This window comes from Papaver somniferum, unplaced genomic scaffold, assembly GCF_003573695.1.
Source record: "Papaver somniferum cultivar HN1 unplaced genomic scaffold, ASM357369v1 unplaced-scaffold_128, whole genome shotgun sequence".
In the NCBI taxonomy this organism is placed as follows: Eukaryota; Viridiplantae; Streptophyta; class Magnoliopsida; order Ranunculales; family Papaveraceae; genus Papaver; species Papaver somniferum.
Window position 1 is genome coordinate 5540806 of NW_020621936.1, and position 72089 is coordinate 5612894.

Here is a 72089-nt window from a genome sequence, read left to right on the forward strand (position 1 = left end):
CCGCCACATGAATAGAAATTGTCTTTTACAAAAGAAAAACTATTCGAAAAACAGACATTGAGATTACATAATGAAAGTCACGGCGTCGGGATAGGTGACTTTTGGCTTTGAACCTTCCCTAGTGAATTTTGTCGAATTTATTAGCCGCCTAATGACCATTGGTCTTGAACTATTCAACTTTATAATGTAAATTGAGACAACAAAATTCACACTGTTTCTTTCGGGCACCTTTAGTTCTTACGGTTGTTCATTTTGGCCCCGAACAACTCCCGGTATCTCCCATTAAGAGTAACTTGTATTACTCCACTTATTTCTAAGTATAGGAATCATTAAAAGCATTGCTTACCCTTCATCACTTGTACAGACAACACTGTTTGGGTTTACCATAGGAATGAGTAGAAGAAGTTTTACATCTTCTACAGTGTTTTACTTCGAACTTTACATACATTTGTTGTCTCTTTGAACCAAGATCATGGGATCTCCAATCAACAAGATAGAGTTTCTTTTATGAAAATTCATGTTACAATAGGCTAAAACCCATTCCCCTTGATAACATTTCTCTAGACATCAATTTATTCTTACGTACGCGCGGTCATTAGAGACTATTCTCTAGAGAAGCTTAAACTTTGTAGCCAATATACAATGATTTTACAAGATCTTGAATTCATTTTCCAAGTTCAATCATCTGGCTACAAACCCATTTCAATAAAATCATGCTCTTAATTAACACATAACACCGGCAATTTGTGACACCATGATGCCTCTATTTCTGATACTCAGTTGGCCGCCATGTATCATGTTACTGCATCATTTTCACTTATGCCTTAGTTACTCAGACATGAATTATTGAAACTTAAATGTAAATCCCCTCACAGTTAGAGGATTTATTACCACACAACGGGGTTAATTCTGGTCCATAAGTGCTCAAGTTCCAGTAGTTAAAACTGAGCACACCAGTACCGCCAGTACTACCAAAATCATCATCCATCTTCATGGTTTAATTGTGTCACCCAATGAACACTAGTGTCAGGTTTAAACCTTGCAAAGGTTAAGTTAGTACCTAATGGACACCACCATTAGAGTAGGTACTATCACAATGATCAACCATCTCTATGGTTGTGTAACTTAGTTAACCTGTGTCACCCAATGGACACCATATTAGTTTCAGGTTTAAAGTAAACCTCCCTTATCATGCCTTTTAATTTCTCATAGATGGCCTTTGAGATAACCATATTATCTGCCACTTGAGACTTTATTTTAACCATACATCACAATGTTTGGCCAAGGTCTGAACCAGGCTTACACACTTACCAACCAAATTAGAAAATTAGAAAATGTATGTTTCAGACTTCGTTCAAAAACAACATAATTTTTCCTAACTTTTGGTACATACAGTGAGGGTCAAAAACACATAGGAACTTAGTCTTTTAAACTTACTGTATCATTTTTCTAAGTACATGGTAAAGATGGAAATATGGTTTCACAATAACCATCCAAAAATGGTTTCACACTAACCATACTGTCGGTATACTATTAAAGAAAATAGTTGCCAGACATAAACAATGATCTTAGAATTACGTTATCTCTCGCATAGTAATTCCAAAAGGTGAATTTCAAAATAGACATTGGACATAAGATCCTGATCTACAAGTTAAGTTTTACCGTACAATCAAAAGAGCAACAGGGGATTGGAAAATCACTCTGAACTAGGTTGATTTTCCCACTCTTCAGAATTTTCGCAGCACCGACCCTCAACTTTCTCAAATTTCAAAAAATACTTCCACAACTCCAAAAATTCCGAAATTTGGTGGGGAGTATCATCAGGATGTCTAGCATACATGTCCAAAAGGATTAATCCAAATTCCTTTTCAGTAAAAAGATATACCCAAATATCTAACTGATGTGCAAAACTGAACTTTTTACTAAATTCACAGTAATGATCCCAAAATTGTAAAATTTAGAAGAAACAATTCTAAAATTTCCACATACCTTTTTCGCAACAATTGTCATGCTAATCCTTGTCAAAACTTTTGCTTTCGAGGGATTTCCTTGTGCGCCTTAAGTTCATGGCGGTCACTACACAACGCCATTGTTCTCTTCTTTTTCTATGATTACAAAACCAAGTAGAAGATAACTTAGTACATTTCATAAATATTAATCGTTTAAGATTGTTGGAAAATATACTAAGTAACAATTACAGATGACAAGTTAATGTAAGAAGCACCGAGATTACAAGTTCAAGAAATTTAGACTTGCAACTATTTCACAGTGGCATTTTCACAAACACGTTGTGAGCCCTAGAACTGTAAATTAACGTCAGTTCAATTCATCATCTATGTTTACCACACCTGCAAAGTTGGTGTATTTCATGAATACCCAACGGTTCAAACACCTTAATGAAAACAACAATTACAATTATAAAGTAATTCCACATTCATTCACATGTATCAAAAGAGAAATATAAGGACAAAGAGAATAAGAGATAGAAATAGCAAACGCTCGATTGAGGCTAGAGAAATTCTCTATGTCCTTAAAACGATTACGCCCCCACAATGATGCCGTATGGTTAATTGACGTTCGTTTCTCAGGATACAACAATTTCCTTCTTGGTTGATGCAACACTTCAAACAACCAAGAAACTATCAAACTAAATTGTGCTTTTATGTAATCTCTTTTTGACACTCAACCTTTGACACAAAACAGGAGTAAAAACTTGATATCTCAAACTAGGAAATCAAAGGAGTATTTAAAGGAGAATGGTGACTGAAAATTAGGGACAAGAGTCTTTTTCTAAGAGACACCACGTTTGGTCCTTGAATAGACTCAAACCCCTTTCGAAAAAACACACCTTTAAGTATTAGGAACTGTATTATGGTTGTCACTTGAAAACCAAGTTTCAAACAATTGCCAACCCTTGGCAAAGTTCCCATACTTATTTTCTATTCAACGGATTAAGGAATTATGCCTTATATTTCCAACAATTGCATCGAAATTTCGTAAGCCTAAATAATTGATACCAAACCCTAAAAAAAGATAACAATAGTTTTCCTTAACCGGAAACAATTGAATCACACACACATCTATACACAAATAATGGAATAAACATCAATTGTACCAAAATTTTGTTAAGCAAGAGCTATAGATATATGCAATAAAATCAGACTTTTCTTAAACATGAAAACGATTAACTAACAATTTCGTTACCTAAAGTTCCGCATCCTCTTCTCCCCCAAAGATATGTCATTAAGCGCAAGTTCACAAAGAACTCTCCCCCGTTGTGTTGTCATCCTCTCGCAAGACAAAAGAACAACAACAAAAATGCAACCTTTACCAGAGCAAGGTTGAAAACCGGTTTTAACTAATGGATGCAAAAGTTGAAACTCCGAAACACATATGCTTTTATGCTAAACCAAATGATTCAACATATTGTGACTTTTTCACATATCAGTTTCAATCAGAACCCCTTATAATCCTTTGATAAAGCCTACCAACATGGGCTAGAACTTAATCCTGCTAAACCAAAAAGTCACCCAAACCATAAGGGCACACGCAATATGAGATCGAATATTAAGGTTACGAAAACTGAAATAAAAAATCCCATAACATACATAGCAATAATGTAAAGCATTCAAGCACAGGCTATGTAATCGAAAACTATCACAAGAAAAATTATAAAATAATAATTTTATTCATAATACAATAGATAGTTTTATTCAAAATAGACCTTATATAATTATTGAAAGAAATCAAAAACCGATGTCTATTCTCTTTCTAATCTCAAAAACTTGATTCAAAATCTTCTGAGCATTTCCTTTCCCAGTAGACGATTTGTTCATCTCAAACAGTTGAGAATGAAGATCGTCTAGTACTTCATTTGAATCCCTTATCATCAGCTCATGATGTCTAATGCAACTTCTAACAGTAAGAATCTGTTTGCTTAGAGAATCTTGAGGATTAGCATGTTGAGATACATCATGAGTTTCAGTCAGAACTGATGCACAAAGTGCTAAATCATCAAGAGACGATCCTTCTTTTGCCGAATTTTCCATTGTCACAATATAGTCTTCTTTCGGACAAGAATAATATATATATACAATGTAAGAAAATCAAGGGATAATTTGGTTTATGGAAACCGAATATATTTTTCCCAAAAGTAAAAGATATCGGTTAAGACTATTTTTACTTAAGGAACAAATATGTACATCCTGCCCAGATTTATGCTTTCTCACAATCAGAATTTTGGGCAACAATTGAGGATGCATTTTTCAACACAATCAGCGTGTGTTGAGATGAGAATTATTCTCACCATAGGTAACAAAGACATCCTTAGGATGACTTATAAACACAATAGAGTGTGCTTTCTTTCTTCCTCTTGTAATTGCAAGAGCTTGCAATTTCTTTTTGAGATCTAATAAACTTACCAGCCTTCAAAATCTTTAACCCTTTGCGAAGAGTCTTGATAAATTTATTTCCATGGAAGATTGCAGTGTGGTTAATTCCTCCACATGAAGAACTTAGTGTATTATTAGAACAACTAGTTTCTGACCCTTTTGGTTTTTCAACCAATTTTTCTTGCTCAGACTTCACCTTTCAGGTTTTATCTGACAGGAATTTCAAAAGGTTTTCAAGATCTAGGGATAACCTTTTATTTTCCTTAATTCCCGGCTCAAGTTTTTCTAAACAATTCTTTAGGAGTTGGTTAGACTCACAGGATTCAATACTGTTAGAGTTGGCAAGAAGCGCATTACAGTTAGACATTCCTTCATAGGGTTATTCCTTAGGAATATCATCAACAGTAGAGACATAAGCCTTGTTGCACTTCTGAGATCTTTTGCTGGAACAATGTTTAGCCATATGTCTGAATCTACGACACTTGAAACATTGGATTTCTTCACTATCCTTTTTATGACAAAAAGATAATGTATTAGGAACATATTTATCATTAGATAAGATGTCCTTAATTCGTTGCGTTAGAAGCACAACTGCTAAGTCAAGCTCCTTTTCAACAAGTACCTTGTCTTCTTGACAGCGTTTCTCAGTTTGATTCTTCAACAGAATTTCTCTATCAAAGATATTTAACTTTCCTATAAGAGAGCTTCGAGAAAGTATAAAAAGATTATTTGCTTCTATTATGGCATGTTTCTTAGTCTCGTATCTGGATGGTAACAATCTGGGAATTTTGCATACTATTTCCTTTTTAGGTATAGTCTTTCCAAGCAAGAAAGAGGCATTGACAATCTCAGAAAGTTTAGAGTTAAACTCCTCAAAGGTATCGTTATCATCCATTTTAAGATATTCATATTCAGAAGAAAGGGACAGAAGTCGTGCTTCTTTCTCAGAATTATTTCCTTCAAATACGGTCTCAAGAGTATCCCATGCCTCCTTAGAAGTTTCATATGACAGAATATGATGAAGAAGATCATCATTTATTGCGTGTATGATGGCATTAAGACCATCAGAGTTCTGCTGTGCAAGAGCTCTTTCTTCATAACTGTGGAATGCTAAGTGTTTAAACTCTGCTTCTGGATATTTTACTCTTGGTTTTTTGATATCCATGTTCGATTAATAACCAAGTATTAAAATCTCGGGATTGAAGAAAGGCTCTCATAAAATCTTTACAAAATGGGTAATTCATCCCATTAAATCTTGGTGGTACGTTAACTGAATCATTCATAAGATTCATTTTATTATAGGTTGGATTGCACCAAACACAGATTGTTAGATCTTTTCGTATTTTCCTGCTTTGATACCAATTGAAAAGACGAGGGTACCCAAATATACCTCAATCTAAAAATTTTCCACCTATAAGTCCTTTCTCCGAAAGTGATTGTCTATGGACTGAGTCAAGAAAATACAACTAATCGGTTCACACTTTGTGTGATTGTCTATGCATACGAGATCGAGACAGTACGACAACAAGATAACTTGTGTGATTGACTATGGATACAAGATCGAGACAATACAACAACGAAGTATGATTACTTTATAATAGGTTCGGAGTTAACCAAACACAATAGGATTGCTATCAAGTAAACAGGAATTAACTTTTTGTTAGATCATTGCTCGGTCGAACTCGCATGCGTTGCTATCTCAAGCATGTTTTTCAATGTTAGTGATCAAAACCATAAGTCTTGATTTCTAGTCTACTATAGCTAAGGTCTCGGACTAGGATAGAAAGTGTAGTTGAGCTCAAGAACTCCATGGCAATCATCATACAAGACGAAGGACTACTCAAGGAACCGGTGGATTTTCATCGACTAAAAGGTATGTGGAGACTTGAACTTATCTATCACTCAAAAGTCTATTTATCTCCTATCTTGAGACAAAAGTCGATTTGCTATATAGACTTAGATTATACACGTTTGCTATTTCGAGCCGAGTTTATCTCGCCTATCTATTTCTCGAAATATGTGTTGGTAAGCTTTCCCTTTAGCCAAGTTCATCTTTACCTAGTGACGAAAGTCATGACAAGTTTCAATCACTTTGAAAATTGTTTACTTTGACGATAAATATTTTGTGAATAACAACTATAGAATATCAACGTCCTCTAATAATGTTTCAATGATTGAAATGAGAGTTTAGATTATATAACCATTGGAGGATATAAGCATTGTTGTGGAAACACATATATGTATAAGTCCTTATTCCTTGAACCGAAGTTTGCGAACTTTTTTGATCAAGAGAACCGGAACAGTGGTGTGAGCCAAGTCCGCGAACTAGCGGAAGTTCTCGACCCGAGAAATTCTGCTGGACTTTGTGAACTCCGTTCGGGAACTTAAGTCTACAAACCCAGTCTAAAAACTTGAGTAGGTTATATCTAAAAACGATGTTTGTGAACTTATTCTTATATAAACTAAGGAATGCAAATTGCAAACCGTGGCTATATAGTTCATGAACCGATTCGAGTGAATCAAATCATTTTTTCTTCAATTGTGTCTTGTGTAGTTACATAAGATTTCCTTGCAAATGAACAAATCTCTAACTAGTTCATTTGAGTCACTTGAACTAGTTATGGTGAAGAAGAATATGGTTGATGTAGTTGCAGTAAATCCTACACTACACTCTTCATGTGATTTTATCATTAATCAACTAATTTTAGGTTTATATTCTTAATTTTATTGAGTAATCTTTGGATGTTCTTACAAGAAAAGATAAAGGATTAAAGAATTATCTCTGCTCTAAACTTTCTCTCTCATGTTTACTTGTTTCTTACACAAAAAGATATCTCTCTTCTTTTTACAACTTGAACGACTATTTATAGGGAAATACATAGTGGATGACAGCTAATCTGTCCTTTATTTTCGGATATGGTTTGCGACATTCTCGCAACCTTACAAATGTTAATTTCGCAAGCTCTCTAATTTTCGCAGGACTATTACACCTTTCTCATGATCCTAGCTGACGTTGTTTGTTATATTTTTCCTGAAATTGTTCTGCGACGCTATTGTGCTGTGTCATTAATAATATCGCTGAGACATTATTGTTGCGAGATTCTGATCCTACATCTTCGAGAATGTCGCAAACCATATCCGAAAATAAAGGACAGATTAGCTGTCATCCACTATGTATTTCTCTATAAATAGTCGTTCAAGTTGTAGAAAGAAGAGAGGGATCTTTTTGTGTAAGAAACAAGTAAACAGGAGAGAGAAAGTTTAGAGAAGAGATCATTCTTTAATCCTTTATCTTTTCTTGTAAGAACATCCAAAGATTACTCAATAAAATTAAGAATATAAACCTAAAATGAGTTGATTAATGATAAAATCACATGAAGAGTTAGTGTAGGATTTCCTGCAACTACTTAATGGCGCTAGAAACGGGGAGGAATTGAAGATTATTGTAGAAAAAGCTAAAGATTTATATTGAGATTTGTGAAAATTTAAGTGATTGATTAAGAATTTTTCATAATTTCTTGCAATACTGGTAACATTGAAGAAATGGCTAGAAGAAGAAATACATCCGAACAACCGACCACTATTAGAAGAAGCAAAAGAGTTGCTGGAAGAGAAAGAAGTGAAATGGGAGAATATACTAGAATGAGAAATAATAGAGAAAATCAAATTCAACCGCCAATTCAACAAACATTAGTTCAAGAGAGAAATACAGATTATGACAGGGTGAGTATACACACTTGGCGATCAAATTCAGCAGAAGAAATAGAAGAAGAGCAACAAAACAGAAATTATAGACAGGAAGAGAGAAATCAAGAAGCAGATGACAGAATAATTCATGGAGGTGAGGAAATTGGAGCGTTAGAAGCATTGAGACGAAGAATACATGAAGAAAGAAGAGCTGAAGCATAAGAACGTGCAAATTTAACAAGACAAAATCACGAATTAAGGATGGAGAATATAATACTACAGAATAGAAGATCGAGAAGTATTACAAAATCATATTCAAGATCGATTAGAAGAGAAATGAGGCGAAATTCACCCACAATCAATGCTGGAAATAATATTCAAGAAGAAATATCAAGTCCTAATGAAGAAAATCGTGAAAATAGAGAAAGAACTGATGATCGTTAAGTTCCACAAAATGAAACTTTTGATGAGGGGCAAATTGGAGGAAATCAAGAGAACGGACAAAATCAGGGACAACATAACCAAGATGGCGAAGGAAATCAAGAGGAAGGAAGAAGAATTTTACATGTAAGAGAAACTCAAAGAAATCAACAGACAATTGAAGAAGAAATTGAAAGACATTATGCTGAACAAGCACGTTTACTCTGCGAACGTGAAAGATTGAGAGCGGAAATGGAAGAACAAGAGCTTCAGGAGACAATTCGCCAGAACAATCATGACAATCGAGAAAGAAGGCGTACACAAAACCGGAATAATGATAATCTCAATGAGGAGTATGATAGAGTAAAGAGAATGACTGAAAGACAGCGAATTGAATTGATAAGAAATGAACAAAATTATGGAGGGGAAAATGAATGACATCATCATTTGCGAATTCAAGATAGGGATGAGGAAGAGAATCGCAGAAGAAGACGAGATGAGGATAATGAAGAAGGGATACAAAATTTCGCAAGGGAAGATAAACGTAAACGCAGAAGAAGAGAAGCAAAATTAAAGAGACCAATGGATCAAGATTCAGGTGTAAATAAACAAATCTTGAAGAAATTAGAAGAAATGAGAGGAACGCTAAATAACAGAGGAGAAGTAGGTAAAAGACAATTGGATGAAGCAATAGAAGAAGCTGCGAAAACTCCGTTTACAAGGGAAGTACAACTAGGAGGAGTACCACCGAAATGCAATTTGCCCGCATTAACCAGCATTTTTGATGGAACAACTTGTGCAATTCAGCACATTAAAGCCTATGTGAGATGCATGTTACAATGGGAAAATCATGACGCGGTATTGTGTAAATATTTCGCATCCATCTTAACAGGAGAAGCGTTAAAATGGTTTGAAGGTTTACCAAAGAATACAATAACCTCCTTCAATCATCTGCATACTACATTCTTGGGAGCATATATAAGTAATAATTCCTCACGACCTGGTATAAAAGATGTGTTTGGATTAAAACAAAGGGTTGGCGAAAGTTTGAAACACTTGACTAAAATATGGAGAACTATGTGTAGAGAAATTGCTGGTCGTGTAGATGAGAGATATCTCATATTATCATTTATCAATGCTATGTTTGCAACAAACCTATTGTATATCCAAATTTTCAGAGTCAAGAATACGATTACAATGACTGAATTGCGAGAACTTCAAGAAGAATACATTGCTCTGGAGGAAAGGAAAAATGAAATGGAATCATATCCAGTTGCGAACACCAGCTCACAAACAGCGAATGCAAGTTTATTACCCAAGATGATAAACACAGTGGCGAATACTTCGCAAGTGCAACAAGAGAAGGTGACAAGTAACAATCAGCAGAAATTGGTAGCTATGGGGAGCCGAGATCAAGAAGAGTATGAGAGAGAAAGAAATTTCTACAATCGTGGAGGAAATAACAAGATTCAAAGGCTCGATCAACCACAAGAAACTTATGGAGGTCAAAGACAAAACTATAATAAAGGGAAAGGAAGTCACAAGGTAATATGGGAAGAAACCAAAATGCCACCTCTAAATGCAAGTGTCGAGAAGATATGGGAAGCTATAATCTTGATGGAAAATATACCAACTCCGTGGAACATGGGAACGGAACCACCTCCAAACCACATGAGTCATGAATTTTGTTCTTATCATCATTTTCATGGACATACCACAAATGATTGCAGAAATGTAAAAAGAATCATTTTGAGAATGATAGATCAAGGAAAACTAAACGACTTTCTGGTAGGGCATCCGCAATCTCAACCATTACCACCACCACCAGAACATCACAAAGTGAATACAATGAAAAAGAAAGAAACATTCTTCATAGAAGTTGGTGCAAAAGCAAAAAATCTATTCTGTCACTCTATTGTACATTCATATAAGACAATTGAATATTTTCATGATAATGTTTTGAGTAGAGTGTTCGCAAGAGATAATGATGGAAGAGAAATTATGAACATTGCGAAAATCTCGCCATTAGAAGAATGGCAGAAACATATCATTTCTTTTACTGCAGAAGAAATTCCCGAAGGAGAAGAGGTGCATGACAATCCATTGGTGATAAAATTAGAAATTAATCCAAAACCCAAAGAAGATGAGGATGATGAAGCTGAAGATTCATGGGCAATCAATAGAATTCTAGTCGATACTGGAAGCTCTGTGAACATCTTATTTTATCATACTTATAAAACCATGGGTGGAAGAGATGATGATCTTATACCATCAACATATAAGATATATGGTTTTAATGGTACTGCTAACAAGCCTAAAGGGGAGGTTACTATGCGAATTCCATTGAAGGGAATATCTTCTGAAATCTCATTATGTGTCGTTGATGTAGAATCACCATATAATGCGTTAATTGGTCGACCTTGGCTACATGGGATTCTAGGGGTAGCTTCAACTTTCCACCAATGCATCAAATTCCCTCACCCCAATGGTGTAGGAATCATAAAGGGAGATTGGGTCGAAGAAAAGAGATGTTACGAAAATGAGATAGAATCTTGCAAAGGAAGAGAAAACAAGAAGGACAACTGGCGATACAAAATCAAAGATGTACAAAGAAGTGAGAGGTTGATGGTGGATACAATCGAAAGGAAAGAAGAAGAGATGTTGCGAAATTAATGCTAGCTCTGAACAAAAATGATGAGCATACTACTACCAAAGAAGCAGTAGCAGAAAGTAATAAAGGAGCAGAGGATGGAAAAGTTAATAAAAATAAGAAATGTATGAATGATTAAGTTGTTGAGATATTCCCGCAATAAGTAAAATTCTCAAAAATACCTTTGATTGAACAACAAAGTTGAGATTGTGAAATTCAGATATAATATAATGATTTCCGAGACTCTCGCAGAGATAATGAATTTTACAGAAAATAATCAGAGAAGAATGACAAAAGAGAAAGAGGCGAACCTTTATGGCGTACACCCTAGTTCGCGAATACAATTTCGCAAGAGGCAAATGTAAGACCTAAAGTACGTCATATAAGGGGGTACCTGTTGCATGGATCGGGGAAATGCTACACCACCCCCGTAACCTGAGTCATGGAGATTTTGGGGTCAATGAAGCCCATCCGGGAGAGGCACCTTGGATTCTCAGCTTAAGCATATGACTTAGGTTGGGCAACTAAGGTAATAAGGATTCTCCCAAGGAGTGCAGAATCTGATCAAGGCGTCGAGGTACACGGTTGAGTCAAGAGTGACGGGGGCGTTTGAAGCGTCCTTGCCATTCTTGACAAGTCTTGGCTTATACTGCACTCGGCCCGAATAAAACCCCACTTAGGGTGCAGTCTCGTAACCATAAGCCCTATAGGTAAAAGGGATAAGAGGCTGCGAAAACAACTAGTTGTTGTTAAGACTGGATGGGAGGAGCTAACCTTGTATGGTAGAAGTACGCCTCCTTGAAGGGGCAACCAGGGGGGAGATAAGGGCGGCATCCTCCATTAGGGAGCTGATAAGTGTCTTAAGACGCAAATGTCATGAGACTTTTTATTCGCAAGGATATTAAGGCTTGTCATATTTGTGCAACAATCCTGAAGAGGCAATAATAGAAAAGAAAAAGATAAGACGAGATCAATGGGTTTTCGCATGAAAGTGCGAAGACGTCTTGCGATTTCGTCGCAAGACGACAATGTCATGGGGCTTTATTTTCGCAAGAATATTTAGGCCTGTCATATTGTCGCAACATTCCTGAAGAGGCCATAATACAAAAGAAAAATTTAAGGAAAAATCAATGGGTTTTTGCATGAAAGTGTAAGGACGTCCTGCGATTTTGTCGCAATGACAAGAGGTGGCATAATAAGACCTTTAACTAGGAAGGCAAAATAAGACCACGCAGGAATGAGATTTTGAAAAGAAACAAAATTTACTTCGCAAAAGGTTGCAAAATTATACAATAAGAAATTTTTTATGAAATCTGTCATTTGGATTCAAATAACAAAGGCAAGTATGGGAATGTATGGAATTAGAAAATGTTATTTGTCTCCATATGAGAGATTTACTCAAAAATTCAAGAATTAATGATTATATTGATTAACTGTATTGCAAATAAGAATTTTTTTAATTTACGCAGGTCAAAATGAAAGAAACACAAATATACAGAAAGAAGAAATAAATGTACAAGTGTTACAAAGAATCAAAGAAAGAAGTAAAAACTATTTTCTTGGTTAATCCTTCATTATCTTCATCAGACTTGTTTCCTTCTTCATCTGCATCAGAATCTCCATCACCATCAGAACTTCCATCACTATCAGATTCTTCATCGTCAGCTTCGCTATCAAAGATAATCAAACTGAGAGTATTCTGTGGGATTTCTTCTAAAAGACAAGGATAATCAGAATGTGGGATATTATGATCATCAAAAACCATTTGGTTGGTTTGATTGCGAAAATGCATAGCGTCATTCTTAAAATTCGCAACGGTGATCTTGATTTGATTCTTTAATCTAGAATACTTGTCGTTGCGAGAAGAAAGATTCTTTGCGAGTTCATCCTTTTCAGCTTCAAGTTCTTCAATCTTTTCACGATATTTATTTTCAGAATCTGCGAACAAAAGACAATCAATTATTAACTTGAGGAAAATTCATAAGAAGCAAGAGATTAAAAAAGAAGAGCAATTAGCAACCTTCTCTGTCATAAATCATATCTCTAATCAAGGTTGTATGTTCAACTTGGAGACTAACATTTACGCCTAAATCTTTTCTAGCATCATCTAAAACTTTCGCAGCCCAGAAAAATTCATCCTCACTACTTATGAGAAGACGAGAACGAATTTGATTTTCCCTTTCGCAGAGTTCAATATTCTTGCGGTTAGCTTCATCTCGCTCAAGTTGAACTTCAAGAAGAGTCTCTTGGAATTTCGCCAAAGCCTTGGCACCTTGATCAGAGATACGATCCTTATCATCTATGAGACCGCTAATTTTGGTTCTTAACTCATTGGTTTTCTCTTTGGAATCAATAAGGAGATGCTTAAATCTGTTGGCTAAGCCTAAACTGGATCTATGATCAATTTCTAAGAGGCGAAATTTCAATCTAAGTTCATTTAGATAAAGAGATGAAATTCTATCATTCGAGAAGCTATTTAAGGAATTGTTAAGACGTTCAAGAAGGGTATCATTATCCAAGGCATTAGGAAATGAGTGAAGAAGAGTAGCTTCATCAGAAAGGCCATAAATGTCTGCAAAAATGATCATTTAGATAAGATAAAACAACATGATGAATGAATAAAGAAAAAAGAGAAAAGTAACATACCGTAAAGTTGATTATTATCTTGTTGAAGACTAGAAATTTTGTTCTTATACGAGGAAGAATCAATTTCTAATTGTCTATTTTTCTCGCGAAGACCTTTAACTTCAGCTTCCAATTCTTCATTCTTCTTGCGAAATTGAAGATTCTTTTTTTCAAGATTTTCGCGTCTTCTCTCTAGATCTGAGGCAACAGCAAAATAAGCTTTTCCAGCCTGCGAAAAGATATAAAAAATATTAATATAGAAAGAGATTTTGAGTTATAACAATGAAGAAATAAAAGGATAAAAGCATACCAGACTATTGAGAGAATGCAAGAAGTCGGGAGTCACTGATCTAGAAACTCCATGAAGAGAGTTATCACCATCTAGTAAAGGGACATCACAAAGGGTAGCGAGATCTTTGCAAGTATTTTCGAATTGGCTATCTCCCATTCCTTGTAGAGAATCAGAAAAGAGTCCAGAAAGCTTAGCCATAGAAGATTCAGGTGGAGAATCTTCAGTTGCCTCATCACCCTTGTCACTTTCAAAATTTTCATTAGAAGGAACATTTGAAGGAGAAGAAGAACGAACTTTTCTTTTCTTTGGAGGAGGACCAGTTGATTTTTCTCTGCGAAGAGCACCTTTACCTTTATCACCAATCTTCGCAGCATCAGCAGATTCTTCTACTTCAGCAATAATCTTCACACACAGATAGAAATAAGAAATGGAAGCATGGAAGTAACAGTACTATTTAAAGTCATAACAGAAAATTTCTTACCTCATCTGTGTATGAGTGAAGAGCTAACATAGTACTAGATTTCCCAGTCATGTTATAACTATCCTTCAATTTTTGGATCTGCGGAATGTCGCAAGAGTTAGCGAACAGAATAGTAAAAGTCAATAAAGAAATATAAAGTGAGTTAAAGGGGAGAAACATACCTCTTTCTCCTTCTCGGGCCAAGAGAAAACCCAAGGTTGATATGCAGCGAGATTCGCAGGAAGAACGTTTGATCCAGCAATGTAGGGTCCCTTTAACATTAAAGGAAAAACACACCATTTATCATCTTTGGATTGGCGAGGAGTTGTGTTTTAACCATAATGCCAGTCAATATCTTGCATAATAATTTTGGCTTCATCAATGTTATCTTTTCTTTTTAATCGAATACCCCAGCGAGTATTCTCTTTCTTCATGGAGATAAGTTCGTAGTTCTCAAAAAAATTCGCCACTGTATACTTCTCAGCAACTATTTCTAAGTTTGCGAATTTTGGATCCCTAAGTTCTTTGGAGTAAAGAGATCCTCTACCAGCACCACAATTAGCGAACTCTAACATCAGGCGGATGCAGTCCCCACTTAGTTGGAAGATGGCTCGCGAAAATCCCGAATGAGCGAGAATTTCATAAAATAAAGGAAGATCTGGGTTATAAAGAGGAATAGGGAGACCTGCGAGAATATGACCTAGCAAAATTATGATTGATTGATCATCACAATATTGATCAGAGAAAAGCTTGACAGAAATAATTGATTCGGCATTCTCACCAGGAATGGTGGAGAGTGTGAAACCTTTATCAGCAAGATATTTTTGGACATCTTGTAAATTCTTCTCGTATCTATGACCACTTGGATCCATGTTTGAATATAGAATATGGGAATGTATAGGAAGTAAAAGGATTGAAGGAACAAAAAATTACAGTAGCAGAATTTGCAGAAGAATAACAGAGTTGCAGAGATGAGAGAATAAAAGTAGAAGAGAAAGTAAAAAGAAAAGTGGAAAAAGGGGGTAAGAAGAGTATATAAAGAAGATTTTTTACTCGAAGAAATAAACACCATTAAGACGAAGAGACGTGAGCGGTTGAAAAGTAGCGGTTACAGAAGACGTGTAAAGAAATAAATGGAAGAGAGAGTACGTGTGATAAATGTGGAATATGAAAAGATAAGTAGCTGCGACATTTCTCACATCATTCTCTACTTTGCAGAGAAGATATGAGAAGAGGCAACATGTAGGATCAGAATCTCGTAACAATAATGTCTCGGCGAAATTATTAATGACACAGCACAATAGCGTCGCAGAACAATTTCAGGAAGAATATAACAAACGGCGTCAGCTAGGATCATGAGAAAGGTGTAATAGTCCTGCGAAAATTAGAGAGCTTGCGAAATTAACATTTGTAAGGTTGCGAGAATGTCGCAAACCATATCCGAAAATAAAGGACAGATTAGCTGTCATCCACTATGTATTTCCCTATAAATAGTCGTTCAAGTTGTAAAAAGAAGAGAGAGATCCTTTTGTGTAAGAAACAAGTAAACAGGAGAGAGAAAGTTTAGAGCAGAGATCATTCTTTAATCCTTTATCTTTTCTTGTAATAACATCCAAAGATTACTCAATAAAATTAAGAATATAAACCTAAAATGAGTTGGTTAATGATAAAATCACATGAAGAGTGTAGTGTAGGATTTCCTGCAACTACAGTTGATATGAAAGTGATCATATGGTGAACCATTTGGTTGACTATTGTTGAACCAATAAATGTACAAGTTTGGGTACGGTTACACAATCCTATAAACGTGCATTTAATTTGTGTGTAACAAGCTAGTTTTCGATCTAACGGTTGAAAGATATTAGCTTGAATCTAATCAGGTTTTCATCTAACGGTGGATATTGAATGCTTTATTACCAAGCTAACATTGATTGCAAACCCTGATTTGAAAGGCTATATAAGGAAGAACTTTAGCAACTGGGAAACCTAATCCCCAAACCTCTGTGTGATACTAGTTATGCTAAGCTAGAGTCGATTCTCCTTTAACCTTTGGTTTCTTCTTCTAAACCAGGTTAACGACTTAAAGACTTCATTTGGATTGTGAAGCCAAACCGATACTACTTTCTTGTAGTTGTGTGATCTGATCTTGTTGTTTCTATCGTACGAGTACAATTGTAATAATTGGTTTGAGATTGATATCTCCGATAGGCAAGATATAAAATTAATCACAAACACTCCGTCTCATCGTTTGCGATTCCGCAATATCTTTTTTCGATGCGTCAATTAAGATTATTGTGAGGTGATTGATAATACTAGGCTGTTCTTCGGGAATATAAGTCAGGTTTATCAATTGGTTCCTATTCACCTTGATTTATCAAAATACGGAACAAAACTTGTAGGTATATTCGTGGGAGACGGATTTATCTATTACCGTAGACTTTTCTGTGTGATACATATTTGTTTATTAAAGTCTTCGACTTTGGGTCGTAGCAACTCTTAGTTGTGGGTGAGATCAGCTAAGGGAATCAAGTATGTAGTATCCTGCTGGGATTAGAGACGTAGGAGCATAACTGTACCTTGGATCAGTGTGAGATTGATTGGGGTTCAACTACAGTCCAGACCGAAGTTATTTGGAGTAAGCTAGTGTCTGTAGTGGCTTAATACATTGTGTGTTTAATCTGGACTAGGTCCCGGGGTTTTTTGCATTTGGGGTTTCCTTGTTAACAAAATTCTGGTGTCTGTGTTATTTCTTTTCCGCATTATATTTTGTTATATAATTGAAATATCATAGGTTGTGCATTGTTCAATCAATTAGAATATCCGACCTTTTGGTTGTTGATTTAAATTGATTGACACTTGGATATTGGTCTTTGGTACCTTCCAAGTTATCTCTCTTGTATTCGACAAAGACTCGCAGATTTCTATTTTCTTGAGTATATATCAAATTGAGAGATTGAGATATAAACTCTTTAATATACTTTTATCTAGATTGAGTCTGACTGTCTAGTTGATTCTCTAGAAAGTATATTGGAGTTTGTCCATACAGATTGCTAAGCGAAATATTGGGTGTGGTTATTTTACCCCCACTTTTTCACGTTTGTGTATTTTACTTCTAATTATAATAAACAATTATAATTGCGGAAATAGAAAAGTAAAAGACACAGCAAGATTTTATTAACGAGGAAACTGGAAATGCAGAAAAACCCCGGGACCTTGTACAGAATTGAGCCGCTATACAAAATCTAAACCAACTTCGTGTAGTTGAGACCAAGCAACTAAACCTATAGTTTGCCTAGTTCCCTAGAATCTCTGCACCTCCAACTTTTAATAAGTCACGCACTTGGAAAAATTCCTTTGGTTCGTATTCCAAACAGTAAAGGTGTTAGAGCATTGCTCGGTCGAACTCAAATGCGTTGCTATCTCAAGCATGTTTGTCAAGTTTAGTTGTCAAAACTATATGTCTTGATTTCTAGACTACTTATAGCTAAGTCTCGGTTTAGGACAGTTTAGTGTAGTTGAGCTCCAGACTCCATGGCGATCATCTTACGAAGACGAAGAACTACTCAAGGAACCAGTGGAACTTCATCCGACTAAAAGGTATGTGGAGACTTGAACTTATCTATCACTCAAAAGTCTATCTACTCCATATCCTACTCTTGAGACAAAGTCGTATAAGTATGATACTTTTCATACTTACACATTTGCTATTTCGAGCCGAGTTTACTCGCCTATCTTTTTCTCTAAATATGTGTTGGTAAGCTTTTTCTTTAACCACTTTTCATCTTTACCCGTGACGAATCATGATGATGTTTCAATCTTTAAAATAGATTTGATGACGATAGTTGTGAATAACGACTGTTATAACATTATAGAAGAATGTTTCAATGATTGAAATGTAGAGTTGAGATTACGTAACCAACTATGGATATAAGCATATATAGTGTGTTCGCACATTAGTGTATCAATTCATGTGTCGGACACCAAGTGTGTGCATATGTGTGCATACGGTATTGGTGAAGGAGACAGGTTGAGTACGCGTACCCCTACGAGTACCAGCAGAAGTTTTCGAACCGAAAAATTTCTGTTGAGTTTGTAAGTTTGCAAACTGGTAAACCAGTCACCTTAGGTACGCACACCCGTACGCGTACCCACGGAATTTTTCGAACCGAAAATTTCTGTTGAGTTTGTAAACTCAAATACGGTAGCTATGGTACACGTACCCGTACGCGTACCCAAGCTGTTTATTTCTCAAATCGGAAGTTCATGAACTTAAAACAATAAATTATAATGAACTCATATGGATAACCATTGGATAACTATTTGTGAACCAACTAAGTGTACACGTTTAGGTACGGTTACTTAAACCTAAATGAAATACATTTCATTTGTGTGTGACAAGCTAAGTTCCGATCTAATGGTCGAAAGATATTATCATGGCTAAATCAGGTTTTTAATCTAACGATGAATATTGAATGCTTTGTTGCCAAGGTAACTTGGATTGCAAACCCTGATTTGAAAACTATATAAAGGAGACATCTAGAAACTGGAAAAACTAAAATCCACACACCTCCTTTGTGATACTAGTTGGTTTTGCTAGAGTCGATTCTCCTTTAACCTTAGGTTTCTTCTCGAAACCATGTAGGTTAACGACTGAAAGACTTTATTGGGATTATGAACCCAGACGAAACTACTTCTCTTGTAGTTGAGCGTTCTGATCTTGCCATTTTCTATCGTACGAGTTCAATTGAATAATTGACTTGAGATTATGTCTCCGATATGGCAAGATAAAAAGAAATCACAAACATCTTCGTCTCATCGTTTGTGATTCCCCAATATCTAGTTTCGCTACCATACGATTTAGATTATTGTGAGGTGATTGATAATTCTAGGCTGTTCTTCGGGAATATAAGTCCGGGTTATCAATTAGTTCCTGTTCACCTTGATTTTATCATAATACTAGACAAAACTCATAGGTTTATCTGTGGGAGACAAATTTATCTATTATCGTAGACTTTTCTGTGTGATACATATTTGTTTATTAAAGTCTTCGACTTTGGGTCGTAGCAACTCTTGATTGTGGGTGAGATCAGCTAAGGGAATCAAGTGCGTAGTATCCTTCTGGCATCTTGAATCAGTGTGAGATTGATTAGGGTTCAACTACAGTCCAGACCGAAGTTAGTTTGTAGTAGGCTAGTGTCTGTAGCGTCTTAATATAGTGTGGTGTTCAATCTGGACTAGGTCTCGGGGTTTTTCTGCATTTGCGGTTTCCTCGTTAACAAAATTTGTAGAGTCTGTGTTATTTATATTCCGCATTATATTTTTTTATAAAATTGAAATATCACAGGTTGTGCGTTAAGATCAATCAATTAGAATATCCAACCTTTGGTTGTTGATTTAAATTGATTGACACTTGGATATTGGTCTTTGGTACCATCCAAGTTATCTCTCTAGTATTTGATAAAGACTTGCAGATTTCTATTTGCTTGAGTATAGATCAAATTGAGAGATCGAGATATTAACTCTTTGATATACTTTTATCAAGATTGAGTCTGACTGTCTAGTTGATTCTCCAGAAAGTATATTGGAGTTAGTCCATACAGATTGCTAATCGAAATATTGGGTGAGGTTGCTAGACCCCCGCTTTTTCAATTGGTAAGAGAGCAGGAAAACACATTCAAGACCTCAAAAGTCTGTGTTTGTAAGCGATCTGACTCTATGGACATAGGTGCTATCTCTATTAACGTACCACCAGTCTTCGATGGCTCAAACTACTTATGGTGGAAAATTGTTATGCGAGTTTTTCTTCAAGCGCGTGATTTTCAATCATGGGTATATGGTATTAATGGCTATGATGCTCTCGTTGTGGCAATAGGTAACTCTACTGTTCCAAAGAATATTGGCGAATACGATGCTGCTGAGATACTTGCTTCAAAGCAAAACTTCGACGGTTTGAATGCTATCATACATGACATTACCCCAAATCTTCAGAACCATGTGTCAAATTGCACTAGGTCTAAAGATGCGTGGGAATATCTTAGAAACCGTATTCGAAGGAAATACCAGTGAAAAGGAAGTCATGCTTCCAAACCTAAATTACGATTGGGAAAACCTTCGTATGGCAGATGAAGATTCATTTGATGAGTTTAATCACAAAGTGTCTGAAATTGTTAATGCATGTTTATCATTGGGTAAGAATATTCCTGAAAAGGACATTGTGATGAAAATTATCAGATCGCTGCCAGCTAGATGCGATTCTAAGAAGAATGCCATCGTTGAGGTAAATAACCTTGATACCCTCTCCAGAAATACATTGGTTGGGAAGCTAAAGATGTTTGATCACGAACATTCGTCCAAATCCAAGGATGTTGCGTTAAAAGCACTGAAAGACACAAAGTTACTTGATAAAATTAAAAATGTGAATATCTCTGCAGATGATCATTCTGAGACGGAATCATCAGATAAATATCTTGACAAATCAGTCTCGATGATCACAAGACAGTTTAGGGATATTCTGTTGAAGAGAAGTAAACGGTTCTCCAGAGATAAGCCAAAGGCATCAGTCAAACCTCATAATCATATTCCTCCTAAAAACAGTGACACAGATGAAACTGATGACAAGGATATACCTCAGTGCTTTAAGTGTAAGGGTTTTGCTCATTTTGCAAACAAGTGCCCAAATCGTAGAAAATACACTGGGAACAAAGGTCTTGCTGGGACACTTGATAAGATGTCTGGCAATTATGATTCTGATGAAGACAAGAAATCAAGTGTTGCTCTTCTATGTGAAAATATTGATTTTGATAATTGTAGCAATACATACATCAATCTTGATAATCTTTTAGAAGAGAATCCAATCAAGATGGAAGAATCAATTGACCCTTCTTTTGGAAACTCAATATTTAATGTTTCAGGATCTACTTTGTGCCTAGTAGCTTGCACTTCACAGGCGCCTGAATCATCTTATGCATTGACATGCTCCTATTGTTCTCTCAAGGGTCATGAACTTTCAAAGTGTTTCAAGTACAAACCCAAGATGAGATATGTCAACAAGCTTCAACGAAGAGCAGATCGTCTAGCTACCAATCTTAAATTAGCGGAGAAAACAGTTGAGGTATGTAAGATCTTATCTTATCTTCATTGAAGAAATTAGTTTCCAAAGATAGATTTAGACCATTAGAGAAGAAAACATGGTATAAACATAAGGAAAGGCAGAGTTCCATGAATTCCAACCAAAAGGGTCATGGTGGACAAATTTTTGTTCACCACAACACAACTTGATTGTGTTATCTTGTGCATATTGTCTCATGTGCCTGTTCAAAAGACACAAGATCTTGCACGCCTCAGGCTTTAAAAATTAAAAAATTTAGTTTTGTTTTTTAGCTTAGTATTGTTTGGTTTTTGGAATTCCCCCATATCACTGTTGATATTGGGAATGTCCGTTTTGACAAAAGAAGATGGGTTATTATCGATAATTCTACTCTTTATAGGGTTGTGAGTTGGACGTGTACGAACCTGTTTAAAGGTTTCGAAACCCTACATTCGTTTTTTCCTTCTCTGATACTCTTTATATCTTAAGACTGCTTGTTGAGATTGTGAATTCCTCTCACAAAACCGGTTGCATAAGGGTACTCCAAGCATCATGTCTTCTAATGGAAAAGATATCAATATGATTTTTAAGCCATCAATCACTAAGGAAAAAGAGAAATCTCTTTTGTCTCCAACTTTGAAAAGAAAAAGAAGGAATGTGAGGAAGCCAAGAGTAGTTCCTTCTAATTTTCAGAAGTTTTCTGATGTTCTTGAAGAGTTGAAGCCGGCAAGAAAAGAGATTCAACAAATAAAGTCTTGTGTTTTAAGATCATTAGAAATTCAGAAGGCCCTGGTTCGACATCATTAGCCAAGACGGTTTGTTGGTATTGACTCCGTCCTCCATGAACCATATGTTCCAATGGCTGTTGACGACAAGGAGTTCGGGGACGATAAGGAAGTTTTCAAAGATCTTAATGTCTAGTAAATATTCTTATGAGAATTTTTTATTCTTGTTTTTGTTTAAGAAGGATAACTAGGATTTGGAATAGCCATTATTGTGAGTACACATAGCTATGTCCAACATTTTCATCTTGCAATGTTTTTAGATTTATTTATTTAAATTTTAAAGTGATTTGGAAGATGATGTTTGCAGTATTAATCTTTATGTTTTTATATATTGCAATATGTTATGCGATATGTGTGTTTGCGTCGGTGAACTATTATTGTCCCATCCGATGTCAAAAGTTATCTCCTTCATATGTCGATATGCATGTATTGATACAAGATCGATGAACTTTTGACAAAAAAAAGGTAAGCCTATTATGTCAATTCTTTTATGAAAGATATGTTAAAATCTTTTGTTTACAAGGATTATGTCTATTGTATGTCATTGTGCAAATAGTGATGGAAAATAGAATGAATCCTTGTCTATTCCGCAGTATTGATCTTTCCCGATCCATGTTTTATTTTCGACTAGGCTAATCATAGATTTTTTTGTGATTAATTTGGTTGTGTATTCCGATTAAATTAATCATGGGTTCTCTTGTGATTAGTTTGGTTGAGAATTTTTGGATACAAAATCATTTCCTTATGGTTTTTGGTGTCCAAAGAAATCCTTCTTTTCTTGTAAAAGTAAGGTCGCTCTTGTTGTTCTTTCGGGAATGACATCAAATGGGGGAGAGTTCTTTTGAACTTGCGCTTAATTTCCACATCTTTGTGGGGCAGCTGTGGAATATTTTAGGTGTTATCTTGTATCTTTATAAAATCCTTGATGAATGCATTTAGCTTCGGCTATATGATTGCATCTAAACAAGTTGATATGTACTTTTCTTTGGTCTTGAAGCATATCCGTGGAAATTTCATTAGGATCCCGTTTCCGTACCTTTGCCAATTTTATTGACAAAAAGAGGGAGAATTAATATGTAGTTCACACTACAAATACATATGGTTTACGTGTTTTACGGATCATTATGTAAGGGGGAGTGGTTTTCATGTTGAGATGAAAGTATTGACTAAGGGGGAGTGATACATATCACCATAGTATTGTTGTCGAAGTTGTGATATAAGAACTTTGATACTGTGTAATAATACTATGACACTGTATAGCAATGATCTAAAGCTTTTGTTTTCTCATTGTTATGGCTACGGATCTTCAACAACTATGATGCTGAATTGACCATCTATGGAATCATGGGAGTACTTGGAAAAGACGAAGTTTTCGAGTAATGTTGAAGCACCAAGGAGATCAAGCATGTGGACGAGAAGCTAACAAAGTTTTATTTATTTTGTAATCCATATGTATTGATAGTTTTGCCACTAAAATTGACAAAGGGGGAGATTGTTAGAGCATTGCTCGGTCGAACTCGCATGCATTGCTATCTCGAGCATGTTTGTCAAGGTATATGTCTTGATTTCTAGACTACTTATAGCTAAGTCTCGGTTTAGGACAGTTTAGTGTAGTTGAGCTCCAGACTCCATGGCGATCATCTTACGAAGACGAAGAACTACTCAAGGAACCAGTGGAACTTCATCCGACTAAAAGGTATGTGGAGACTTGAACTTATCTATCACTCAAAAGTCTATCTACTCCATATCCTACTCTTGAGACAAAGTCGTATAAGTATGATACTTTTCATATTTACACATTTGCTATTTCGAGCCGAGTTTACTCGCCTATCTTTTTCTCTAAATATGTGTTGGTAAGCTTTTTCTTTAACCACTTTTCATCTTTACCCGTGACGAATCATGATGATGTTTCAATCTTTAAAATAGATTTGATGACGATAGTTGTGAATAACGACTGTTATAACATTATAGAAGAATGTTTCAATGATTGAAATGTAGAGTTGAGATTACGTAACCAACTATGGATATAAGCATATATAGTGTGTTCGCACATTAGTGTATCAATTCATGTGTCGGACACCAAGTGTGTGCATATGTGTGCATACGGTATTGGTGAAGGAGACAGGTTGAGTACGCGTACCCCTACGAGTACCAGCAGAAGTTTTCGAACCGAAAAATTTCTGTTGAGTTTGTAAGTTTGCAAACTGGTAAACCAGTCACCTTAGGTACGCATACCCGTAGGCGTACCCACGGAAGTTTTCGAACCGAAAATTTCTGTTGAGTTTGTAAACTCAAATATGGTAGCTATGGTACACGTACCCGTACGCGTACCCAAGCTGGTTATTTCTTAAATCGGAAATTCATGAACTTAAAACAATAAATTATAAGGAATGCAATCATCGCAAATCGTCGTTATATTTTTCATGAATTGATTCAAGTGAATCAAACCGATTTTGTTTCAATTGTGTCTATTCATAAAGACCTAAGCAATTGAAAAACTCGTCAACTAGTTCTTATGAGTCATTTGAACTAGTTATGAGAAAGATGAATACGCTCAATATGAAAGTGCTCATATGGTAACCATTGGTTAACTATTTGTGAACCAACTAAGTGTACACGTTTAGGTACGGTTACTCAAACCTAAATGAAATACATTTCATTTGTGTGTGACAAGCTAAGTTTCGATCTAATGGTTGAAAGATATTATCATGGCTAAATCAGGTTTTTCATCTAACGATGAATATTGAATGCTTTGTTACCAAGGTAACTTGGATTGCAAACCCTGATTTGAAAACTATATAAAGGAGACATCTAGCAACTGGAAAAACTAATCCACACACCTCCTTTGTGATACTAGTTGGTTTTGCTAGAGTCGATTCTCCTTTAACCTTAGGTTTATTCTCGAAACCATGTAGGTTAACGACTGAAAGACTTTATTGGGATTGTGAAGCCAGACGAAATTACTTCTCTTGTAGTTGAGCGTTCTGATCTTGCCATTTTCTATCGTACGAGTTCAATTGAATAATTGACTTGAGATTATATCTCCGATAGGGAAAGATAAAAAGAAATCACAAACATCTTCGTCTCATCGTTTGTGATTCCGCAATATCTAGTTTCGCTACCATACGATTTAGATTATTGTGAGGTGATTGATAATTCTAGGTTGTTCTTCAGGAATATAAGTCCGGGTTATCAATTAGTTCCTGTTCACCTTGATTTTATAATAAGACTAGACAAAACTCATAGGTTTATCTGTGGGAGACAGATTTATCTATTATCGTATACTTTTCTGTGTGATACATATTTGTTTATTAAAGTCTTCGACTTTGGGTCGTAGCAACTCTTGGTTGTGGGTGAGATCAGCTAAGGGAATCAAGTGCGTAGTATCCTTCTGGCATCTTGAATCAGTGTGAGATTGATTAGGGTTCAACTACAGTCCAGACCGAAGTTAGTTTGTAGTAGGCTAGTGTCTGTAGCGTCTTAATACAGTGTGGTGTTCAATCTGGACTAGGTCTCGGGGTTTTTCTGCATTTGCGGTTTCCTCGTTAACAAAATTTCTGGTGTCTGTGTTATTTATATTCCGCATTATATTTTTTTATAAAATTAAAATATCACAGGTTGTGCGTTAAGATCAATCAATTAGAATATCCAACCTTTGGTTGTTGATTTAAATTGATTGACACTTGGATATTGGTCTTTGGTACCATCCAAGTTATCTCTCTAGTATTTGATAAAGACTCGCAGATTTCTATTTGCTTGAGTATAGATCAAATCGAGAGATCGAGATATTAACTCTTTGATATACTTTTATCTAGATTGAGTCTGTCTGTCTAGTTGATTCTCCAGAAAGTATATTGGACTTAGTCCATACAGATTGCTAATCGAAATATTGGGTGAGGTTGGTAGACCCCCACTTTTTCAATTGGTATCAGAGCAGGAAAAAACGTTCAAGACCTCAAAAGTATGTGTTTGTAAGCGATCTGACTCTATGGACAGAGGTGCTATCTCTATTAACGTACCACCAGTCTTCGATGGCTCAAACTACTTATGGTGGAAAATTGTTATGCGAGATTTTCTTCAAGCGCGTGATTTTCAATCATGGGTATATGCTATTAATGGCTATGATGCTCCCGTTATGACAATAGGTAACATTACTGTTCCAAAGAATATTGGCGAATACGATGCTGCTGAGATACTTGCTGCAAAGCAAAACTCTGACGGTTTGAATGCTAACATACATGCCATTACCCCAAATCTTCAGCACCATGTGTCAAACTGCACTAGGTCTAAAGATGCGTGGGATATCTTAGAAACCGTATTCGAAGGAAATACCAGTGAAAAGGAAGCCAGGCTTCCAAACCTAAATTCCGATTGGGAAAACCTTCGTATGGCAGATGAAGATTCATTTGATGAGTTTAATCACAAAGTTTCTGAAATTGTTAATGCATCTTTTGCATTGGGTAAGACTATTCCTGGAAAGGACATATTGATGAAAATTATCAGATCGTTTCCATCTAGATACGATTCTAAGAAGCATGCTATCGTTAAGGGAAATAACCTTGATACCCTCTCCAGAAATACATTGGTTGGGAAGCTAAAGATCTTTGATCACGAACATTCGTCCAAATCCAAGGATGTTGCGTTAAAAGTACTCAAAGACACAAAGTTACTTGATAAAAGTAAAAATGTGTATATCTCTGAAGATGATCACTCTGAGACGGATTCATCAGATGAAGATCTTGACAAATCAGTCTCGATGATCACAAGACAGTTTAGGGATCTTCTGTTGAAGAGAAGTAAACGGTTCTCCAGAGATAAGCCAAAGGTATCAGTCAAACCTCATAATCGTATTCCTCCTAAAAACTGGGACACAGATGAAACTGATTACGAGGATATGCCTCAGTGCTTTAAGTGTAAGGGTTTTGGTCATTTTGCAAACGAGTGCCCAAATCGTAGAAAATACACTGGGAACAAAGGTCTTGCTGCGACACTTGATGTGATGTCTGACAATTATGATTCCGATGAAGACAAGAAATCAAGTGTTGCTCTTCTATGTGAAAATATTGATTTTGATAATTGTAGCAATACATACATCAATCTTGATAATCTTTTAGAAGAGAATCCAGTCAAGATGGAAGAATCAATTGACCCTTCTTTTGGAAACTATATATTTAATGTTTCAGGATCTACTTTATGCCTAGCAGCTTGCACTTCACAGGCTCCTGAATCATCTTATGCATTGACATGCTCCTACTGTTCTCTCAAGGGTCATGAACTTTCAAAGTGTTTCAAGTACAAACACAAGATGAGATATGTCAACAAGCTTCAACGAAGATCAGATCGTCTAGCTACCAAGCTTAAATTAGCGAAGAAAACAGCTGAGGTATGTAAGATCTTATCTTCATCGAAGAAATTAGTTTCCAAAAATAGATTTAGACCATTAGAGAAGAAAACATGGTCTAAACATAAGTAAATGCAGAGTTCCATGAATTCCAACCAAAAGGGTCATGGTGGACAGATTATTGTTCACCACAACACAACTTGATTGTGTTGTCTTGTGCATCTTGTCTCATGTGCATGTTCAAAAGAGACAAGAACTTGCACGCCTCAGGCTTTAAAAATAAAAAAAATTAATTTTGTTTTTTAGCTTAGTATTGTTTGGTTTTGGAATTCCCCCATATCACTGTTGATATTGGGAATGACCGTTTTGACAAAAGAAGAGGGTTATTATCGATAATTATACTCTTTATAGGGTTGTGAGTTGGACGTGTACGAACCTGTTTAAAGGTTTCGAAACCCTACATTCCTTTTTTCCTTCCTTGATACTCTTTATATCTTAAGACTGCTTGTTGAGATTGTGAATTCCTCTCACAAAACCGGTTGCATAAGGGTACTCCAAGCATCATGTCTTCTAATGGAAAATATACCAATATGATTGTTAAGCCATCAATCACTAAGTAAAAAGAGAAATCTCTTTTGTCTCCAACTTTGAAAAGAAAAAAAGGGAATGTGAGGAAGCCAAGAGTAGTTCCTTCTATTTCTCAGAAGTTTTCTGATGTTCTTGAAGAGTTGAAGCTGGCAAGAAAAGAGATTCAACAAATAAAGGCTTGTGTTTTAAGATCATTAGAAATTCAGAAGGCCCTGGTTCAACATCATTAGCCAAGATGGTTTGTTGGTATTGACTCCATCCTCCATGAACCATATGTTCCAATGGCTGTTGACGACAAGGAGTTCGGGGACGATAAGGAAGTTTTCAAAGATCTTAATGTCTAGTATATCTTCTTATGAGAATTTTTTATTTATTTTTTTGTTTAAGAAGGATAACTAGGGTTTGAAATAGCCATTATTATGAGTACACATAGCTATGTACAACGTTTTCATCTTGCAATGTTTTTAGATTTATTTATTTAAATTCTAAAGTGATTTGGAAATTGATGTTTGCAGTATTAATCTTTATGGTTTTATATATTGCAATATGTTATGCGATATGTGTGTTTGCGTCGGTGAACTATTATTGTCCCATGCGGTGTCAAAAGTTATCTCCTTCATATGTCGATATGCATGTATTGATACAAGATCGATGAACTTTTGACAAACAAAAGTTAAGCCTATTATGTCAATTCCTTGATGAAATATAGGTTAAAATCTTTTGTTTACAAGGATTATGTATATTGTATGTCATTGTGCAAATAGTGATGGAAAATAGAATAAATCCTTGTCTATTCCGCAGTATTGATCTTTCCTGATCCATATTTTATGTATATACTGTGTGGCTCCATAAGTGTTCTTATGTGAGCATTTTCGACTAGGCTAATCATAGATTCCTTTGTGATTAATTTGGTTGTGTATTCCGATTAAATTAATCATGGGTTCTCTTGTGATTAGTTTGGTTGAGAATTTTTGGATACAAAATCATTTCCTTATGGTTTTTGGTGTCCAAAGAAATCCTTCTTTTCTTGTAAAAGTAAGGTCACTCTTGTTGTTCTTTCGGAATGACATCAAATGGGGGAGAGTTCTTTTGAACTTGCGCTTAATTTCCATATCTTTGTGGGGCGGCTGTGGAATATTTTAGGTGTTATCTTGTATCTTTATAAACTCCTTGATGAATGCATTTAGCTTCGGCTATATGATTGCATCTAAACAAGTTGATATGTACTTTTCTTTGGTCTTGAAGCATCTCCGTGGAAATTTCATTAGGATCCCGTTTCCGTACCTTTGCCAATTTTATTGACAAAAAAGGGGAGAATTAATATGTAGTTCACACTACAAATACATATGGTTTACGTGTTTTACGGATCATTATGTAAGGGGGAGTGGTTTTCATGTTGAGATGAAAGTATTGACTAAGGGGGAGTGATACATATCACCATAGTATTGTTTTCGAAGTTGTGATATAAGAACTTTAATTCTGTGTAATAATACTATGACACTGTATAACAATGATCTAGAGCTTTTGTTTTCTCATTGTTATGCCTACGGATCTTCAACAACTATGATGATGAATTGAACATCTATGGAATCATGGGAGTACTTGGAAAAGACGAAGATTTCAAGTAATGTTGAAGCACCGAGGAGATCAAGCATGCGGACGAGAAGCTAACAAAGTTTTATTTATTTTGTAATCCATATGTATTGATAGTTTTGCCACTAAAATTGACAAAGGGGAAGATTGTTAGAGCATTGCTCGGTCGAACTCGCTTGCGTTGCTATATCAAGCATGTTTGTCAAGTTTAGTTGTCAAAACTATATGTCTTGATTTCTAGTCTACTTATAGCTAAGTCTCGGTTTAGGACAGTTTAGTGTAGTTGAGCTCCAGACTCCATGGCGATCATCTTACGAAGACGAAGAACTACTCAAGGAACCAGTGGAACTTCATCCGACTAAAAGTTATATGGAGACTTGAACTTATCTATCACTCAAAAGTCTATCTACTCTATCTCCTACTCTTGAGACAAAGTCGTATAAGTATGATAGTTTTCATACATACACATTTGCTATTTCGAGCCGAGTTTACTCCCTATCTTTTTCTCGAAATATGTGTTGGTAAGATTTTGCTTTAACCACTTTTCATCTTTACCCGTGACGAATCATGATGATGTTTCAATCTTGAAAATAGCTTTGATGACGATAGTTGTGAGTAACGAATGTTATAACATTATAGAAGAATGTTTCAATGATTGAAATGTAGAGTTGAGATTACGTAACCAACTATGGATATAAGCATATATAGTGTGTTCGCACATTAGTGTATAAATCCATGTGTCGGACACCAAGTGTGTGCATATGTGTGCATACGGTATTGGTGAAGGAGACAGGTTGAGTACGCGTACCCCTACGCGTACCAGCGGAAGTTTTCGAACCGAAAAATTTCTGCTGAGTTTGTAAGTTTGCAAACTGGTAAACCAGTCACCTTAGGTACGCACACCCGTACGCGTACTCAACCTGTCTCCTTCACCAATATCCAAGTGTCAATCAATTTAAATCAACAACCAAAGACCAATATCCAAAGACGAATATCCAAGTGTCAATCAATTTAAATCAACAACTAAAGGTTGGATATTCTAATTGATTGATCTTTACGCACAACCTGTGATATTTCAATTATATAACAAAATATAATGCGGAATAGAAATAACACAAACACCAGAAATTTTGTTAACGAGGAAACCGCAAATACAGAAAAACCCCGGGACCTAGTCTAGATTGAACACCACACTGTATTAGGCCGCTACAGACACTAGCCTACTACAAACTAACTTCGGTCTGAAATGTAGTTGTACTCTAATCAATAGTTGCTACGACCCAAAGTCGAAGACTTTCATAAACAAATATGTATCACACAGAAAAGTCTATGATAATAGATAAATCTGTCTCCCACAGATAAATCTATGAGTTTTATTCCGTCTTTTGATAAATCAAGGTGAACAAGAACTAATTTATAATCCGGACTTATATTCCCGAAGAACAGCCTAGTATTATCAATCACCTCACAACAATCTTAATCGTATGGTAGCGAAACAAGATGTTGCGGAATCACAAACGACGAGACGAAGATGTTTGTGATTTATTTTTATCTTGTCCTATCGGAGATATAATCTCAAGTCAATTAGTCAATTGAACTCGTATGATAGAAAATGGCAAGATCAGATCGCTCAACTACAATAGAAGTAGTTTCGTCTGGCTTCACAATCCCAATGAAGTCTTTCAGTCGTTAACCTACAGGGTCTCGGGAAGAAACCTAAGGTTAAAGGAGAATCGACTCTAGCAAACTAACTAGTATCACACAGGAGGTGTGGGAATTAATTTTTCCAATTGCTAGATGTCTCCTTTATATAGTTTTCAAATCAGGGTTTGCAATCCAAGTTACCTTGGTAACAAAGGATTCAATATTTACAGTTAGATGAAAAACCTGATTTTTCCAAGCTAATATCTTTCAACCGTTAGATCTAAACTTAGCTTGTCATACACAAATGAAATGTGTTTCATTTAGGTTTGAGTAACCGTACCTAAACGTGTACACTTGGTTGGTTCACAAATAGTTAACCGAGGTTAGCCATATGAGTACTTTCATATCAACCATATTCATCTTTCTCATAACTAGTTCAAATGACTCATAAGAACTAGTTGATAGAGTTGTTCAATTGCTTAGGTCTTTATTCATAGACACAATTGAAACAAAATCCGTTTGATTCACTTGAATCAATTTATGAACAATATATCCATGGTTTGCAAGATTGCATTCCTTATTTATTTATTGTTTTAAGTTCATGAACTTCCGATTTGAAAAATAACCAGCTTGGGTATGCGTACGGGTATGTGTACCTTAGCTGCCGGATTTGAGTTTGGAAACTCAGGAGAAATTTTCGGTTCAAAAACTTCCGTGAGTACGCGTACCTAAGGTGACTGGTTTTCCAGTTTGTAAACTACAAACTCCAGCAGAATTTTTCGGTCAAAAACTTCCGCAAGTACGCGTACCCAACCTGTCTCCTTTACAAATGTCGCATGCACAAGTGCACACAATTGGTTTCCGTCACATGGATTTATACATTAATGTGCGAACACACTATATATGCTTATATCCATAGTTGGTTACATAATCTCAACTCAACATTTCAATCATTGAAACATTCTTCTATAATGTTATAACAATTGTTATTCACGACTATCGTCATCAAAGCTATTTTCAAGATTGAAACGTCATCATGACTTTCGTCACGGATAAAGATGAAAAGTGGTTAAAGCGAAAGCTTACCAACACGTATTTCGAGAAAAAGATAGGCGAGTAAACTCGGCTCGAAATAGAAAATGTGTATATATGAAAACTATCATACTTATACGGCTTTGTCTCAAGAGTAGGACATAGAGAGATAGACTTTTGAGTGACAGATAAGTTCAAGTCTCCACCTACCTTTTAGTAGGATGAAGTTCCACTAGTTCCTCGAGTAGTTCTTCGTCTTCGTAAGATGATCTCCATGGAGTCTGGAGCTCACCTACACTAATTTGTCCTAAACCGATACTTAGCTATAAGTAGTCTATAAATCAAGACATATAGTTTTGACACCTAAACTTGACAAACATGCTTGATATAGCAACGCATGCGAGTTCGACCGAGCAATGCTCTAACACAAACTTCAATATTTATATACCAAGGAAGTTTGGACACGAAGGAATTTCCAAAACCAAATATTCTCAAAGATATGCAATAAAGGAAAAATCGGTTTTCATAATTCCTGGAAATGCACTGTCCAAATATTGGCCGAAATCTCAGTAGAACATCTCCAATTAGTAAATGCACATTACTAATTTTTATTTTCTAAAGATATGCACTTAATTGCTGGAAATTAAAAGTATATAAAAACTAAAAACCTTAATTAAAAGATTCTCAATTTATTTCGATCCGGGATTCTTCTTTAGTTATTAAGGAATATCTTTGAACAATAAAATATAAGAATTACTTCACATGTTCAAAGTATGTCGACATCTTTAATTTATAAATACTTTTTCATATTTACAATCTTGGAAACGATTTTCCACACTTCCAAACGAGTTTAGAATTGGTTCATATGACTTCCAAGAACTATGTGATTGATTATCCTATCAAATAACCATTAATGGGTTTCACGGTTATACCAAAACACAAAGCTTCGGTTCTACCTCCATGTGGGTACTTCGATCGGTCACACTAGCTTTCAAAAATTGGTTGACTAGGTACTAGGATCGGTTACCAGATAATTATGGTATTTTACTTGTGATCAGTTGCACAAGTAATAGGATCGGTTACCAATTACTAAGACTTGTTTCACCTCTTAAAAGGATCGATTTCACACACTTGTGATCGGTTGCACCTCTTACTAGGATCGGTTCCCCAATGTCTAGAGTTGGTCATACCAATTACAATATATTGATCATACCATCTCAAGTGATTACTTAAGACCGGTTTCACTAATAAAAGTCATACCAATACAAAAGTCAGGCATTGTGAATAGTTTTACCAAGACACATAAACAAGTTATGAGCGGTTATACTAAAAACAGTTATTGGTAATCCAAAGATTTCGAATGAATAACAATACTAATAATCCTAGCGATTTCCTTTTCGATTCACAAAACAAGTTTATAAATTATACTTCCTCTAAACAAATATAAAATTTTGTTTCCTAGGACGAAATCTTCACCCATACCCATACATAATCACAATAGCATTCATACGATTATGTCGATGTCTTATATACGAAGTCCAAAAGATAGATGTTATACTTCGTATTTTAATTCCTTAATACTATGTCTAACTAGAGTATAATCATTCACAGCTTCGCAGTTATGTTTTCAATATGCACGACTTGAAAGATACGTTAGGAATGAAATAGTTCAAGTCAAATATTACTAACCTCAAGAGGAAGGATGATGTCGTCGATGTAGCTCTTTACTTCTTCACATTCACCAAGTCTTCACGTAATACTTGTAAGTCTCATGTCCTAATAACTGTCTAGCTAACCTATACGAAGTTGACTCTAGTAAATAATCAAGTTACTCTTTAAATGAGTTTTGGTTCACTAAAATATGACAACCAAACTTGACATACCAACGCTTGGTGGGTTCAACCGAGCTATGCTCTAACAATCTCCCCCTTTTACAATTTTAGTGAAAAACTCTTACATCATATGGATAAACAAATTACAAGAGTTCATTACACATATGCATAATTCCAAGTTTCAACAACACAATAATCTGTATACATTCAATCCATAAATGTCGTTTTTGACATTATAATAACAAAGCTAATACTCCTCCTAAAGGTAAGATAGGTAGATTTTCAATCCACACGTCTTTGTTATTCCCTTTGTAGTTAAGATAACAACAAGTATCAATATGATATGCTACTCCCCCTTAGTCTATGCTTTACTCTTTCGTTAGATATAACGTTTAAGCACCATTGTCCTTTCTGAAAAAGCGGGGGTCTAACAACACCACCCAATATTTCGCTTAGCAATCTGTATGGACTAACTCCGAAATACTTTGCTAGAGAATCAGCTAGACAGTCAGACTCAATCTAGATAAAAGTATATCAAGGAGTTAATATATCTCTCTTGATTTGATTTTTACTCAAGCTAAAAAAAATAGCGAGTCTTTATCAAATACAAGGAATACTTGGAAGGTACCAAAGACCAATGTCCAAGAAATTGATGATCACGAATGCACAACCTGTATTATTTCAATTATATAAAATATAATGCAAAAAAAAATAACACAAACACCATAAATTTTTTTAACGAGGATACCGCAAATGCAGAAAAACCCCGGGACCTAGTCCAGATTGAATACACACTGTATTAAGCCGCTACAGAAACTAGCCTACTGCAAACTAACTTCGGACTGGACTATAATTGAACCCCAATCAGTCTCCCACCGATCCAAGGTACAGTTGTACTCATACGCCTCTGATCCCAGAAGGATACTACGCACTTGATTCCCTTAGCTTATCTCACCCACAACTAAGAGTTGCTGTAACCCAAAATCACAGACTTGATAATAAACAGATCCGTCTAACACAGAAAAGTCTATCAAAGGATAAATATGTCTCCCACAGATAAACCCTAGGTTTTGTTCCGTCTTTAGATATAAAATCAAGGTGAACATGAACCAATTGATAATCCGGTCTTATATTCCCGAAGAACAGTCTAGATTAATCAATCACCTCTCTACAATCCTTCCTGACTACACAGGCGGTTTGTCGAGGAATCACAAACAGTGAGACGAAGATGTTTGTGACTTCTTTATCTTGCCTATCGGAGAACTCTCACGATCTCAAGTCAATCAATCGATTGTACTCGTACGATAGAAGATGCAAGATCAGATCACACAACTACGATAAAGTAGTATCGGTCTGGCTTCACAATCCCAATGAAGTCTTTAAGTCGTTAACCTGATTTTAGAGAAAAAAAATCAAATGTTAACGGGCGCACTAGTAGCACACAAACGTGTGGGGATTAGTTTTTCTCAAAGCTAGATGTCTCCTTTATATAGCCTTCAAATCAGGGTTTTTCCTTAGTTACAAAGCAATCCATATTCAACGTTAGATGAAAACCTGATTTAGATTCAAGCTAATATTTCTCAACCGTTAGATCGAAAACTTAGCTTGTCACACACACTTGAGATATACATTTACTGGGTTTGTGAAAATCGTGCCCAAACGTTTACGTGTATGTTGGTTCAACAAGTAACCAAAAGGTTAACCATATGAGCATTTCATATTAACCTTGTTATTCTTCACCATAACTAGTTCAATTGACTCAAATGAACTAGTTAAAGAGTTGTTCAATTGCTATGAGATCTTATGTAACTACACAAGACACAATTGAAACAAAGATGATTCGATTCGATTGAATCGTCTCATGAACTTTATAGCCACGGTTTGCATAAAGCATTCCTTAGTAATTTAAGTTTCATGTTCAGAGCACATCTTTAGATCATAACCTCTTAAGTTCACAAACAAGTTCGCGGACTTAAGTTAATCGGTTGAGTTTTCCAGACTCCGCAGAAATTCTCGGAAAGAGAACTTCCGCCAGTTCGCGGACTTAGCACACAAACGAGTTTTGGAAAATCCAGCAGAAATTCTCGGTCGAGAACTTCCGACAGTTCGGGGACTGAGTCTGCGGACTGGGTTCGTGGACTTGGCAAGCCAATTCCACAATCCTTCCGATTTCTCTTGATCAACAAATTTCGAAAACTTCGGTTAAAGGAATACATGGTTATGTAATCTAAACTCTCATTTCAATCATTGATATATTCTTAGAGGACGCTATGTAGTCATTATTCACAGACCGATTCATGTCATTGCAATTCTCAAAGTGATTGAAACTTTTCATTACTTTCGTCACTAGGTGAAGATAAACTTGATCAAAGCAAAACGCTTTACCAACACGATTTCGAGATAAAAGATAAGCAATGAATGCTCAGCTCGAAAAGTCAAATGTGTATGATCTAGTCTATATAGCATACGACTTTTGTCTGATAAGAAGTAGGAGATAGAATAGATAGAATTTTGAGTGATATATAAGTTCAAGTCCCTACATACCTTTTTGTTGATGAAGTTCCACGGTTCCTTGTATAGATCTTCGTCTTTGTATGATGAATCGCCATGAAGTCCTTGAGCTCAACTATACTTTTCTATCCTAGTCCGAGACTTAGCTATGTAGGCTAGAAATCAAGACTTATAGTTTTGATCACTAACATTGACAAACATGCTTGAGATAGCAACGCATGCGAGGTCGACCGAGCTATGCTCTAACAATCTCCCCCTTTGTCAATTTTAGTGACAAAACTATTATATGGAATACAAAAAAGATAAACTTTAGTGGCTCCTATTCTATAGTCTAATCTTCAACATTCTTTGGAATCTTCGTACTTCCAAGTACTCCAATGATCCCAAAGGTTGTAAGTTTAGCATCACCCTTGTTGAAGATCCGTAGCTATAAAAATTAGAAAAATCGAGATTCTCGATCATTATTATACAGTGTCATAGTATTATTATGTAATATCAAATTCCAATTGTATCACGACTTTAAAAATAATACTATGGTGATATGTATCACTCCTCCTTAGTCAATACTCCATCTCGATCATGGAAACCACTCCCCCTTACACAATGATCCGGAAACCATATGTATTTGTAGTATGAACTACATTATTTCTCCGCCTTTTTGTCAATAAAATTGGCAAAGGTACAAGAACAGGATCATAATGAAATTTCCACAAGAGACATTTCATATACTAAAAGAAAAATACATACCAACTTAATTTAGATGCAATCATAAAGCCGAAGCTAGATGCATTCATCAAGGAGTTTTAAGATACAAGATAACCCCTATAAAATTCCACAACCGCACACCCCGCAAGATATTACCATTAAGCACAAGTTCAAAAGAACTCTCCCCCATTTGATGTCATTCCCGAAAGAACAACAAGAGCGACCTTAATTTCAAAAGAAAAGAAGGATTTTTAAATTGGACACCAAAAACCATCGAAATGATTTTATATATCCAAACATCAACCAAATTAATCACAAGTAAACCCACAATTAACTCAATTGGAATATACAACTAAATCAAACCACAAAAGTGATCAATTTAATTGATTGTGCTCAACATAAGAAAACTCACGGAGCTACGACTAAGATAACCACACGGAGATGACTACCTTAATCGTTCAAATACTCAACATAAGGAAAACCTTACGGAATATACGAAAACTCAACTAGATTAATTACAAGAGAACCTATAATTAATCTAATTAGAATACACAACCAAACTAATCACCGAAGCAATCAATTTAATTGTCAAAAGATTTTACTCGAAAAAAGAAGACTTTCAGAGCAAATAACTAAATAACCAATCAAGATGATTAATTTAGTTCAAGAATGCTCAACATATAGTATCTCATGGAACAACCAACAAGGCCAATATTAATCGACATAGTTGTAAGGTGTTCAACATAAAATACACAATGGAGCCTTCACGGTAAAACATAAAAAAATGGATCAATGAAGATCAATACCGTGGATAACATACAAGGATCTATTTTATTTTCCATCACTATTTGCATAACGACATAATAGACTTTATCCTTGTCAAACAAAAGATTTCATCCTATTTTCCATCAAATAAATGACTGCATAAGGATAACTTTTGTAATTGTCAAAAGTCCATTCGTCCTTTTATCAATACGAATACCATTTTATGAATGACTTTACTTTTGACACAATATGGGACTTTCAAGTTCACAGACGCAAACAATACATATCCCATAAAAATATTGCAATACTTCAAAACAGATTAATACTGCAGTAATGATCTTTGCCCTTAGAAGGTAGAATCAATCTTTTTCCGCACGGATTTATACCAAGAGTGGTTACCAAAAGCGTATAAAATATTTACTTAACAAATAAGAACATACAAAGTCATTGACGACTATGCACCATAGTTCACATGAGATGATTGTGAACACTCAAGAATATATAGCAATGTGAACTACTACCCATTCTCGAACTTCCTTCTTTTTAATTCACCAACATCACTCTTGTAACATCCACAAAATATCTTAGAATATGATTTCTCCAAGAATCCCAGTGCCCAAGTCCAAGAGAATAGAACAAGTGCAACGAAACGGAGCAAACACTTAAAAAAATAGAGACAGGACAAAGACCAATATTAACTCATCCAAATTCAACAATTCTCATCTCCATTTTGAAGGTAATTCAATAAGGAAGATAATGCAAAAAGAATGAGGTAAATCCGAGTTCGGACGAAGAAGTTACGGCCAAAACAAGTTTACCGAATATCGACGTCAAGTATGCATACGGGTTTGCGAACTTAAACCCGTGGATTTTGATTTTGAATGTTGTTATGCATACTTGGTATGTGTACCATGTAGTCCAAACATCCCGAACTATTATTTTCAAATCTAAACATTTATGAAACTTAAACACAGATCAAGTTAGATAGAAATGAACGATAAGCAAGATTATTATAAGTATTATAAGAAAATAAAAGTACAAATATTGCTCAAGTTTATAGACATACCTTTTTAGATGAATCCAATCGAATTCTACCGCCTTACCGAACATAATCTGTGTGCCCCAATTCTTGTGCTTCCCTTACCGTATACAAAGCAGGGCATTCCTTGGTGAGGATGCACTTCCAACACAATCAACTTGCATTGGGGTGAACAAAGTCTTGCTCACCACAAGTGACTTTTGGATTATCATGAAGGAGATCGCTTTTAGAACCTTTCACATCCAAATCCATCTTCCCAAAGAACTCTTTAAGTTCCAGCATCATGGATACTGCTTTTTCCATAGTCATGGAACTTTCTGGGAGATCATTCCTTTTCACACTCAAAACATCATTGACTTTCTTTGGTATCCACTTTTGAGTGCGTTTAGGAACGACCGAAACCTTGTTCCCATTACTCTCTTCAAGATTTTCCGGAAGAGAATTGAATTGACTATTCTTTTTCAAGTTAGTCTTTCTCCAATTGGGAGCATCATATCTTGTCTTAGTATTTACGAAGTTATCCTTTTGATAACCATTACGATTGTGAAAAGGCTTTGTATGACGTTTATAGGCAAATCTAGGATTATCACAACACTGATTCCTTTGCCTAAAGGTTGGACGTTTACAACCCATAATGTCAAGAGTGTTAGCCTTAACATATGATCCCAGTTTAATAACTTCTTTTGACACCCAAACAAGAATATCATGAAGTTTTTCATTCCTTATACGAAAATGACATCTCCTTTCCAGGTGACCTTTGTTTCCACAATAATGACAAATATAAGGAACGTTCTTACCCGGATTCATGTGTGCTGGTTTTGGAGGTTGATATACTTTTCTCTTTTGAACCTTAACTGCCGGTGAAGGTATTTCACTTTTGCCATCAGTGGAAACCTTTTGTTGAGAAGAATCACTAGCCTTGACAAATTTTACCTCTTTGCTAATACTTCGAGCATCTATTCCCTTATAGCCCAATCCTCGTGTATCACGATGATTTTTACTTGCTCCTAGCATAATGGTTAATTTGCTTGAACTAGTATTGAACTTTTTCAAGTCATCTTCCAACATCTTGATTTTATCAAGAGCAGCAGCTAAATCAGCCTCAAGGCATTTTTCTCGAGCGAGATAAGCGCTTTCTCTGTCATCAAAACTTGTTTGCTGATAGTTAAACCTTACTTCAGATTAGACAAGTTTCTCTTCCAACAAAAAGTATTTTTTATAAAGATTATCACATTCAAGTGACTTCATACATAGGTTTTCCTCAGAATCCTTGAGGGTCGATTCACAAGAACGATTCGAAAAATAAACACCTGCGTAACATTTTCTCAATTTCTTGTTTTCTCGACAGAGAGGAGTCAGAAGAGGTGAGACATGAGAAGTTGTAATCTTCTTCATCTTCCACGAATCCAAAAACTTAACATACTCTGAGACTTCCTCATCAACATCTCTATCAATATCTGAATCACCTTCATCAGAAAGTTCATCCAATTGTTCTTCTAGGAGATCTTCCCAATCAACAGTTTTTACATCAAGAGAATGTTTAGATATTGACTTAGATGTGACAATTCTCTCAGGTGAATCCAAGCTTTTAGAATCATCTGGTAATTTCTGAAATGGTACGTTATTAGAGATAGACTCGTCCATAATCAGATCGCTACAAACACAGACTTGTAAGGTCTTTAATGTGTTTTCCTGCTCTGATACCAATTGAAAAAACGGGGGTCTAACAACACCACCCAATATTTCGCTTAGCAATCTGTATGGACTAACTCCGAAATACTTTGCTAGAGAATCAACTAGACAATCAGACTCAATCTAGATAAAAGTATCTCAAGGAGTTAATATCTCTCTCTTGATTTGATTTTTGCTCAAGCTAAAAACAATAGCAAGTCTTTATCAAATACAAGGAATACTTGGACGGTACCATAGACCAATGTCCAAGGATCAATCAATATCAATCAACAACCAAAGGTTGGATTTCCAATTGATGATCACGAATGCACAACCTGTATTATTTCAATTATATAAAATATAATGCGGAAAAGAACACAGACCCCAGAAATTTTGTTAACGAGGAAACCGAAAATGCAGAAAAACCCCGGGACCTAGTCCAGATTGATACACATTGTATTAAGCCGCTACAGACACTAGCCTACTGCAAACTAACTTCGGACTGGACTATAGTTGAACCCCAATCAGTCTCCCATCGATGCAAGGTACAGTTGTATTCCTACGCCTCTGATCCCAGCAGGATACTATGAACTTGATTCCCTTAGCTGATATCACCCATAACCAAGAGTTGTTGTAACCCAAAATCACAGACTTGATAATAAACAGATCTGTAGTCACACAAAAAAGTCTATCAAAGGATAAATCTGTCTCCCACAGATAAACCCTAGGTTTTGTTCCGTCTTTAGATATAAAATCAAGGTGAACATGAACCAATTGATAATCCGGTCTTATATTCCCTAAGAACAGTCTAGATTAATCAATCACCTCTCTACAATCCTTCCTGACTACACATGCGGTTTGTCGAGGAATCACAAACAGTGAAACGAAGATGTTTGTGACTTCTTTATATTTCCTATCGAAGAACTCTCACGATCTCAAGTCAATCAATCGATTTTACTCGTACGATAGAAGATGCAAGATCAGATCATACAACTACGATAAAGTAGTATCAGTCTGGCTTCACAATCCCAAGGAAGTCTTTAAGTCGTTAACCTGATTTTAGAGAAGAAAATCAAAGGTTAATGGAGATCGACTCTAGCGTGCGCACTAGTAGCACATAGACATGTGGGGATTAGTTTTTCTCAAAGCTAGATGTCTCCTTTATATAGCCTTCAAATCAGGGTTTTGCCTTAGTTACAAAGCAATCCATATTCGCCGTTAGATGAAAACCTGATTTAGATTCAAGCTAATATTTCTCAACCATTAGATCGAAAACTTAGCTTGTCACACACACTTGAGATATACGTTTACTGGGTTTGTGAAAACCGTGCCCAAACGTGTACTTGTATGTTGGTTCAACAAGTAACCCGAAAGGTTAACCATATGAGCATTTGATATTAACCTTGTTCTTTTTCACCATAACTAGTTCAATTGTCTCAAATGAACCAGTGAAAGAGTTTTTCAATTGTTATGAGATCTTATGTAACTACACAAGACACAATTGAAACAAAGATGATTCGATTCGATTGAATCGGCTCATGAACTTTATATCCACGGTTTGCATAAAGCATTCCTTAATAATTTAAGTTTCATGTTCAGAGCACATCTTTAGATCATAACCTCTTAAGTTCACAAACAAGTTCGCGGACTTAAGTTAATCAGTTGAGTTTTCCAAACTCAGCAGAAATTCTCGGAAAGAGAACTTCCGCCAGTTCGCGGACTTAGCACACAAACGAGTTTTGGAAAATCCAGCAGAAATTCTCGGTCGAGAACTTCCGACATTTCGCAGACTGAGTCTGTGGACTGGGTTCGCGGACTTGGCAAGCCAATTCCACAATCCTCCCGATTTCTCTTGATCAACAAAGTTCGAAAACTTCGGTTCAAGGAATACATGGTTATGTAATCTAAACTCTCATTTCAATCATTGAGACATTCTCAGAGGACGCTATGCAGCCGTTATTCACCGACAGATTCACGTCAGAGCAATTCTCAAAGTGATTGAAACTTTTCATGACTTTCGTCACTAGGTGAAGATAAACTTGATCAAAGCGAAACGCTTTACAAACACACGATTTCGAGATAAAAGATAAGCAATAAATGCTCAGGTCGAAAAGTCAAATGTGTATGGTCTAGTCTTTATAGCATACGACTTTTATCTCATAATAAGTAGGAGATAGAATAGATAGACTTTTGAGTGATAGATAAGTTCAAGTCTCCACATACCTTTTTGTTGATGAAGTTCAACGGTTCCTTGTATAGATCTTCGTCGTTGTATGATGAATCGCCATGAAATCCTTGAGTTCAACTACACTTTTCTATCCTAGTCCGAGACTTAGCTATGTAGGCTAGAAATCAAGACTTATAGTTTTGATCACTAACATTGACAAACATGCTTGAGATAGAAACGCATGAGAGGTCGACCGAGCTATGCTCTAACACTTTCCTTAGTGTTACCAAATCACTTGTTTACTCCATATATTTCTCCCCCTTTTTGTCACAAAATGATAAAGGTACGAGCAAATAAAAGATAAACCGAAAGGATCTTACAATTCTTAAAAGACTTGCATAACCTATAAGAGTTAAGCACGAGGGTTCCACACACCATTTTAGATAACCAACATCAAAACCGAAAGTACAAAGTAATTTTCTTTTGATATTTTACCAAGGAAACAATTGCCCGAAGCAATTTTACCTAATAGTTTAGCAAATAATAAATTTACTAATCACCTTAGTTCTTTTGCTAAACCGATTGTACAAATACAATTGCTTGTTCGATAAGACCAAAATAAAGATCAGAATTAACTCTATTTTTCTCATCAGGTTCTAATTATTCAAACAATAACTTAGACCTTTCACTTTTAAACAAGACAAGTACTAGGTTAGTTAACTAGCATTTCTTGTTAAGGCATTCGATTAGACTTGAATAACCGAAACCTCCACTTTGATAAGATCAGAATTAACTTAGTTTCTCTTATCCAGAATCGAATTGGACTAAACAATTGATCCCGAAAACCATTTTTGTTAAGCCATAAATAATTCATACAAACCAAATAAATCAACTTGCATAATTATTTACCTCAACCAGAAGCAATTGAAACAAACATAGACATTATAGTATTGCAATTGCATCGAAATTTCGTAAGCCTAAACAATTGATACCAAACCATAAAAAAAGATAACAATAGTTTTTCTTAACCGGAAACAATTGAGTCACACACACATCCATACACAAATAATGGAATAAACATCAATTGTACCGAAATTTTGTTAAGCAAAAACAATAGATATATGCAATAAAATCAGGCTTTTCTTAAACAGGAAACGATTAACTAACAAATTCGTTACCTCAAGCTCCGCATCCTCTTATCCCCCAAAGATATGTCATTAAGCGCAAGTTCACAAAGAACTCTCCCCCGTTTTGTTGTCATCCTCTCGCAAGACAAAAGAACAACAACAAAAAGGCAACATTTACCAGAGAAATTTTGAAAATCAGTTTTAACTAATGCGATGCAAAAGTTGAAACCCCGAAACACATATGCTTTTATGATAAACCAAATGATTCAACATATTGTGACTTTTTCACATATCAGTTTCAATCAGAACCCCTTATGATCCTTTGATAAAGCCTACCAACATGGTCTAGAACTTAATCCTGTTAAACCAAAAAGTCACCCAAACCATAAGGGTTCACGGAATATGAGATCGAATATTAAGGTTACGAAAACCGAAATTAAACATCCCATAACATACATAGCAATAATGTAAAGCATTCAAGCACATGCTATGTAATCGAAAACTATCACAAGAAAAATTATAAAATAATAATTTTATTCATCATATAATAGATAGTTTTATTCCAAATAGACCTTATACAATTATTGAAAGAAATCAAAAATTGATGTCTATTCTCTTTCTAATCACAAAAATGGATTCAAATTCTTCTGAGCATTTCCTTTCCCAGTAGACGATTTGTTCATCTCAAACAGTTGAGAATGAAGATCAGCTAGTACTTCCTTTGAATCCTTTACCATCAGCTCATGATGTATAATGCAACTTATAACAGTAAGAATCTGTTTTCTTAGAGAATCTTTAGGATTATCATACTGAGATAATCATGAGTTTCAGTAAGAACTGATGCATAGAGTGCTAAATTATCAAGAGACGATTCTTCTTTTGCCGAATTTTCCATTGTCACAATATAGTCTTCTTTCGGACAAGAACAATATATATATACAACAGAAGAATATCAAGGGATAATTTGGTTTATGGAAACCGAATATATTTTTCCCAAAAGTAAAAGATATCGGTTAAGACTATTTTTACTTAAGGAACAAATATGTACATCCTGCCCAGATTTATGCTTCCTCACAATCAGAATTTTGGGCAACAAGTGAGGATGCATTTTTCAACACAATCAGTGTGTGTTGACATGAGAATTATTCTCACCATAGGTAACAAAGACATCCTTAGGATGACTTATAAACACAATAGAGTGTGTTTCCTTATGTTCTTTCTTCCTCTTGTAATTGCAAGAGCTTGCAATTTCTTTTTGAGATCTAATAAACTTACCAGCCTTCAAAATCTTTATCCCCTTGCGAAGAGTCTTGATAAATTTATTTCCATGGAAGATTGCAGTGTGGTTAATTCCTCCACATGAAGAACTTAGTATATTATCAGAACAACTAGTTTGTGACCCTTTTGGTTTTTCAACCAATTTTTCTTGCTCAGACTTCATCTTTCGGGTTTTATTTGACAGGAATTTCAAAAGGTTTTCAAGATATAGGATTAACCTTTTATTTTCCTTAATTCCCGGCTCAAGTTTTTCTAAACAGTTCTTTGGAAGTTGATTAGACTCACAGGATTCATCACTGTTAGAGTTGGCAAGAAGTGCATTACAGTTAGATATTCCTTCATAGGGTTCTTCCTCCGGAATATCATCAAGAGTAGAGACATAAGCCTTGTTGCACTTCTGAGCTCTTCTGCTGGAACAATGTTTAGCCATATGTCTGAATCTACGACAATTGAAACATTGGATTTCTTCACTATTATTTTTATGACAAAAAGATAATGTATTAGGAGCATATTTATCATTAGATAAGATGTCCTTAATTTGTTGCGCTAGAAGCAAAATTGTTGAGTCAAGCTCCTTTCAACAAGTACCTTGTCTTCTTGACAATGTTTCTCAGTTTCATTCTTCAGCAGAATTTCTCTATCAAAGATCTTTAAATTTCCTACAAGAAGCTTCGAGAAAGTATAGAAAGATCATTTGCTTCTATTATGGCATGTTTCTTAGACTCGTATCTGGATGGTAATGATCTGAGAATTTTGCATACTTTCTTTTCAGGTATAGTCTTTCCAAGCAAGAAAGAGGCATTGACAATCTCAGAAATTTTAGAGTTAAACTCCTCAAAGGTATCGTTATCATCCATTTTAAGATATTCCCATTCAGAAGAAAGGGATAGAAGTCGTGCTTCTTTCTCGGAATTATTTTCTTCAAATACGGTCTCAAGAGTATCCCATGCCTCCTTAGAAGTTTCACATGATAGAATATGATGAAGAAGATCATCACATACTGCGTGTATGATGGTATTAAGACCATCAGAGTTCTGCTGTGCAAGAGCTCTTGCTTAATAACTGTAGAATGCTAAGCGTTTAAACTCTGCTTCTGGATATTCTACTCTTGGTTTTTGATATCTGTCTTCGATTACTAGCCAAGTATTAAAATATCGGGATTGAAGAAAGGTTCTTATAGCATCTTTCCAAAATGGGTAATTCATCCCATTAAATCTTAGTGGTACGTTAACTGAATCATTCATAAGATTCATTTTCTTATAGGTTGGATCGCACCAAACAAAGATTGTTAGATATTTTCGTGTTTTCCTACTCTAATACCAACTGAAAAGACGAGGGTACCCAAATATACCTCAATCTAAAACTTTTCCACCTATAAGTCCGTTCTCCGAAAGGGATTGTCTATAGACTGAGTCGAGACAATACAACTAATCGGTTCACACTTCGTGTGATCGTCTATGGATACGAGATCGAGACAATATGACAACACGATAACTTGTGTGATTGAATATGGATACAAGATCGAGACAATACAACAACGAAGTATGATTACTTGATAATAGGTTCGGACTTAACTAAACACAATAGGATTGCTATCACGTAAATAAGAATTAATGTTTGTATATTTTACTTCTAATTATAGTAAACAATTATCATTGCGGAAATAGAAAAGTAAAAGACACAACAAGATTTTGTTAACGAGGAAACTGCAAATGCAGAAAAACCCCGGGACCTTGTCCAGAATTGAATACTCTCAGAATTAAGCCGCTATACAAAATCTAAACCAACTTCGTATAGTTGAGACCAAATAACTAAACCTATAGTTCACCTAGTTCCCTCAATATCCCTGCGCCTCCAACTTGTAATAAGTTACGCACTTGTAACAATTCCTTTGGTTCGTATTGCAAACAGTAAAGGAACAACAAATCTGTTCGGTAAAAACTCTTTTGAAACAACGTGATATGAGTTTGACAAAAGGCTCTTCCGTTTATCCCAATAAACTCCTTTGTCAGGTTCTTAGATCAATCTCTTAACAACTACCAAAGTAATTGTCTAGACTATGGAATCAATACTCTTAATCACAAAGAATTATATTGATGCCGATCTACTCAACTAATCAATCAAGGTTATCACAAAGATAAACCGATTATAGTTGGATCCCCAGCCGATCAAGTTTTGTGCACACCAAAGATTATGAAATCAAATAAGAAATCTTCTTAGATCTTCAATAAACACCGGCACACAAATAACTTGAATCTCTTGTGATCAATCACACACAGAACGGAGTCTGTTAAAAATGGATTATCACAAGATGTCTTTAGATTTACAACAGTTCTAAAGATCCCCGTGGATACTTCGTTCTAGTTTGAGTGAATCTTATATCAGAAGAGAAGATTCTCAAGCATAAACAAACTAGGTGCAATCAAAGTTCAGCAACCGTTAGTCGATCAAATCAATTAAAAACTAATAATAAACTGCAATTATCTAGTTTCCCACCAACGGTACTCGTAGAGCTTCCCAATCCCAAATAAGTTTTTAAAACGAGCGGTCGCAAGAGATTTCACCTAATTAGGGTACTTTCCTCTCCGAATAGACGGCTCCACCAGTAACAACACAACTAGGTAGTTTTGTTGGCTCTGAGGATTAGTTTGCTGGAAATGCAAACTTCAATATTTATAGACCAAGGAAGTTTAGTCACCAAGGAATTTCCTGGAAATGCACTGTCCAAATATTGACCGAATATTCAGTAGAAAATCTCCAATTAGTAAATGCACATTACTAATTTTTATTTTCTAAAGGTATGCACTTAATTGATGGAAATTAAAAGCATATAAAAACTAAAATCCTTAATTAAAAGATTCTCAATTTATTTCGATCCGGGATTCTCCTTCAGTTATTAAGGAATATCTTTGAACAATAAAAGATAAGAATTACTGCACATGTTCAAAGTATGTCGACATCTTTACTTTGTAAATCCTTTTTCATATTTAAAATCTTGGAACCGATTTGACACACTTCCAAACGAGTTTAGAATTGGTTCATCTGACTTCCAAGAACTATGTGATTGATTATCCTATCAAATCACCATTAATGGATTTCACGGTTCTACCAAAACACAAAGCTTCGGTTTTACCTCCATGTGGGTACTAGGATCGGTCACACTAGATTTCCAAAAATTGGTTGACAAGGTACTAGGATCAGTTACCACATAATTATGGTATCTTACTTGTGATCGGTTACACAAGTCATAGGATCGGTTACCAATTACTAAGACTTGTTGCACCTCTTACAAGGATCGATTCCATACACTTGTGATCAGTTGCACTTGTTACTAGGATCGGTTCCCCAATGTCTAGAGTTGGTCATACCAATTACGATATATCGATCATACCATCTCGGGTGATTACTTAAGATCGGTTTCACTAATAAAAGTCATACCAATACAAAAGTCAGGCATTGTTAATAGTTTTACCAAGATACATAAACAAGTTATGAGCGGTTATACTAAACACACATATTGGTAACCCAAAGATTTTCAATGAATAACAATACCAATAAGCCTAGCGATTTCCCTTTCGATTCACAAAACAAGTTTATAAATTGTACTTCCTTTAAACAAATGTAAAACATTGTTTCCTAGGACGAAATATTCACCCATACCCATAAATAATCACAATAGCATTCGTATGATTATGTCATGTCTTATATACGAAGTTCAAAAGACGTTATACTTCATATTGCAATTCCTTAATACGATGTCTAACTAGAGTATAATCATTCACAGCTTCGCAGTTATGTTTTCAATATACACGACTTGAAAGATACGTTAGGAATGAAACAATTCAAGTCAAATATTACTAACCTCAAGAGGAAGGATGATGTCGTCGATGTAGCTCTTTACTTCTTCACATTCTTCAAGTCTTCACGTAATACTTGTAAGTCTCATGTCCTAGTAACTTTCTAGCTAACCTATACGAAGTTGACTCTAATAAATAATCAAACGACTCTTTAAATGAGTTGTGGTTCACTAAAATATGACAACCAAACTTGACATACCAATGCTTGGCGGGTTCAACCGAGCTATGCTCTAACATATATATTTCTTTGAAATCGTGAACAATTGAACAACTCTATTTGAAACACAATAAGATTCATTTGATTATCTTTCATGGTTGATTGATCATCATAGTTGATCTATAAGTGTTAGATGAATGTGGTTAAGACAAAAGTGTTCATATGCTTAACTTCGGTTAACTATTATTGAGCCAACTCAATATACGCGTTTAGGTACGGTTACCCATATATAAATGAAAGTATCTTTCATTTGTGTGTAACAATCTAAGACCATCTAACAGTGGAGAGATATTGCTTAGGTTTTAAGCAGACTTAGCTTGAATCTTGAATCAGGTTTTCATCTAATGGTGAATGTTGAATGCTTTGTTACTAAGCTATCTTATCTTTGATTGAAAACAAACCTTAATTTGAAAGACTATATAAGGGAGAACTCTAGCAACTGGAAAACCTAATCCCGGCACTTTCCTGTGTCCTAGTTGTGACTAGAGTCGATTATCCTTTAACCTAGGTTTTTTTCAAAACCATTATAGGTTAACGACTTGAAGACTTTATTTGGGATTCGTGACGCCATACCCAACTATTTTATTTGTATTTTCGTGATATGATCTTACTTGTTCTATCGTATTGAGTTTTATCTTCTCTAAGATTTGCTCGAGAGTTATCTCCGATAGGTAAGATATAAAACGTAATCAGAAAGCTCTTCGTCTCATTCTTTGTGATTCCACAATAACTTCTTCTACTACCATATAGTTAAGTTATTGTGAGGTGATTGATATTTCTAGGCTTCTCTTCGGGAGTATAAGACCGGATTATCAATTGGCTCATGTTCACCTTGATTTATCAAAAGACGGAACAAAACTTCATAGGTACTTCTGTGGGAGACAGATTTATCTATCAGAATAGACTTATCTGTGGGAGATAAATTTGTTTGTAAGTCTTTGACTTTGGGTCGTAGCAACTCTTAATTGTGTGTGAGATCAGCTAAGAGAATCAAGTGCGCAGAATCCGGCGTGGTTCAAGAGGCGTAAGGAACGCGGACCTTAATTGGTGTGAGACTTGGTTAGGGATCTACTACATTCCAGTCCGAAGTTAACTTGTAGTAGTCTAGTGTATGTAGCGGCTTAATACAGTGTGGTGTTCAAATCTGGACTAGGTCCCGGGATTTTTCTACATTTGCGGTTTCCTCGTTAATAAAACTTCTAGTGTCTGTGTTATTTCTTTTCTGCATTATATTAGTTTATATAATTGAAATATCACAGGTTGTGCGTAGATCAATCAATTGGTAAATCCGACCTTAATTGTTGGATAGTAATTGATTGGAACTTGGGTATTGGTCTTTGGTATCGTACAAGTGATTTCTCATATCAATCGGTCTCACAAATTTCTATTTGTTCGATTGCAGATTGTATTGAGAAATCGGGATATAACTCTTTGGTATATTTCTTGATTGAGGTCGCTTTATAAGCTGGTGCTCTCGGAATTATATTGGAGTTAGTCCATACATATTTCCGAATGAATTATTGGGTGTGGTTGTTATACCCCGCTTTTTCAATTGGTATCAGAGCAGGCAAACACCATAAAGACCTCATAAGTCTGTGTTTGTAGCAATCTGATTTCTGTGGATAGAAGTTTATCTCACTTTTACGCACATAAAGATGTCTTCCAAAGTTTTTGATTATGCCAAATGTCTTGGGCTTACCTTAAAGGATAACTCCTTAGTTGATTCTTCCGCATCCCGAGGTAGAAAACTTTTGCTATCAGATTCTGAAAACATTCCCTCTAAAGTGACAGTTGACACTATGTCAGAATCTGAAATGGAGCTCAGCAGGACTCTACAAAAATCTGCTGAGATTATTGATATTCAAGTTTCTAAAATTAGATCGCTTGAAGAAAAATATACTCAGATCGCTGATGAAATTGAGAAGTCTCTTGATAGAGAACATGAACTCTATAGTATTGTTGAGTCTTTTTCTAACAATATCAAAAATCTTGTTCAAGAAACTACTCTTCAGCGCGAAAAGATTAGTATGCTTGAAGATATTGTTAAAGAAGACTCAGTTAGAGAAGAACGTTTAATCAAGACTCATTCATCAGTATTGAATAACTTTCGTGTTGAAAAAGAGAAACTTGTTGCATCTCTGTCTCTAGCCCAGGAACAATGCGAATCCTTGAAAAGGGAAAACTCTGTTTTAGTGAGTAAGTCTTCTTCAGTGCCTATCTCTAATACTCATGTGGTATTACCTAGCATGGAGAAAATTACTCCTAAGGAATTTTCTGCTAAGAAACATTTGCGTGACTTGCGGATTTTCGAAAGGGCTGTGAGCTTAAAAAAGGTTTCTTCCAATGTTCCTTGTCCACGAACCTGTTCATTTTACGGGATAAGGAATCATAATGCTCTACATTGTTTTTCTAGAAAGAAACAGATTTCAGATCTTCAAAATCTACTTCTTTTTACAGTCGACAGAGTAAATTGTCTGACGACGTCTACAATGGATTTTACTCCTGCAGAAAACCAGAACTCTCATAAAAGAGGTTTCCAAGGTTACTCATTTAGAAATCTCTACATGAATGTCTATAATAATAAATCTGGTAGGTCTAAGTTTTAGGAGATGGTATTCTCATAATACTTATCCTATGGAACGGATCTCAAGATGTCCTAGACTTAATCCTCAGAAAAATCCTTCTGTTGGATATTCTAAAAGGTTTATGTCTAATTCTTCTGGAATAAGATATAACCGAAGAAAGGTAAGGAATACCAGGGACAAACACTCATATGGTATTTACAACTTATCTCTCAATATTGATAGTGGGATGAGTTCTCACTTTGCTACCTAGTTCTAGGTGATTTCATCCTTGTAGCTAACTTGAGAGATGCAAGGATGATATTTGCGGGATGATCAAGTTTCGTTGTATGTTATCATCTGATCTTGTGTTTGAAATAAAGTTTTTTTCTTTATTTGTGAATGTTGAGTCATGTCTTGACTCCTAGTAACTAATGCATCTTGTTGATTTTCATGTGCTCTAATTTGAAGCTTATCCTCTAAATTATTAAGCTATGAAAAGATATGAGATAACTAAAAACAAAGTATTTTGGATTTCTTTTGATCCATTAACTTTCTATTACTGGTCCATGAACGTCCGTGTCTTCTTCTACTTCTTTGAGAGGTTTTAGGGTTTCCATAACAAGGGTCTCCTTCCCTTGTTCACAAACTTTTTATATATATATATTGTTTGTTTTATCCATCCCTTTTAAAAAAATATATGGAGAACTCTTCAAGATCTCAGCAAGTAGTAAATCTTGATATGGAAGTGTAGATGGTGGATTTTCGACAAAGGCTAAAATCGTAAACCCATAATTATACGAACCCCTGATCCAACAATCAGATGTGAGTATTGAGACACGGGTCTCTCATCGAATCCTCTGACTGAGAATACTATCTCTCAGAGTACGTGCAGATATGTAGTCTCTCGGATGGACAACGACATATCTCATGAATACTGAACACTTCAGTAATTATTTCTATATAGAATCACGAGATTGACGGCTCCTAGACAGCTTGCTCTGCTAGTATAGAGCGATAACGTCTTCAGGATACAAACAACAAGTTTCCCTGACTATATAAAGGATATGAAGCTCCAGCAAGCTCATGTCAGAATAATTAATGCTCCTAGACAACTTGCTCTACTAGTATAGAGCCATAAGTTAATTATTCCTAAATTCTTGGATTCATCCACTGAATTTCCGAAAATGTTCAAATATTTTTGCAATATTTCGTTACTTCAATCTATGGTTCTTCCCAACAGAATTCCATGGGTTAGTAATAAATATTCAACGCACGGTCGTCTGAGCTATCTCCGAGTAAGCTCCGGCTCAAATGGTGTAAGTGTACTCAACGATGATGCACTAACAATCACCACATAAACGAGTATTTCAAAATACGACGAAACGATGAATCTATGCAAAATAGGAAGGAAAATAATAAATAATTAAAATATTGACCAAGGCTCCAGGGGATTGGGCTCACCAACCGGCCGGCCGTGCCGTGGCCAATCCCACGCCAGTTTTATATTTTATCATATTTTTTGTTATTTTCCTTGATCTTATGAAAATCCTTTCATTTGAACAAACATCCTTCGTTTGAGGAAACTCCTCAGTTTCATGGTGCTTCCTTCGCACGAAGGAAATAATATAAAATTGGGAAAAATATTGTGGGGCCGTGATTGTTGGCCAACCGGCCATGCCTTGATCCCGGCCGTCCCCACACCTCATGGTTCCTCATTATTTTATTATTATTTCCCTAATCTCATGAAAACTCCTTCATCTCATGATATTTTCATAAATACATGAAAAATAATATAAAGTTAGGGAAACCCGTGGGACCGTGCCCCAACGGCCTCCCATGCCCTAGCCGGTCCCACACGCACCTTTATTTTATTATTATTATTATTATTTTAAGGTTCCCTTCATCCCATGAAACTCATTGATTTCATGGTATTTCTCTCAAATTGGGAAAATTCCTTCAAATCATGGAAAAATACACGGAAAATACATAAAAATTAGGGAAACTCGTGGGACCGGGCCCAAGACGTCCGACCATGCCCTAGCCGGTCCCACACATCCTTATTTTTATTATTTTAATATTATTTGCTTCCTTGATCCCATGGAACTCCTTCACTTCAAGGAAACTCCTTAATTTCAACACATTCTTTTATTTCATGATATTTTCATAAAATCATGAAAAATAATAAAAAATTAGGAAAAGGAACCATGGGACCGTGGTCACTGGCCGGACGGCCATGCCTTAGCTTCAGCAGTCCCAGGCTTCATCATTTCTTCATTTTATAATTATTTTCCTTCATCTCATGAAGTTTCCTCAGTTTTAGCAAAACCCTGATTTTATTGTATTTTCTCAAATGGTTGCTCAAACGCACGCCAGAAAATATCAAAATTCTCAGGGCTGAGACGCGGACGTGTTGACAATGTGATCACGTTACCTTGACCGACCAAGGTTGGCTCTTTGGTTCGCAATGATCCGGTCCCACGTATTTTCATGGTTTGACCTAATTTGCGCAATTGCACGTATTAGGTCCAAGACTCTTCCAAATAATTTTGGAATTTGAAGTGATCGTCATTCGATCCCACGACCATCCAGGGTGGGTTTCATGACCCCTTGGTCGGTCTCTCACCTCTCCATAATTAATTAGGTTTTATCACCTAAGGCTCAGACGAGCATTATGTGAAAAATGATTGAACCAACATTTGATCATCTTTTCACCAACTCTTCAAGGGGTCTTGGTATTTGCTCGCGCGAGCATATGGACGCTACATGGTCGAACCACTATCTCATGTAGCCGGACCTCTTTCATTCCATGGTTAAATTTTTAATAAACTATCACTCGGTCATCAATTGATCAAATTAGGGTTTCTGAGTCCAAGGATCATAATTCCAGATTCGAACGCTAATAATTTTATGACGATCTCATGATCACCATTTTATTATACTCGGTTCAACTACCAGTATTCTAATTAATGTTTTATTTCGGTCACGCTACCAATAATTCATCAGACGAGCAACACTTGCTCAGATGAGCAATATTTGCTCAAACCAAGGAATATTGGTTCAACTATAAATATTCAACAATTCATCGAATGAGCAATACTTGCTCACCTCAACGTGAGAATTATACCTCTGTCTCAAGAGACACGTTCAATTCATGAGTTTCAGAACATTTTGCAGAATCATGTTCAACTCAGCAAATACTTGGACTCATCGTCCCATGAAGTCATCAACTGACTAAATACACGTCTTCCCTGCAGACTCCACGTTCACGAGACATCAATCGTGTCACTTGGGGGGATATCAACTAGGGTTTTGGTCTGGCGGTCTACGACACGTGTGTTCATACACACAATGGAATGTGAACAAGTCGTGAAATCAGTTGAAGGAGTTAACAAAGTAGTGGATGGAAAGTCGACCAAGTCTCCGCACGATGAGCAACTGGTTTCAAACACGATTTCCATTTCCACACTCTTTGATTCCATCAACTGTCACACTTCATGGGATCATGGTGTCTACAATTCCAGCAATATAAATAAGTCTCTGAAATCATGATTGAATATATAACGATCTCACATCTCACAGACAATACGAGATTAACTCAACATCTGAGTAATTACTCTCAACAAAGATTCAATCATCAGAACTTATCTTATTCAGAATTCACAACACACCCACAATATTTGATTACCATTGACTCACACATTTCTCAGCTTCCCTCCTACAGATCAACCCATCCTCTTTTGTGACCGAATTTACTCTGGAACGGCCATTGTCTTGGTTTAGGCCGGAGTACTACAAATTGATATCTCGAATTCAAAGCACTGTCTTCTTGCGGTGCATCTGTGTGAGGTTTAACATTTCGCTCGGTTCAAGGAGTCTCCTCCGTACGGTCGTCTCCTCAATCCCGTAAAAACCAGCAAATCGTTTTGCCCAATCTACAGATTGGCGACCACAGTGGGAGATCATTCTCGCGGTTGCAATCTCACAATTTCACAAGATGGTCGGTCTTAGGTCTGGGTTAGTCACAGGTTCCAACGCAAACGACGCTAGCACTAGCAACAACAACAACAACAACGAGGATATCCCGGAAACGATTCCGGCCTCTAACACTGACGGTGGTGATGTCACTCCTCCTCACGTCAACGCGGATGGTCATACTTTGTTCAGCCTACAACCTGAGGAAGTCAGAGGGAGTCTACCACCTACCATTGCTGATCTCATCAAAGTGAAAGAGACTCTTTCAAAGAATCAAACCGACATGGCTACAACACAGAAGGAGCTATTTAATCAACTGAAGGCTCTCACTGATACAATGTCAGGGAAGATCCAAGGAAAAGGAAAAGAAAAGGAAAAATCCTAAGACGCCGATCCTGAGGTAATTCCAATTCATACAATTGATGATGATGAAGCTCGCAAAGATGCAGACGATCCATCGGCGAAAGAATCATCAAACTTCATCACTCGGGAAGATTTAGAACGCCTTACGGAGAACCGTGGAAAGGACAAGACCCCACATGTCCATCGTCACCAGCCTCCATACCCTGCTTCTACGCAGAGGATTCCTCTTCCAAAAGGTTACATCTTTCCAACCTTTACTTTGTACGAGGAACCGACAATGCTCGGGAACATGTTTCTCGGTTCCTGGAAGCTTTGGGTGAACATGAGCATAACCATGTTGTTTGCCTCAAAGAATTTTCAAAATCCTTGAAAGGCAGAGCGTACACCTGGTACAACAACATCGCACCAGGAACTATCAACAATTGGGGAGAAATGGTTAATGCTTTATATAGGAAGTATTTCTTCGTTTCAGAGCAAGTTACCCTCTCTGATCTCGGAAGGATGTTTCAAAAGAACAACGAACATCCTAACGATTATGTGAAAAAGTTCAGAGTTCAAGCGTTGGATTGCCATGATCCGAATGTCACAGAGCAGCAACTTGTAGACTTATGCATTAACGGAATGATTCCAGTCTACAGATCCTTATTGGAGAATCTCAGGTTCCAGACCTTCTCAGAACTCCATGAAGCAACCAAGAGGTCGGCAACTACTGCACCTGCTCTATTAGAAAGGACTAAGACTGCAAAAGCTGAAGAACCACAAGAGGCCAGAGGCAGCAATAGACGTTTGATCAACAAACAATTCAACTTTCAACCTTCCACAAATGCTGTCGCGGAAGGAAGCAAACGGAAAGCTGATCCACAACATAAGCATACTTCCTCAACCCCTTCAAAGGTGCAAAAGAAATATAATGGGCAAGCTCCTCCTCAACACACGGAAGATCTAAAAAAACCTAATTTTTCCTGCTCAATTGAAGAAGTTATCGAATTACTGGACGCCTGGATTCAAGACGGTGCAATCAAGTTGCCATATGTCAAGAAGGAACCAACTGAAGAGGCCAGGGAAAATCCTCGGTACTGTCGCTTTCATAGGTTCGTCAGTCACCCTACAAGTGATTGTAAAACTTTGAAACACATATTTAGAGAAAAGGTAGAATCGGGAGAACTCAACCTGGGGACTGAAGGAGTACACAGAAACCCCTCCCAGTCCGAACCTTTACCATCTCTGAGCCTCCCATCAAAGAAGCAGTTCAATCCTTAATCGAGCATGTTTGTGAATTGCTATACTTATCAAAGGCTCAAAGGAAAGACATTTTTGCGGCATTAAACCACATCGTGTCAGGCAAGCGTCTGTTGATTCAAGAGACACTCACTGAGCCTCCAGCAACGGACAAAGAAATGTATGACTGGGGACTTCTCACCACGGTGCAAATCAAAGGAAACGAGTTCAAGAGAGCATTTGTTGATGTCGGCACTGCCGTCAACATCATCCCTTTGAAAACTCTCAGAGCCGCTGGCATTACTCGACAGGAAGCTACTCATGCCCCCATAGCAATCAGAGGTCACGAAGGAGTTTCCAGAGACGCGTACGGATACGTTATCCTCAAAGTCAATGAAAATTTGGTCTGCACTGAGACCAAGTTTTACATAATCCGAGAAGATCCAGGATATGATATGATTCTTGGACGCACATGGATTCATGATGGGAAAGTGACGCTTGCACCTTCAATTACACTTATCTCCGCTGAAAAAACCTCTGACTCAGAGGAAGAGAAAGAAGATACCTCACTGTTCGAGTATCTGGAGGAGGTCAAAGCCTTGACAGAACTTACACAAAGGCCTGAGGAACACCCAAACACTTTCGTCAAGAGATTTCACACTCAGGCAAGTCTTATTCCTACTCATGTGCCCATATCGTCAGTTTTCAAATATGCTTATTTGGTTCAAGGGCTTCACTCCGCAAACAATTTAGCAATAGCAAAATGCTATGAGTGGATAATCTCGCCTCAGCAATATTTCACCCAATGGTTGGGTCCATAATCTCTTCAAGTGGATCATCCTAATTCAGTGCTGAAGATGTGGCTAAGCATGACAGACATTACGAGGGATACTCCTTTCTGCAGGAGTTTCCATATGTGCCACAACCACGGAATCCCACCACACGAGGAATTCCGAATCAACAGAAGATATTCAAAGCGCGGACGACCAAACCTAACAAATTTTGTAAAGGGAACCTGGTTCTCAAAGTAGTTCAGCGCAATCTTCACTCGGCAAGAAACTCCAATTGGGAAAGACCATTTATGGTTGCTAAATCCATAACCGGAGGATACTACAAACTGATCAACACAGATGGCAGAATCCTGCCAGTAATTCACGAGAATTGGCTTAAGGTGTTTGTCTGAAATTATCAGGCATTTGAGGTACTGGGCGTTTGAAGCATTCATCGCGTATGGATTTGGCATTTAGGATTTTCATTCTTTGTATTTCAATTCCTCCAAAAGGTTTGCAATACTTGCAATCAATATTTGAATTCATCAATTTATCAAAATTCAGTTCATATTTCTTAAAAGAAAATCTTTATCAAATCCAAAAGAAAATCTTTAACCATCTACCAATCCAAAACCATCTAATATCAAAACCCAAATAAAAACATCACATCTCTCAGAAGTTCAGAAGTTCAAGAGATTATGAAAAATGAATCAAAGAAAATCAGCAAAAAAGGGTTTTTGCTCCTCTGCATCCTTCAAGACTTGCAAAGATGCCTTCTCCTTGTTCAGTTCTTCAGTCAGCCTGGAAATCTTGTCTTCTTTCTCCATCACATCATCATTGGGAAAGGATATGTTGTTCTCACATGATTCCTGATAGCGTTCATTTGCTTACGAAGCCATTTCACATTGAAGCCAAGTCTTTCTGAATTCTCCAAATTAAACTCCCAATCAAAGAGTATATCTAGAGTCACAGTATTTCTGTCCCTAGTGCATATATCACTAATGACACGCAAGATAATACCTACTTGCATTGTTAAGGCATAAGCACGTCCAGGGTTCTTATCAACGATCATGTGACCAAACTTCTTCCATATTTTCTCATATAAGCCTGCATATCCAATGGGAACGCTGAATCCACCAACTAGTTCATGATACGGGAGTGAAGCATCAAATGGAGGATCAAAAGCAACTCCTTCACTTGGATATTCATGCACCACTATACGGTTCTCAATTATTGGGGAAGCTTCTACAATCAGGGCAACAATATTCTCTACCGGTGTTTCAGTTTCTTCTATCACTGAAGCAGCAACAATTTGGGTTTCCACAACTTCAGTTACAACCTTCTCATGGCCTTGAAGTGCAGGGATGGTTGTTTCTTCATCAATAACTCCAGGGAAGTTCGATTTATCTTCATTAGATTCAATATCCTCAACTTCGGTATTTGACACCTAATACGAAGATTACATGAGGCTAGAGTCATTTAAGCATGAAACTTATAAAATACAGTATATAAGCAATGCAAAATCATCAAAGTTCATCATTATGCACCAAAGACGCGAGTAAATAGCATGAAAGTCATGAAGATACGTTTTACAGTAACCTCGTCTGAAGAAACTGTACTCTGCCATGTAATAGAAGACAAACTGGGAGCAATCTACAAGGAATCTGAGGATGGGTTATATACCATTCTATTTGTATGGATGTCCTCTACAACATGTCAAAATTCCATAAAAGTATGATGAAAGAGCAAGGAGATGTGGCCAAAACATTGAGCAACATACCATCTGAAAAAATTCTGAAAGTCTCCTGGAAGTTTACTATTTCGCCTTTTTCAGGCCCTGAACGTGCTCAAAACTTAAAACGCTTCTTTGCTAAAGCTTGGAAATTTTCCAGGAATGATATGCATATGCAAATCATGAAAATCCGACTCCAGATGAAGGTTTTACGACATTTTTGCTAAAAACTGAGTTCTGAATTTTCTGACGACGAATTTCAACTAAGTTTTTCGTATATACACATGGATTCTCATTCATTCATTCAAAAATCAAAACTTTCATACTTCTAAGAAGAGGATACAAGACATGTACTTACTTGGGGAGTCTCCGAAGTGTTCGAGGAATTGGGATTGTCCGTGTTAACAACAAAGGGCTCATTACTTCTATTCGGCTCTGATTCTTTGGAAGTGCCTTCGTCTCTATTCTTAGAGGATGGTCGAGTATCAGCACTCTCCGTCTCCATGACGACATCCTCCTGGACACATCCTCAACAATCAACATTTTATCTAAAAAGCATCATAATTGAATATGCGAAGGGATATTTATGGCTTCTTCTTCATCGCTCAAATCAGGATTTGTTGCAGAAAACCGAAGATCATCGATACTTGATGGAGTCAAATTCTGCAACGGAATAACAACATTGGTTTCATGATCCTAATAATGTGGGAGGGAAAAAGTCACGACAAAGGGAATACCGAGAACTCACCAAAGAACCAACTGGGTACTTTATGGTATTAGGTAACAACTTATAACTTTTGTTCCTTCCTTCTCCACCGTGAACAATAGCTTTAGTTTCTGAGAAATCTACACGAATTCGAGGTCTTACATTACGACCGTCCTGTGGTAAAATTCAGTAACATGATTAGAATACAGTTCTCATAATTTCATGAAGATTATACGAAGAAACATACCTGAGAAGATCCTGGAGACGATTTTCGTTTATCACCAGAGAGATACTTCAGTCTTGGTCGACCAGAAATCATCTCAGTAGAAGGAGGATCTTTCACTGGAGGCTGACCAGCCATCACGTAATCACGCAACCGCTGAAGTTGTTGATCCCAAAAGTCTACATAACCTGGAGTTACTTATGCAAATCTCTCGGAGCAAGGGAACCAGTAATTACTTCCTTCCACATGAGTATGGTTTAAATGGGTTCTAAGATGTTCAACTGATGGCTTCCTCCTTCTAAAAGTTGGAACACACTGATCCATACCCATTTGTCGAGCTTCTCTGTCAATATTATATTCCTCCCCTGAAAGTCCTCTGTATATAGCCGATATCAAATGACCAGGGGTGCAACTCAACATGAAAGATCTTTCGCCATCATTATGATTTGCACCAGACATCAGCATCATACTCTCTCCAGTATTGAAAGTCGTTGGCTGGGAAACATAAGCGGGAACTGACACCCACGGGCGGAAGTTGAACTCAGATTAGGGCTGTACAGGTAAGTCCTGACTTGACCGATCACTTGTTGTGGTAGAGTGGCGGATGGTAATCACCACAACACCTCATTGACCAGTTAACTCCTGACCAGGGTTGTATAACCAAGCAGGTGAAGTTGAACGGACGAGATAATCTTTGAGACACTCATCTGCGACCGTTAGTGGAATTAGGTTTTATGAAGAGGTGCGCAAGCATCACTCTTCAGCTTGGTCGAAACCAAGCTTGAACCACAATTTTGACCGGGCCGATCGTGCATGCGTGTAGACGACATGCCGGTGTAGGTGTCCATACCTCATTGTCTCGTGAAAGTGTGATCTAAGCCACTCAATTTTTCCGGCGAAGTTGAGTGGTTGAGATCAATTTGCGATAGAAATACGGTGCAACAAAAGCCGCGCGTCATGCCAACTTCGGGCGCGCGTTTCGAGACGACCAAGCTTGGTCGATCTTAGACGATTAGTCTGGTATACAGACGGCGGGCTGGTGAACACGTCCATACCTTAATACCGAATAAAAACGTGATCTGAGCCAGTCAATTTGTCCGGAAAAGTTGAGTGGTGGAGATTAGTTTGCAATTGGGAGGTGTGACCACGCCTAGTTTGGGAGTGCGAATCGAGATGACCAGGCATGATATGCCTTGGCCGATCGAGTATGGAGATATGTGGCCCATAATGATCGTATTGATACTCACTGTACCTGCTTAATCGACTCCTAGACTCTTCGTTCGATCAGGTGAAAATGAACGGTCGTAATCGAAAACCCTAATTAGGGTTTTGCCAGCCGTGCGTCATGCCTTGTTTGGGCGCACGAATTGGGACGACCATCCATGTTTGGTCCTGACCAATCGGTCATGTATGTAGGCGGGCCCACGGTGTTTGTGTTGACATGATCTGTGCCCTTTGAATCTACATCTACACCCTCCATCTATGCCTGCGAAGATGTATGGTTGAGACTGATTTGCGACACATGTAATGTGATGCAAACCCTAATTTAGGGTTTCTCGTCCACGCTGCTTTGGCTGGACGAATTGGCAAGCCATGCTACCCTTTTGGGGAGGCGGACCATGCGGGGTCCATATTGGTCCGGTGTTGAACATTCCAATACCTGCTTGAGGGTTATGGATTCGATCTAAGCCATCCAATCATGCTGGTGAAATTGGATGGTCGTGATCGTTTCTGAGACTGATACGGACAGTAGCTCGATCGGGCTAGTATAATACTCCGAGAGTTATAGCCTGTACGGGTATTTCGTACATGTCTCATTATTTAATGCTTGGAGATTCGTGTTGCTCTACTGAGAGCAACAATCAGTCGTCATGCCGCACCAATAATGATAAGAGTGAAGCAGTATAGGAAATACAAGGCTGGTCATGCATTAATTGATAATGCTATAAGTTTTCAATGGAGAAGTATTCTCTATTTTAAAAGTGGATTTATCCTTTGCAGGATGTTAGCGCATAATTTCGGCTTTTACAATTTTAGCCCTGATCTAAAATCCACCATCAACATTAAGTCCCCTGCCTAACGCATAATGGTTGCATTATTGTGGGGTAGGCATGAGATGGTGACAGTTAAAGATAAAATTTATGAGACAAAGTTAGATGTTACCAGGAGAGACGGGTCGTCCCATCCTTGGAGCATGTCAAGTTCAAGAGGCGTCCAGGCGAGCGTTCCCCTAGTATGATGTCGGTCTTGCCTGCTTCGATCGATCTTTCTAAGCCTGCTTCGGTCGAGGGGCTATTGCGCCTGCTTGATCGAACGTGGGCTTGATGTGCCTAGTCGACGGACTGTTGTGCCTGCTTCGTTCGTGGGAGTATGCCAGGTGTGACGACGACCTTGGTGGGACCGGTTTCCTCCTTCAGGTATTTGAGCCAAGAAGGGAATAGAACTTGTATGCTACTCTTCCCATAGACAACCGTGCATGTAACCCTGAACGGATGTGGACCCCACCATGTATATGCTTCGACCAAAAGTTACCCTGTTGCACCTATTTGATAGGCATGTGGGCCCGCCTACTTCGCTCAACCGTGGGACTCATCATGCGCCAGCTTGATCGAACGTGGGACCCGATGTAAGCATGCTTGCTTCAAATATGGCAGATGTGCATGCTTCAATTAAACACGAGTCCACCGTGTAATGCTTCAAACGTCGGCCCTGTGCTTCGATTGAAAACCGGCCCTGCTGCGTGCGCTTATTTCATTCGAATACCAGCCTTATGACCTTGATCAACTCCGGCTTCGTGGATTCTACCAACACCGGTCTTGTTTGCTGACGTAGCTCAATACCATCCTTGCTTGCTTTGACCGAATGTGGTACCCGCCGCGTGCCTGTTTTGCTTGGGGGCGGCTGTGCCTGCTTTGACCAATCTAGGGTTAGTTGTGCCTGATCAAGTGGGACCCGCCGCGTGCCTTCTTTGACCAGACACCAAACCTGTTGCCTCACCCAACACCATACTTGCTCCTTGACCAACACCGACCTTGCCTTGACGAACACCGGCCTTACTTATTTGACGAACTTCGACCTTGCTGACGAACATCGCTGCCTCGACCGACACCGGCCTTGCTGCTGTGACGTCTTGCTGACTAACACCGGTCTTGCTAACCAACATCGGTCTTCCCTTTGCTCGTGGGACCCAGGCTGCTTGCTTTGCCCAAACGTGAACCTTGTATGTTCGAACGTGGTGTGGGTCCCGCTGAGAGCGTTGAAGCAGCTTCTGGAGCGAGCAGGTCCTGTAGAGCGTTAGAGCAGCTTCTGGAGCGAGAAGGAACCGGAGAGCGTTGAAGCAGCTTCTGCTGGAGAGAGTGTTGAAGCGGCTTTTGTTGGAGAGTGCTGAAGCGACCTCTTCTTCAGCTTGGTTTCCCTTTGCGAATTACATGCTTCTTGATTGACTACCTCTCTCGTGTTGAAGAAGTTCTTGACTGACGGCGAAGTAATTTCATGCTGAGCCTCAGTCCCCAAGCGTGATCTATGCGGCTCCATATTGTATGCCCGATGGGTCTTTTGTACGTAATGGTTGCTGATATGGTGAAGCTCTGGATGGTATCAATCGACAAGCAATAACAGTTCTTGGCAGCAGCTATGATCAGAAGAGACTGGCAGGGAGAGGCGTGGTGGCAACTTACACGAACTTGGCACCCTGTTAAGTCCCAGGTGCAATCTCCTTTGGTATCGGAACTACTTTTTCCACGGGAGACAATTTCTGAAAGCGTATATCATTGATGTAATTACCGTCAATCCAGATATGGAATATCTTGGACGTTGTTTCATTATTGCGGCAGTCTTGCACGTGGTGCTTGAGTTGAAGTTGGCAATTTTGGACGCGCAGGATGTTGTATCTCGGTGGCTTTCCTCTTGCTGCTTTAGTGAAACTGCTTACAGAAGGCTGAAGGTTGTATTGCCTGTTGGTGAGATGTAAGCTTCCGCGAACATCATGAGGCTCTTCATTACTGGCAGGCTTGTTCTTCTAGCAGGGCAGGTGCTGTCGCAACTAAGCGTTTAACAGCTTTACGGAGTTCATAGGATGTCTGAAAGCGCAGGTTCTTCGACAAAGCACGATAGACATGTTATGTCATATTGATGCACAATTACACCACTTTTTGTTCAGTCACATTTGGATCGTGATCCTCAAGTGTCCTGAATTCGGGACGCTCCAGTAGATCCGAAGATGTCCCTGGTTCGCTCTTTGTCTGGGCTGACATGATAGGTGAACCCTTTGTGATGATTTGGAGATGACAATATTCGTTGAATCTTCCGAAACGCTTCCCGTTGTAGTGCGGTACAGACGAAACTTTCTCGTCTCTTCAGCAAGGGAGTGAATGAAGCAACGAGCTGGGTTAATCCAGGTATAAAATGTCGAATTCACCTTGCCCATGAAGCTGTGGAGCCCCTTAACGGTTCGCGGCAGCGACATTGTGAGGATAGCTTGAGTCTTGTTTGACTACTATATTCTCCACGTAGTCTTCAACTTGTTGCACCATGCTCATACATCCTTATCTGGTTGTAGCTGTTACATCCATCCATGGAGGAGAACATGCCTTGTTCGCTGGTATCATCTACCAACAGGTTGATGTTGGGTAGAGTAAATCGTCATTGGGGCAGCATTCATTCAAGTCTCTGGAATCCATGCAATACCTGATCTCACGCCTGAATTGCCTCGAAGATTGTTTGACCGGATTGGATCGGAGATTGTATGAATGCTTACACAAGGTCGAGCTGATGGAGATAGGCCTAGGAGATTCCTCATCGTCGAGCTCATCAATTGTGGAGTTGGTACTATCTTGCAGCTGTCGTGGAGAGTCTATCACTTCTTCTTGTGGCTGATCGTTGTTGTAGCATTCTGTTGGGTGGAGAGAAGAATTAAGATGCCTCGTCAGCAAGGATGCATCATGGGGCCTAGCCTTCGATGATGTAGGTAGGTACTCCTCCTGGATTGACGCTCACGTGGGGAGTGGGATGCAATGGACTTTGTCTGATCCTTCCCGCGGAGCTTCCCTCGGTTTGAACAGTTCCACTCCGCATATTCGTGCGTAAGGAAACAATGATGCAGGAACACGAATGACTTCTTTATTCAGCATAGTCTTCAGGAATTGGTGATACGTTGAAGGGACGATCCCGTATGTGCTGGTCTGGTTTCCTTCAAAGTATGCCATTGTGGTAGGATGCCACACGATCTTGCCTGAGCGAACCTTGGCCATCCTGAGGGTCTTAAGAGTAATCACATTCGGAGACGCTCCCGTGTCAATGAGGGCCCTCTTGAACTCTGAATCCTTGATGCGTGCAATAACGTGTAGGGCCCGGTTGTGACCTTCTTCTGGTTGATTGCAGCAAAACTTCTCTGACCATTGATTCTTCGAGAGGTGTAAAAGTTCGCATAAACTTTCCACTAGAGAAACCGCTTCCTGATCCACCGGACTCCGGCTCATAGTGAGACTATTGACTTGAGGATGATCGTTGTGAGGATCAGTCCCCAGTGTAGGAATATCCATGACAGGACCGTTCATATCTGATGTCGCTTCTTTGATCAGGTCCATGTAGGTCCGCGCCGCTGAAGTACCTTCTCCGGGTGCGTTGAATGCGTTCCTTGTTGGCTTCAGGGGATGTCGAGGATCTTGTGGTAATCGATCAGTTAATGTCTTAAGAAAAGTGAGTACCTCTTTCTGAGTTGCATCCATATCCGTTTGAGTCTTAGCAAGGACTTCCTGCCTATCCATGCGATGGTTTGGGAGATGGTCCTCCTCTTTCTCCTCCAGCTCCTCGTTCTGATGAAGGGGTGGAAGTTGTTGCTCTGGTGACCGCCGGAGGCGTTACACTTTGAGGAGATACCGGTATTTGCGGCTGCTCTGGCTCTGGTGATGGAAGGTGTTACACTTACAGGAACATCTCCTGCTCCGCTGGTGCTGGTAGTAGAGGAAGCAATTCCACGAGATACATTGATGGTATTGACTGGCTGCACGGTGACACCTGAGATATCAACACCGAGAGTGTTGTCAACGCTAGTCCCGTCAGGATTGGTCGCTGATCCAGACCTAAGATACACCATTTTCGAAATCAGTAAAATTGAATTGGTATTGAAGAAATTGACTTCACAACTGAGAGATTAATCTCCCACTGTGGTCGCCAATTTTTTATGGGTGAAAACTATTCCTGCCGAATTTAGTAATTTGGGGTGTGTGGATGAGGAATGAATCTAAACCCTAAACAAATGCACTGCACGTGAGTGCTTTGTGATTCGAGAAATCAATCTGTACAATTCTGGCCTAAACCAAGAAATGGCCGTTCCAGACTTGCTTCGGTCACAAAGTGAAGGGGATGGGGTTGATCTTAGGGAGGGAAGCGAAGAAGGTGTTGAGATTGTGAAGGTGTTGGCTATGTATGACTTGTATCAGAAAGCTAAACTGGCTTACAGAATGAAAGCTATCAGTTCTGGTGTTGGAATACGATTGTATCAACACTTGGTTTCTGTTGTCTGGTCGAAATAGGGAGGAGAACCTATTTATACAAGTCATTGAGCCTTACTCACGTATCTCGTGGGTGATGGAGTAGTGGAGTTGCGGGTGTTAGTGTTACACGATCAGTCTTGCTCACTTCTCCCATCATCACTAACCGTCCATGACTTCCTGACACGTTCTTGTGATGACGCGTTGTGCGCTGCACGCTGTAAACCGCCAGACCAATACCCCAGTATGTATCCCACGGAAGGTAGCATGTAATGCTAGGTTAAATAACTAAGTTATTTGGAATTTTATACTTGTAAAATATCACGTGAATTCTATGCATGTAATGCATCGAATATATTCAGCGTGTATGAAGCATCGCTGTTTTAAGGCTTAATGAAGTAAGTCACGATTAAGCGTCTTAAAATAGATGCGTGTGTAGCCATCTTCAAGTGATTGTTTGGGTCTGTACAGGTAAGTCCTGACTTGACCGATCACTTGGTGTGGTAGAGTGGCGGATGGTAATCATCACAACACCTCATTGACCAGTTAACTCCTGACCAGGGTTGTATAACCAAGCAGGTGAAGTTGAACGGACGAGATGATCTTTGAGACACTCATTTGCGACCGTTAGTGGAATTAGGGTTTATGAAGAGGTGCGCAAGCATCACTCTTCAGCTTGGTCGAAACCAAGCTTGGGACGTAATTTTGGCCGGGCCGACCGTGCATGCATGTAGACGGCATGCCGGTGTAGGCGCCCATACCTCATTGTCTCGTGAAAGTGTGATCTAAGCCACTCAATTTGTTCGGCGAAGTTGAGTGGTTGAGATCAATTTGCGACAGAAATCCGGTGCCGCAAAAGCCGCGCGTCATGCCAACTTCGAGCGCGCGTCTCGAGACGACCAAGCTTGGTCGGTCTTGGCCGATTAGTATGGTATACATACGGCGGGCTGGTGTACACGTCCATACCTTAATACCCCACATAAACGTGATCTGAGCCACTCAATTTGTCCGTCAAAGTTGAGTGGTCGAAATTAGTTTGCAATTGGGAGGTGTGACCACACCTAGTTTGGGAGTGCGAATCGAGAAGACAAGGAATGATATGCCTTGGCCAATCGAGTGTGGATATATGTGGTCCCATAGTAATCGTTGATACTCACTGGACCTGCTTAATCGACTCCTAGACCCTTCGTTCGATCAGGTGAAAATAGACTCTCGTGATCGAAAACCCTAATTAGGGTTTTGCCAGCCGTGCGTCATGCCTTGTTTGGGCGCACGAATTGGGACGACCATCCATGTTTGGTCCTGACCGATCAGTCATGTATGTAGGCGGGCCCATGGTGTTTGTGTGGACATGCTCTGGGCCCTTTGAATCTACATCTACACCCTCCATCTATGCCTGCGAAGATGGATGGTTGAGACTGATTTGCGACACATGTAATGTGCTGCAAACCCTAATTTAGGGTTTCTCGTCCACTCTGCTTTGGCTGGACGAATTGGCAAACCATGCGACCCTTTTGGGGAGGCCGACCATGCGGGGTCCGCATTGGTCTAGTGTTGAACATTCCAATACCTGCTTGAGGGTTATAGATTCGATCTAATCCATCCAATCATGCTGGTGAAGTTGGATGGTCGTGATCGTTTCTGAGACTGATACAGACAGTCCAGATGCTCGATCGGGATAGTATAAGACTCCGAGAGTTATAACCTGTACGGGTATTTCGTACATGCCTCCTTATTTAATGCTTGGAGATTCGTGTTGCTCTGCTGAGAGCAACACTCAGTCGTCATGCTTCACCAATAATGATAAGAGTGAAGCAGTACAGGAAATACAAGGCTGGTCATGCATTAATTGATAATGATATAAGTTCTCAATGGAGAAGTATTCTCTATCTTATCAGTGGCTTTATCCTTTGCAGGATGGCTTTTACAATTTTAGCCCTTAACTAAAATCCACCATCAACAACACCAAAATGAAGGAGCGTATTCTATATACCTCAGATGATAATGTTCATTTCCCAAATAATTCATAAAGACAGACAAAGCATTACAAATCCTTTCCAAGCAATTGAAAGATTAAAAGAAATAACAGAACTTTCGTAATTCAAAAGTTAAACGATGCATGGAAAGCATAATCAGACAATGCATGAGTTTATTAAACATAAAATTCTGTAAAATAAAACAACAATAATCACAAAAGAGTTAAATATAAATTCCCACCTCTTTTGATGACAAGCCACGCCTACCTCGAGATCCATGATCTACTGGTTCATCATTTGAATCGATCGTTGTTAACAACTAACTGTTAATCACACAAGAACTCTAAGAATCTAGCCAAGACGGCTCATACAATAATCATACAAATCTATCTAATGGTTCGAAGCCTATTTATGATTCGACACATTTTCATTATCTATCTTTAGCACGTCTAAAGGTTTACTAATTCAATAGGATCCTTTCTATAGTCCATTTGCTATGTCTAATGAATATCTACAACTTTATAGAAGGTACCAAAGGTCAATTCAGACTACAAGGGTCCAAATCATGTTCACAAGGGAAAACTGGTTTCAAACTATGGTTCACTAAGTAGGCCCACTAAACAAAGGCCTGGTCCAATTGGTCAACAAACAGTCTCTAACGGTCAGCTGAGTCAACTAACTGTAAACGTCAGTCAAAGGTCAAAGTCCAGTCCACAGTCAAAGGTTAACTCGGTCAACGAGTAAACACAGGTCCAGATAAAGAAACTCGGTGAGTCAATAGATCTGACTCAGTCAAATTAACTGAGTCAGCTAAACAAAACGAGTCAGACTGAATAAGTTCAGTCAGACATACCAAAGGTTCTCACACAACTGAAACTCTTAACTATTTCTCAATTTCAATCTATTCATTTTTAATAGAATTCTACAAATTCAATATACAATTGTAATTCAACCTTTACCTGCAATTGCAGTATTAAGCCATACTCTTTCTACATATAATCCACCAGTTGCGGCCAAGTTAAAGACTACTTCCACTGAATTCAGTTCAACACTATCACTTCTATCAAACATCACTTCCAGAACTAACCTATACAGCTTATACATCTCATATCCATCACCACCAACATTACATCATCCTTGCTCCTCTGATTCCTCCCAATACACACACACACACACAAACACCAAAAATGTATTTACTGAAGATTTATCCAAGCCTGCAACAGTTCTTACATTCATAATCACTACCACAATTTAAAATTACAACTCCACTAATAATTCCACCTCCAACACCAGTTCTGCAATGACCACTACAACTACATTCTCTACTACATTGCCACTACCTTCTCATTCACACACTGTAACACCATCCCAGTTCCAAATTCTTCACAATGAACATCAACAGTTCATCCATGTTCTACATCTGGAATATCTGCATCTTTATCTCAGCACCAACAACACTTCCAACTTCACATCCTTGTAATTTCAGTTCGTTATACTCAATCCACCCTTCACAAACAACACCACCATATCCATCCTAACCCTTTCATCATCACCAATTCAATACCACATTTCAGCTAAATCTCAACTCAGATAACAATCATCTACAAAATTCCATCTTACTCAGTTCATGACATTGACTTCTTAAACAATTACATGAACTCAACAACACCAGCTCATACCACTTTTATCTCTGTACAATACATAACTGCAAGACATATACATAAGAACATCACCACAACAACATCAACATCAACATACCTCTAATTTCACATTCATACAATTACAATTCATATCACTTCAAATCTCAATAACTTAAGCTCAATTCAAACCACAACACAATCTTATTAACAACAAATAATTACCCAATCTCAATTGTGAACTTCTCTGTCTATAGATAAATCCATGGTTCAACAACACAATTTGCATAACTTAACTAAAATCACAAAGGAGAACAATTACCTCAAACCATTTTGCTCAAACACCAATCTGGTTCAATACTCATAATAACTTCATCCTCTTCTTATAAATACAATTCAAACCCGACTTCATTAATAACTTCAATCCTCCATCTGAGCTTCAAATACAAAACTCTAAATATTGAACTTAAGGAATTCTTCAATCTTAAGTCTTAATTCATATCAAACCCACCTCCAATTAATCTTCTAATCCTCCAATTTCATCTTCCGAATCTTCTTCATAAATATTACAAACCCTAATTCCTAATGTGAACACCTATTTTCTAGTTTCACCATCAAATAATTAAGATGATAAAGCAGTATGCAAAATAAGATGTAAATAGAAAATCATGAG